A 63,575-nucleotide genomic window follows, 5' to 3' on the forward strand; every position below is an offset into this window, starting at 1 on the left:
TTCTTTTTAATGAATGTGTCTGAGCTCCAATCCCAGAGGTTCTGATATCATTGGTCTGAGGTGGTGCCCAGACATTAATATATATATATTTTTTAACTCTCCAACTGATTGCAGTGTGTAGCCAAAGTTGGAAATCCCTGATCTGGGCTATATTTCTAATCCTGGCCACTCATCCAAGTCACCTGGGGCACTTGTTAAAAATACAGATTCCTAGGCCACTCCCTCAAGAACCAGATGCCGTAAGTCTGAGGTGGACCAAGGAAATCTGCACCTTAATAAGCATGCTGACTGCTTCTGATAACTAGCCAAGTTTGAGAAACACTGGAGACATCCAATAAAAAATGCAAAACAAGCTAAGCTGGTTTGTTTTTTGCTTTATGACAGAATTTTCTCAAACTCATCTTAACTGCAGCCTCTCATTGAAAAAAATTTCCTTTCAAAATAGTCTACTTTGTTCTGTGTGTGTATGTGTTTGTGTAAGTGTATCTGGTTTAGCTATCCATCAATGCCTTTCAGAGCATTCAAGAACCAATTTGCAATGTTTATTTTATACATACACATTCGCACATGCACACCACGTAGAAAAACAACAAACTAAATAGTGGTAAAATATTTGTGTATATATAATCACTCTAAACACCAAAAACACTTTTCTAAGTGATATTTTTCTTTGGGGAGCATTTCTTGCTCTACCATCAGAGCCTTCTTTCCTTACCAGTTCTGAATCATCATGTTCTATCCAAACAAATCGGAGATTCTCGATGGACGTCCTTAAAGTCTGACAACACAGGGTCTAGGAGGCGTATAATCAAGCACATTTTCTTTCAGTTTTCAAATCTTCCTCACCAGAACACCTTACGCTCATCCTCGTTTTAGAGATAATACCACTAAGTGGGGGTGGGAAGGGAGTTCCATTGCGCTGACCAGTCTTTCCAAGTGGCTCTGCCCAGTAAGACCGTCTAAAAAGCTGCTCTGTGAGACAGGTGTCTGTCAACCAGGGATCAGATTGCAGCTACCAAGTCCAAGTGGGTGGCGTAGGGGTGGGAGGACTCCTATGTTTTCATAGTTTAAATATTACGTGCGGCCTTTTAATTTACATTATCTGCTATGTACACGTGTACTCCTCAAATCAGCATGGGGCTCTAGAAATACATATTTCACCTAGAAAGATCACTTTGCAACTTGTGTTTAGTTGCAACTTTGCAACTGGTGTTCAGTAAATATCAAGGAGGATATTTCCAGACCCAGGAGGATTTCCACATTTAGCCAATGAAGAAAACAAACATAAATGAATAAAACAAAACCATTGTCAACAATAATAAGAAAATAATATATTTTGAGACGATAACAAGTGAGGTTTCCTTCCTTCCTCCCTTCCTCCCTTCCTTCCTTCTTTCCTCTTCTACATTATATTCTTCTCTTTTGACCTCTGGATGTTTTTCACTTAGATCTTTAAACCCTCTGCTGTTAGATTTTTTATTCAGGCTCAATATTTTTATTTTGTTTTAATTCTTTTGAGAAAATGAAATGTTTTGATATATTTTCTTCTTTTTTCTTTTTCTTTCTTTCTTTTTAAAAGTTTTTTAAAGATTTTATTTATTTATTTGACACAGAGAGAGATCACAAGTAGGCAGAGAGGCAGGCAGAGAGAGAAAGGGGGAAGCAGGCTCCCTGATGAGCAGAGAGCCCAATGCAGGGCTCGATCCCAGGACCCTGGGATCATGACCTGAGCTGAAGGCAGAGGCTTAACCCTCTGAAAAAAATTTTTTAAATTTAAAAAATTCAAATTTTTTATATTTACAATTGGAAATAAAGTGAGATTGTCCAAGTCTAAAAACAGAACATACAGAATGGACAATCAATGCTTTTCTTGTTGGTCACTTAACAATGAACTTTCCAGAAAAAAAAAATTAATTAAAAAGAAAACCCCTCTGATTTAGAATGCGTGATGATTGCCGTGGTGTATAGATTGCCACCATAGCTGATTTCGAGCTACCAACATGATGTCTCTTAGTGCAGATGTAGGAGACATATGCACTGTTGGCTGAGAACCTGGACATGCAGCTTCAGCACATCCCCGGCCGGAACTTTACTGGCATTTGTTCATTCGATATATATTATAACCCAATGAAGTAGAAGAAGAAACATGTAATTTAAAATCAGAACAATTGGGTCTGAGTCTTGGTCTGGCTACTTACTGGCCACATGAACTCAGGTAAATAACTTCATTTTCTCTGACCCTGAGTCCTTGGAAATAACGTATTTAAATCTTGCTTTTTAATTACCTCCTTTAGAATACTTTCTACGTCTTAGCATGTGTCAAATTTATTATCAGGTAAGTCATGTTGATAGTATGTGCCCTTGATGGGATGTAATGAAAACCCCAGTCTAACCAAGAGAAAAACATCAGACAAATCTGAACAGGACAGGCCATACCAGCTCCCCTAAAACGGTCAAGGTCATCAAAAGCAAAGACAGCTTGAGAGACTATTACAGTCAAGAGGATCTTAGATGTAATGTGTTATCCTTATGAGATGCTGGAACAGAATGGGTACATTAGGTAAAAACAAGGAAATCTGAATGAAGTATAAACTTTAGTTTATAATAATGTACCAATAATGGGGTGCCTGGATGGTTCAGTCCATTGAGCATTCAACTCTTGTTTTCAGCTCAGGTTGTGAGATTGAGCCCAGCGTTGGTCTCCACATTCAGTGCGAGTCTGCTTGAAGATTCTCTCCCTCTGCCCCTCTCCCAACTTTCACTCTCTCTCCCCTCTCTAAAAGAAATAGATCTTAAAAAATAATAATGTTTCAATCTTGGCTCATTAATAATAACAAATGTACCATACTAATGATATTAATAACTAATGATATTGATAATTATTAATAAGCTATTAATAACATGGGAAAGTATGTGCAAAGTATATGGCAACTCTCTGTAGTGTCTTTGCAGTTTTGCTGTAAATCTGAAACTGTTTTAAGCATAAAAATAGGAACAGAAAAACCAAGTGTAAAATTTCCCCTCTGTGATTGTTGAAAACAAATATTATATACTATCACCACTGTCCTCTTCTGTAGGATGAAAATTCCTCTTTTCTTTAACCATTCTTTGCATGATACAACTTGAAATTTTGTCTCAGTCTAGGAGTTTCTGATCATTTCCTGCAAAAGCATTGCTCTTTCACGCTTCTTCGGTTTTGATAACACAGTTCTTGGGAGATTGTCTTTCCCCTGGACTCTTCTTTCTGGTTAACTCCCATTCTTTTAAGAGCCACTTAAAACTACTTCCTTCCTTGCAACATACAAGATCTAGAAACCTTGCCTTCTTATCTGCCATACTGAATGACTTTCTTCTCTGGACTCATGGCATTTGTTCATAGCTGTATGTCATCATGCCCTGTTGTAATATTTTTCTGTTTTTCTTATTACAATGTGAGTAGAGGCCATGCCTGTCTGCTGAAAAACTCGGAAAGCACCAGGGGGGATAGAAAAGTCATGGTGAATATTGGTTGATAAATTTGGGATGTTGGTCATACTTAGGCTAGCTCTTCCTACTTCTTCTTTTTTAAGATTTTATTTACTCATTTATTTATTTATTTATTTAACAGAGAGAGAGAGAGAGAGAGAGAGAGAGAGTGCTAAGCAGGAAGAATGGCAGGCAGAGGTAGAGGGAGAAGCAGGCTCTCCACAGAGCAGAAAGTCCAACATGGAACTCGATCCCAGGACCCTGGGATCATGACCTGAGCCAAAGGCAGATGTTTAACCATCTGAGCCATCCAGGATTTTCCTTCTAATCCATTTTGGTCAGTTCTCCTGCACTTCTCTCCTTTCAAGTGTTCTCTGTCTTCCTTCTACTTATGGAATCCCTATCTACCTTTCATGTCTCCACTTATGGGATAGACTCATCTCCCCTCTGAACGTCGGTTTCATTTATAGTTAGCAAGACATCATTAATTGGCCTCTCCTTGTTTTAATGTACTTTTTTAGTTTGTCTGAACTCAGGACCCTTGTCTTATGCTATGCTTGTGTTCCTCACTGGTCCCCTTACTAGGCTAACAAATTTGGCTAACTAGTATGTGCTGATGGTTTGGTTTTCTGATTATCCTATTCTTCACCGAAAGTCCTTCCTCTGAATGCTGGGAACACTTCAATTCTATACCAATACTTAGCATGTGATTATATGTTTGTTGTTCCATTTTCTCTTTGATACATAGACATTTTGTCTGTTTAGCAACATTGTAAACATTTTTAGGGCATTATTGTTCTTCCCTATGAGCCACAGAAAAGACACATAATAAATAATGAACTTATTCTACACTCATACTATCTGAGAACCCGCTAAAATATTGGGTCTGAATCCAAACTCTGTGAATGGAATCTGGGAGTTCTTAAACTCTGCATTTTCTAGACTAATTATTCCATGGCAGGGGACTCATCTGTTACCAGTTGATTGCCGAAGCATTTTTAATGCAATAATAATTTGAGCCCAGTGGCTAATTGAGGCTAATTCTTAGAGGGAGTGTGCTTTAAAGGGTGTAGTTTCTTTTGTTTAATGTTACTCACTCTTAATCCATTTATACTAAGAAAACCACAGTTAGCATAAATCTAAAGTATAGAGGTGTATTTTTAATGCAGTTTAGTCTAAAAATAGTCATGGGCTACTACTGTCTCTTTCTCGATCTGTAACTATTTATATATTCTACACTAAATCTGTAAGACAAAAATATACTTTATTAATGAAAATAGAAATGTAGATGTTCAAGCAAAGATTTCTTTCCATTTTATATTTTGTCTCTTTGTTTTATGATGCAACTAATAATATTAAAGATTTTCCCAATATTTGCCATTTCTTTTAACTGAAATTCACTAAGAGGTTTACGGAATTTAACACTGCTCCTTCTGCTCTAGGTTGGTTAATTATGATTCCTTTGTGCCCCATCAGACAGTTTATTGTAGCCATGTCACTTAGCACTTTTCTTTGAGCAAATCCCGATCTTGTGTGTGGTACCTAATAGGCACCAATACAGCTAGTTGAGTCCATTATTCTCTCCTCTTCTATGTTTTCTCATGTCTTGTCTCTTTTTCTTTGCTGGTCTTTCCAATTCTAATTCATTTTTTAAAAAATCTAATTCATTTTTAATAGTTTTGTTGAGCATATAATTTTAAAATTATAAACTTGGGTATTTTCTCTCTATATATATTTTCTACTACTACAGTCTTTAAATTTGTGCCAAAGAATTTTAAAATCCTAAGTATTGTGATTTTGTTTCAAAATATTGATATGCATATAATTATTTCATTTAAAGAAGACTAGACTTGTAGAATGCTTTACATACCATTTTTAAAATAGTACAACTAGGGGCGCCTGGGTGGGTCAGTGGGTTAAAGCCTTTGCCTTCGGCTCAGGTCATGATCCCAGGGTCCTGGGATCGAGCCCCACATCGGGCTCTCTGCTCATCAGGGAGCCTGCTTCCTCCCTTCTCTCTCTGCCTGCCTCTCTGCCTACTTGTGATCTGTCAAATAAATAAATAAAATCTTAAAAAAATAAAAATAAAAATAAAAAAATAAAAATAAAATAGTACAACTCAACTATTCCACTAAGTTATCTTCATTTTCTAGTATCTATTTTCTAGTACGATAGGTGAACCGGGCATTTGCCAGGCTACCCATGAGCCAATGTAAGTTGCAGCCTGCTTCTCCTCTGTGACCTGGTTCTTCCTATGATTCTCTTCCTAGACTTAGGTTCTCTCTCTCTTTTTCTCTCTCCATATGTAATATATAAAGTAGATATAATATATGAATTTAAATATTTATACATATAGTTTAAATATTTAAATTTATATTTATTTATTTATTTATTTATTTATATATAATATTACAACATCAGAAAAAAGTAAAACAATTCAAAGCATGACTATTCCTCTTAATCCCGGGCAGAAGAAGAAAAAAAAGAAAGAAAGAAAGAAAGAGAAGAAAATCACCAGAAGTTTTATTCACGGATTCCACTTCCTGGGCTGCCCCAGTATCCTGTCTTCATTGTTCATGGTATGAATCTTTTTACTCCCCTGTCCACTAAGATGAATATCCACCCTCCTCACCAGACCAGAATAGTCCATAGGACATAGTGATGCAGTAACACATTCTCCAGAAGTCAAATTATTTGGTGTAAAATAATACCACCAGGGCTTCAGCAAAACATGCCATAATTGTGCCTTCCTTTCAGAATAGTGGTAAAATAGCAAGACGCTCAGCCTAACAGACTCAGCTACATTAAGGTTAACACCGAGCTTTCTCACTGTACCTGAGCCCTCCATCCCGTTTTCGAGAAACACAGCGCACACATGCACACACATCTTCAAAGTAAGGGCAGAAACTCTCCAAAACATTGTAGTTCAAATTCGCATAGGGAAACTTTTCCCAAAGGGCAGCATGATTTACAAAATGTTTCGCTATCCACATAATAAAGGTGTTTTGTCTGATCACGCAGAGTACTCTCTCTTTCCCATTCTCATCTTTCTAATTATCTTCGGAATGCAGGAAATCGCAGCGTTTCATAGCAACCCAGGGAAAGACCAGCAATCCAATTCCTCACCTGCTCCTTAGACTCATGAAGCAGCAGAGAACCACTGAGATGACAGTCTGTTCAATTAACCTTAGGTAAGAACAAATTCTTAGGGACGTTTCATGAAACAGGATACAGGATCTGATCAATAGGCATTCATTTTTGTTGTATGGAAATCAAGCTGCAGGAATCTTGGGGAATAGGTTTTCTTTTCAGTTTAATAACAAGTAAATTAGGAATGGTTCCTTGGAGTAGGTATCACATTTCCTGTAGAAATGACTACATTTACGTTGCAATCTAGCCAACAAATCAACTTATAAAGCTCTCCGTGGGTTTTGTGGTTGTTACATCAGAAAATAGCAATAGTTTCCCAGGGAATATTAGCATTTCAAAGGACTTAAAAGGCAAAAAAAAATTTTAATAAGTGTTATTATTTTAAAGATTTTATTTATTTATTTATTTTAAAGGGAGAGAATGAGAGAGAGAGAGAGAGAGAGAGAGAGCCTAAGATGGGGGAGGGGCAGAGGGAGAAGCAGACTCCCGGCTGAGCAGGGAGCCTGATGCAGGACTCGATCCCATGGGACTCCAGGATCATGACCTGAGCCAAAGGCAGTCACCCAACCAACTGAGCCACTCAGGTGCCCCAAGGAAAAAATATTTTTGTACTGCCATGAAATTCAATCACAAATATATAAAAGGCTAAAAACTAAAAATGTAACAATCTTCTTATTTCAAAGAAGCAATACCATTGAAGACAGTTTTAATTATTAACTTGTTTGATTTATTTCAACTGTGCCAATTTCCTTATAATTGCTGATATATGCCAACATATTTAAAGATTATGAAAAAAATTCGGTGGCTTAGCAGTTGTGAAAAGGGCTCAACATCATGATCAGACAAATAATTCAGATTCAAATGATAATGTCTTACTTATGAATATGGGATTTTTAATGAAATGTTAATATTCGATCCTGGCTAGGATCCTTGCTGTTTCTGTTCATTTTCAGTGAGAATGTACATCAGTACCCTGTTTTGGGGATATAAGTTGGTTTTATATACCAAGAGCTATTAAATTTCATATCTTTTCACCTAGAACAACTATGTGAAGGACTTTATCTCAAGAAATGATCCTAAATCCAGAAAAGGCTTTCACTTTCAGGATGGTGTTTATTTGTTTTTAAGGACAAAACAGGAACTACTTTATTGCTTCATGATACTTGATGAGTTTAAACTGAATGGCATCAATGATAGGAGAGGAATCTCAGGATCTAGGAATCACTTCCAGAAACTGGTCACTTTTCTGTTCATAGAATTGCTGCTCTTCTTCTCTTCGATCTCCTGTTGAGTCTGTAGGTGTTCAGAATGGTTTGATAACTATCAAGCTGAGTTCCTGGGACCAGACAAAATTTAGGTCTCCTACTCCTCCACCATCTTGCTCCTCCCCCAGTATGGTTTTTATAATAATAAAAAATTTGGAAAAACTTAAGTACTCAATCTTAAGGAGTGATTAAATCAACCGTAATGCTTTTATTTGAAGGAATTTAATACTGTTTAATACATATCTATATAAAACTTGCCATGGTATGGGACAAATGTTTGTTCTATAAAAATTGTTAAGGGAAAATGTATGCTACAGAACTAAATTAAATTAAATTAAATTAAACATAACAATGTTTAAAATTCTATACACAGAAACTAGACTAGACGATACCTACTGGAATATTACATTTAGATCATGGGTGAAGTTTTCCCCCTAATTTTCTATCTTAACAAAGTTTAGGTTGTGAGCATCTATTCTTATCCATAAAAATAAACATGTAATAACATTATTTTATTTTAAAGATTTTATTTATTTATTTTACAGTGAGAAACACAGCAAGAGAGGGAGCACAAGCAGGGAGAGTGGGAGAGGGAGAGGCAGGCTCCCCACTGAGCAGAGAGCCAGACCTGGGATCATGACCTGAGCCAAAGGCAGACACCTAACGACTGAGCCACCTGGGCACTCCACATTATTTTTAATATGTAAGATAAATATTTGACAGTAAGATTCCATGTATCATAGAAAAAAACAACACATTTTCCCAAATATTTAACTTTGAAGGCCAGCAAAGAAAACAAAAATTGGAGGAAATTTCAAGAAGTGAATAAAAGTCTAAAATATTCATTATGTGCATTTGACCAGGATTTTAATACTAACTATATTGTATGAAGTACTTTAACTAGTTTTCAAAATACATGATAGATTTTTAGGTCCATGAGGGCAGAGATCATGTTTTCTTCAGCTTTCTGTCATCAGCACCATGGGTAGTGCTTAGAGTATAGACACTGTTAATAAATGATTTGGTGCATAACTGGTATGACTAAAATGACAAATAAAGAAATGGTCAGTTTGGAGGATACTTGCCTGCCAAACTATTAATCTTCCTTTTTCTGTTGGTAGCCTGTAGTTGTTTTGGGCAATGAACTCTCTGCCACTTTTTGCCTATGTGATCTGGTCTGGTCCTTGACTTTAAATTTATGGACAAAATTTGGCCAGTGGAATTATGTTTTGCCCAAACTGGAAGCAAGATATGCTCTTTCAACTATGGATTACCAAGAAGGTAGAATATAATCTTAGAGCTTCTGGTGGCCATCTTTGCCTCCACACTGAGGGAAACTGAACAACAATGAAACCAACGGGAAGAAAGAGCTAAGAGATGGAGAGAATCAACAGCTTGGTGAGATCATTTGACAACTTGGCTCAAACTATGCCTGAATTCAAGATATCCCTGGACTTTCCAATCACATGACTTAACAAATCCTTTTATCCCCAACTACTTTGTTTTCTTTTGTTTCTCTTAAGCCAGTTTGAATTAGGCGTGAGTGCTGAATAGAGCTCTAAATCATACAGAGATGTCATGCTGATCTTTCTTTTCATAGGTTTGCCAACAGTTTTGATAATGGGAAGTGGTCATTTTTTAAGGTAAAATTAATCCATCCTATATGCAAGCAACCTCAAGAAATCATTCCTAATAATTATCAGTACTTATGAATTACTTCTAATTTTCAATAACCTTTTGCCCAGATAAAGGATTATGAGTCCAGTGGAATTGTAGGGGCTTTCCACTGTGGTACATTGAATTTATGGGATCCAAAGTGTCTTTTATAGCTAAAAAAGCACTTTTTTTCTTTGTTCATACACTTCTACCCTCCCACATTAAGATCACACACCCTCATTTATCCCTGTAGTTTATCTTTGGTCATGCATTTTTTTTTCCAAATATTTTATTTATTTATTTAACAGACAGAGATCACAAGGAGGCAGAGAGGCAGGCAGAGAGAGAGGAGGAAGCAGGCTCCCTGCCAAGCAGAGAGCCCGATGTGGGGCTCGATCCCAGGACCCTGGGACCATGACCTGAGCTGAAGGCAAAGGCTTAACCCACTGTGCCACCCAGGCGCCCCTGGTCATGCATATTTAACAGAAAGTGTCTTGTTATGGGTTCATCAATGTACATAGATTCCTACCAGTCCAGAGTCTTTTAAAATAAATTGGGTCATGTGACAGAGAGAATAATTCTATCAGTACATGGCCATTTTGAGGTCTTGAATTTATTCAAAGATAACACTTTCCACAAGTTGGCTGTGCATAAACATTTCTGAAGAAATTTGTCACTAAACAATGAATCTTGGAACACTGAAAAAAAATTAAATTAAGATTAAACAACAAAACAAAACATGGGGCACCTGAGTGGCTCAGTCATTGAGTGTCTGCCTTTGGCTCAGGTCAGGTTCACAGGGTCCTGGGATCGAGCCCTGCTCAGGCTCCCTGCACTGTGAGCCTGCTTCTCCCTCTCCCTCTGCCTGCTGCTCCCCCTGCTGTACTCTCTTTCTCTCTCTCTCTCTGTCAAATAAATAAATAAAATCTTAAAAAAAAAAAAAAAAACAAGAAAAGAAAAGAAAGAAATTTGTTACTATATTTCCTGAAGACACTTTCTTGAAAATTCACAAGAAGGCATATATTTTCAACGTGTCTTAAGCTAAAAACTAAAGAACTATAAAGGCCACGTGGGTCTTTAGATTTAAATCTTTCTCTGTATGATCATAAAACAGTGGTGGAAAACAGGTTATGTGATACTGACATATTTAAATTTTTTTTCTTCTACAAGACTCTGCATTTAGAATGTAATCGTTGTCTAGTCTTAATTTCTCTCTAAATTGCTAAGTTATTGAATATTTGCTACAGTGTCTTCTTTTACCCTATATTTTGAACTAGAAAGAAAGCTATATTTGTACTTTCCTTCAGAAAGCAGCACTTTTTAAAAATTTTAGTAAGATGCCTGTCTTCCTTTTTTCTGTATATGGTGTTTATCTTCTAGCAGAGGTGAGAGTCCTATATATGGACCCTTAAATATTTGTTCAATGAATGCATCTGTTTGTGTATCTTTAGGTAGCTTTTACATAGGAGACCTTGGATTTACAATAATTTTGTGTTTGTTTTCCTCGAAGCGTAGTCACTTCAACGTTTTATTGCACACTTAGGCAATTATATGGTATAAAACATTAGCACTGGCTATGAGCCAGACACTGTTCAAAGTGCTTTCTATGCATTATTACATTTATCCTCATACGAATCTATAAATTAGCAGCTATTGTTATCCCATTTTATAGATGAAGAGTCTGAGGTGCAGAGGGGTTAAGTAACTTGCCTAATGGTATATTGGTAGTGAGGAGTAAAGCCAGGAGTTGAAGCCCAGGTAATCTAGATTCAGAGTCTAAACCCTTAATCTGAAGAATCCAAGCTGCTAACCACTGTACTCCGCCATCAGTCACTCAGTTATGCTGGTAATTTAGACATAGATTAGAACAAAATACAACTAACATACACACAAAAATGAAAATAAAATAGAACTTGTTCCGAATAACCTATAACATTATAACTATATTTAGATATACCTATATATAAATATACACCTGACCAAGCAGAAGCATACACAGACAGAATTACACTTGGATCTATACATATATGGTCAGATAATTATTCCTATTTCTATATTTCCATTCTTTTCTTTCCTCCCAAAGAATCAAATATGAAGATATCCAATTAAAGTGACTTTATTTTCTGAGCAAATTCCAGTGCAGACACAGGATATATTTATTGGTAGCTATACCTTTGGCAATAAAACACTACCAGATATCTTGAGTTCTAGTTCCCTGGTCTTTTATTTTGCAACTCTTCCCAGCCTCTACGTGCAAAGAAGCAGTTATATTCCTATTTCCGCATTTATATGCAGGAAAGGCATTGCTCCCACTGTTGAATAACCAAAAGAAAATCTTTCACCCTTCCTTTCTCAGCAGCACAGATACGGGGCTGTGCCTTTACTTTTCAGTTAAACACGAGGTCAAAATGTCAGTAGCAAGAGCAGGAAGAGTAATTTCATGTAGAAGGATGTGTAACGTAAATGGTTTAACAACCATTTTACTTGACCATAGAATGACTCTCATAAAAGAGGCCAGGTGCTCACAGTATTCCAAATGATGGACTGCTATAAAGAGGTGTGAGGTTATAATGGCTTCTGAATACATTTTGAGTATTAATAAGTATTAATAAATGTAATAAGTATTAATAAGCCCAATCTGGCTTATTCAGCAAGGCTGAATGCTTACACACCTGATCACTTTCTTTCCTTTTTAAAGATTGTATTTATTTATTTGTCAGAGAGAGAGAGAGCGTGCCCACAAGCAGGAGGAGCAGCAGGCAGAGGGAGAGGGAGAGGGACACAGGACTCAAATCATAGGACCCTGAGATCACGACCTGAGCCGCAGGCAGATGCTTATCTGACTGAGCCACCCAGACATCCCACGCCTGATCACCTTCTGCTCCTTTTCAACATACGGGTCTGGATTTATCATTGAAATAGGAGGACAGTGAAAAAGTCACATTTTAGTGACAGTCAGGCCTGGTTCAAATGTGGACTTCTCCATCGTCTGTGGGTCAGCTAGCAAAGGATGATCACATCCTTTCTTGTGGTTTCATCATCTCCAAGGAGCCCTCGCTGGGCTGTTTGGGAGGAATCACTGAAATGCCCGCCATGGTTCCTGATTTTTAGCAGTGGCTCAGGAAATAGGAATTTTAGTTCCTTCTCTGTAGGCCAAATGAAACAATTACCGTTTGAAAATATTTACCCTCCTTTCCTAGCGTCCATCATTGCTGATGGGCGCCATCGATACTGGACTCACTGAGTCGTGGCAGGAAAAATGATGCTTTAGACCTCCTTGCAAGCAGCACTAGTGTTTAAGAAACCGAACTGCTTGGAATATGGCACTTTTAGGCTAGGAAAGCCCACATGTGAGGTACCGGTAATTAGGATGAATGGCGTGATTTGAAAGACAGCTGGTCTCAGATCGTAGTTCTCAAATAAGGACACTCAAGGAAAAAAATTCATTGCCTCACAAGTAGCAAAAAGAATGCCATAAAAAATGATATCCCAGCTGTTTCTTTATTCTCTTATGAGGTCTCTACACACTGTGCTAAGTTCTTTGCGACACCTTGAAGACCAAACCCTAGTGGACAGCCGATGACGGGGCGTAGACACAACGAGGTCGCCGCTGTGACCACAGCACCAGCTCTCCCTCCCATGGAGCCGCTGCGGAACATCTGTGGCAGACAACACCTAAATGCTTCGATGGGGAGATAACGTCTGATGGCTGTGATTGCACATGCATATGGCCCCGGATTTGCCAAAACTGCAGCTGAGGCGGCATCACTCCCTTGTACGGAGTTTGTGCACCATTTCTCTTTGTACCCAGGGGCAAGACAGGTTAATAAGGCCAAGAAGGAGTGGAGGACGTGGGAGTGGGTAATAACCGGGGAGCATCAACCTGGGGGGGAAAAGGAGGAGGGCTGAGGATGGAGGGTGTTCCCTCTTGCTTCTGCCGATGTGTCAAGTGGCAGGAGAAATTTTGAAAGCTGTGAGGAGGAGCTAGTGACTGGGTTTTGGGGTGTTTCGTACCCCACCCTCCCCACTTGTAGGAAAACCTCTTCACATTCAGAGGTAATTGAATTGGAAGGAGGAGGACTTGCCTGGAAATAGGAGGAAAGCAATTCTCCCGCAGCTCCTTCTCCTGTCTTTTATCGCTTTGCCTCCTGACTCTCCTCCAAACCCAGCTCAGCTGCAGCAAGGTGGCTGCAGTGTGCCCCGCACACGTGCCAGCCATTGGGAATCTGCTTAAGCCACCCTGGGCATCCCAAGCTGCCCTGTTATCCAGCCACCAGCCCTGACCATTGGGACCACTTCTGATGGCTGTAGCCTCTGCTGCCCCAGGGAGCATCTTCTGTAAGCAGCTCCTTTTCTGTCTCCTGGTGAGTAACAACCAAAGGATTAGGGAATTCAGGCATGTCACTACGTGCTTCCTCCCTCCAGTTTGGGCTTGAAAGAGAGTAGGGGTGGCTGTGGAAAGCCAAGACGATAGACTGGGAAAACAAAAACAAAGCTGAGGAAAATTCAAGGGAGAGTTGAGAGACCCGTGACCTGGGATGGCAGGTGTTTTGTTTACTCTTAACGTGCCCACTGCCTGGATGTTAGAGTTTTTCAAGGGATTCCCCGGTTCAGTCTTGCTGTGGTGTTTTCCCAAGGACTCATGGAATGAATTCATTCCTCGGACATATGGCCCAGAGGTTCTGAGGTTTGCTTTTACTAGGAGTCATTAAATAAGCTGTGGATATTTTACATGCTTAGTTCCACTGAGTAAGAAGAGGAAAGGGAGTCTGGGTGAAGGTGCAGTTATCCAGAACTTTCATTGTACCCACCAGGAGCTAAGAGACGAGCAGAACTCCTAGTCTGAAAAGGGGTTTAACCTGAGAAAAATAATAAAGAAGAATGTGACCGTCATTGAAAAAATTCTATTAAGTTGGCTTCCACTTGGGTTTTTTAGAGCTTTGTACCTGTGTACTCAGGTGCTGTTTTTCTTTGGTGGGGATGAGGGAGAAGGGTGCTGGTCCCATATCTCCATGTGGCATTTCTGAGCAGTGAATTTCCTTTTTTTTTCCACTCCATTTTTGCAAAATCCTTTAGCTTCGAAGTATATTTTAAGAATTTAAAGATTTAACTCTATGGGGGTAAACATTTTCTCCATATAAATATGTGATGCAGGGTTGATGGTCAAATTCTCATTCTGTAACTCCCTGGGGAGTGGGAGGCAGACAACAACCTCAGAGATCACCTTAAATTAAATATTAGGTAAAATGCGGTGAAAGATTTCTGTGGGATTCATCCAGATTTCTTTTGCTTCTGGTCTCTGCTGTGTCCAGTCTCCTTCGGTTCATCCCTTGCCCATCCATCCTTAACCCCCATAATAGCTAAAAGGGTGTCTGACCCCAGCTCCCTCTAAATCATTAAGCTGCTAATTTAACTTGAAGATGGGAACAGTACTTCTGGAAACCTCCATTGGCTCTGCCTACAGAGCCAGAAGCAAAGAAGTGGGGGTCTTAGGGCAGAAAGGAAAGATCTGTATAGGAGTTGGGAATGTGGCTATATACTATAAGAATAATGTGTGTATGTGTACAGGTTAAATATATGTATCTATACACACACATATATATACACAGAGACTTGTGCATATGTATACATATTTTGTCAATTACAAAGTACTCTTTCCGCATCACATATTTAGATCATTACTAATAGAATTCTTCATGTTCAGATAGTTCTTGGGATATAATTTAGTTTATTCCTTGGCATTAGGAATAACTATATTAAAAAGTCAAATAAATAAGAATGTCTTATGTTTTAAAAAGTGGTTATTTAAATTAAACTGAATATAATTCCATCAAATTCATTCTGCAACCATTTGTTAAATACCTACCATGTGCTGAGCACTGGGTTTCTAACAGAACAAGACAGGTGTGGTTTTCCCCTTTCATAGCTTATAAGCCGATAGAACAGAGGCCTGGAAACAGAAAGAGCATTGCATGACTGTATGATTAGACTTATGCGACATTCCAGGAAGGGAAATATGGGCATGTTGTGAAAACATATAACAGGGAGGCTAAAAATAAATAAATAAATAAAATCAATTAATTAATTAATTAAAGTGATTACAAATTGATTTTTCAAATTCCAGTTTTTGGTATTTTCTGCATAACAGAGCTTTTGTAAAATTACAAACTATTTAAATAGGCTGACGAAATATAGCCAATGCAATTGAATTGAGTTGGAAATGAACTACACACTCTGAGTATGGACAATAACACACTCCTCTTTCTTTCTCCCAAATAATATGTCCCATAAAACTACAAATATGTTCTCAGAAAAATTAACCATAAAATTGACCTGTTTCTGGGAAATCTAGATCTGTGCTATCTTATATTTAAGTAATCAAAAATCAATCATTTTGATAAACAGAAAGGAAGCAGATAGATACAAAATGCCAAAAAAAAAGAAGCAAATTATGTTTTAAACCTGTCAGCACTTTTAAACCAATAAATTTTTTTTCCTCAGATAGTCTATCTTCTTTCCTTTAACTACCTAGCTTTCTAAAACAATAGCTATGCCTTGAATTTAGTTACTTATCTTTACTGTGTTGAAGGCTACTCTCTATATTTTGAATTATATTTCTTTTTAGATGAGTTCTTTGATTCAAGACCATTTAGACTTTCAAGGTTATGCCAAACCAGTTCCAGGAGCAGTCTGAGATGAGGGAAGTTTTGTGGGTGTGGTTCTTCACGAGGTTAAAAAACATCGTCATGGTTTTTAGCCTTAATCAACTACAACCTCAAATTGTGTGGGGGTGTGGAAATGATGATTTGTATACAAATGTGTGATCATTAAATTCCAGAGTTAAGTACTTTCTTCATGCTAAGAAATCAGTGTGGCATTTATGAATGGACTTAGAGATGACAATCTCTATGTAAAATCACTTGTTTGTAACCCATATTTAAAAAATAATACGATATGATTTAGGTTCTAAGAACTTCTGTTCATTTTAATTTCTCATTCATACTAAATGACTGTGGTGCCCCTAAAGCCACTTCCTTTGCTTTTCCCTTTTAAAATGAACATGGGAGGAGCACCTGGGTGGCTCAGTGAGTTAAGCCCCTGCCTTTGGCTCAGGTCATGGTCTCAGGGTCCTGGGATCAAGCCCCGCATCAGGCTCTCTGCTCAGCAGGGAGCCTGCTTACCCCTCTCTCTCTGCATTTCTCTCTGCCTACTTATGATCTCTCTCTCTCTCTCTGTTAAATAAATAAATAAAATATTTAAAAATATTTTTAAAATTTTAAATATAAAATGAAATAAAATAAAATGAACATGGGAGCACCTGAGTGGGGCAATCTGTTGAGCATTGCTCTTTTGGTTTGGGCTGGGGTCCTGATCTCAGACTCATGGCATCGGGCATCAGACTTGGAGTCTGCTTGAGATTCTCTCTCCCTCTCCTCTGTCCCTCCTCATCCCCACCTTCTCTCTCCCTAGAATAAAATAAATAAATCTTTAAAATAAAATGAATATGAAAAATATGGAAGGACTAGAAGATAAATTTGTTTCTGAAATTGACATTTTTTTTTATCAATAAGACAACTGTAATGTGGAAGTCTGTGATCAAATATAATTCCTGATTTTTTTCTTTTTTTCTTTTTTTGAGGTTTTAATATTATCTTGTGATGCTTGTCAGAAAATTTCTCTTCAAGTTCCTTCTCATCTTCAGGCTGAAACACTTGTAGGCAAAGGTGAGAAACAGTATTAAGAATTTCATAGTTTTAACTGCTACATTTAGCTTCAGGCTGCTCTTGTAAAGTTTGGGATAAAGCCATGTAATAGCTACTTGGCATTAAAATCCAACATAAAATGAAAGATGGACTACCTGTGTTTTGGTAGTGGTTAGAAACAATTAAAGTACCACCTTAGTTGTATACTTTTCTTGCCAGAAAAATTAGCAAACATCAAAGGGCTAAATGTGTTTAGTTCAGATGAATGAGGGCATGAAAACCAGAGGCATATTTTAATTCATATCAACTAATCTGTTGCCAAAATTCCAAAGCCAATGCTCTTTAATTGATTAGATATAAAACAGTTGTGTTAAAATTTAAATGCCCCCCCAATAATATTTGCGCTTGAGGCTGACTACAATGAACAAGTGCCCCCATGGGAATTTATGTGATTTGTTACATGGAATAGCTTGTGAAAGTCAAGTAAAATTTCACTATCACAGCCATCCTTCAAGCATAGGTTGGTTGCTCTGAGTCCAAGGGTCAGATTCCTTTCATGAGGATTTTCTTTGGCCTTAAGTTTACACCTTGAATACGAAAGTGGTATCCTTCCAAGGCAGACATCATTTTGGCCTGTGCTTTGAAATTCTAAATTAATCCATTGCCTTAAATCTTCTAAAAGTATGTAAAAGAGAATACAACCTATACTCTATAGACATATAGCAAATATGCTAAATATGTTAAATATGAATCTGTAAAGGAAACATTTTGATAACAACCCCATTATGTACCAAGTATTACTGAAGTATAGACCTGTTTTCTTTCTTTTTTGCAAGACAGCTTTAGTTATCAAAGATGGTTGCAGACCTGTTTCAAATCTGAGACCATACCAGTAACACTACATATAAAATGATAAATTTATATGTATATGTACAAACCCATAAGCAGGAGTTAAAGTGGAAACAATAAATCCAGGGACAGTAACAAAATATTTGATATCTCTTAACAAATTAATTTATGATGAAAATAATGGAAACTATGACTCCATTTATTTAATTATTTAATTTCCATGGCCCCTCAATTTTATAATAATAGGTACTCAACAACCTCCAAGCGTCACCTCCCTCTTTCTGCTTCTCACGGACTGTCAGTTGTCATTCCTGTAAAACTTGTTCTATTCCTGTTTTATTTTACAAATTGCTGCCAATGTCTTCCCTGCAGTGAATCTGAAGGAATGCTTCCCATCCACCAGTCAAATCCTGTCCAGTGACCCTGACTTCAGGATTCTAGAAGATGGTTCCATTTACACAACACACGACCTCATTTTGTCTTCTGAAAGGAAGAGCTTTTCCATTTTCCCTTCAGATGGCCAGAGCCAGGAACAGAAAAAGATAGAAATTGTACTGGATGTGAGAGGAAAGAAGGTATACGCTCTGCTTACAAGAGGCCTTCATTTCGTAGACTTCCTTCCCTGCCAAAATCATGGTTCCTGAATGCTTACTTGTGTGTTTATTCCCCTTCTAACTAACCTGTGCAAAGACAAGACTGTTTCAAGGAATGGTAGAGCTCTCCACAAAATGGTGTAAAAATGAACAGCTCTGCAGCCAGGGAGCAAGGTCAGAATATCAAAGGTTTCAGATAGTGCTTTGAGGTGTGGCACTTAGCACAACCAACTTGAGGAACAAGCAGGGCTGGGTCTAAAACTCAGTGAAAACTGAGTCAGGTTGGAGGTGTGGGACTCCACCCTGAGTGGCTTTCTCCCAAGTGACTGTGGGTTTCAGTCGCTTTAAAGAGGTTGTCTACAGCTTACTCCCACCATAATAGAAAATGCCATGGGGTACCTCTCTTTAGAGAATGATGTGTAGCCAGTCCACGGGACTGGTTGGAATGTCCTGGCTCTAGGCTCATTCATGTTCTTGCCATGAGTGGTAGTGATCAAGAGGTGGGAAGGGAGAGGTTACTGAAATTCACAGAAATCTCACTTTAAGCAAAGTCTGCACCCTGAAGTAAGTCTTGTGGAATAACTTTTTAATAAGTAATTTAATTTGTGAGAGACTTCCCAGCTATATTACTTTTGATTATAAGAATTCTTTACCAAATTTAGAATGTGCTTGCATTTTAATATGCATGACATATTACAAATTTAGGGGGAGTGTTATAAAACATTATTTCATATTTTCATATTATAGAGTTTCCACATCACATAAAATAAAATATACTTGAACGAACATTGACCTCTGTCTTTGCATAGTTACACAAACGCTGTAGCCAGTATTTTAACAAATATTGGTTGTACCACACCAAGTGGAATAAAATCAGTTTTTAGATATTTGTTAATGGATAATCTCTGTTTAGGGGGTTAATACTTCTCAAGATGGGATCTTCCAGCAACGCCCTACAAATCTCTGGTTGATTAACTGGTTAAACAGAATGAAACTGGTTCTTACGCGTGCGCGCGCGCGCGTGTGTGTGTGTGTGTGTGTGTGTGTGTATCTTAACAAAAAACAGAAACAGTTTGGGTATTACTTGTGATATTATTATGTGCAACCCCTACTTCTTTTCTTCATGTTGGTGTACATGTGAAAATCACGGTTCCTGATGAGAGGCTGGGCTCTATTTCTTCATCTCTCATCACATGCAGGTTCCCAAGAAGAGGCACACCAGAGACACGGTTCTCAAACGCAGCAAGAGACGATGGGCCCCTATTCCCTGTTCCCTGATGGAGAACTCATTAGGTCCATTTCCACAACATGTTCAGCAGGTACATTTTACCTCATTTGACTTTACATAGTATAGCTTGTTTACTTTTAAAACTTTCAGGGCTTTCACCTGTTTGTGCTAATAAGGATCATCCATTCACCAGAAGTAAAAAAAAAAAAAAAAAAATCAGTGTATTTTGTCACTTTCCTACAGAAATCCTATTCTGCATTTACAAACAAGTTTCATATTTTGAGTTTCTGATGCTTTTAAATCTATATCCAGATTCTCCTGAATAGTCCACCAGACTTCACTCTTCTTTGCTCAGAGGACATGCCTATAGATTTTGCATAATTCAATTGTCCCCTTAATTCACACTTACCCTCACAAAAAAAGACCGGTATTTTTGTTTACCAAAAAGGAGATGTCACGGCCAGCTAGCTGGAGTGTAATAATAGGCCAGGTTTGAAATTAGGACTTAATGGTGGGTGGGAGGTTGCATTATTTTTAATTTTTTAAATCAGAAAAGTTTCCACTTCAAATAACTCAAAACCACTGAAATTGTTACTATATTTTATATAGGAATAAGGATTAAGTGACTAGAAATTGTGAAGGTATGTTCAACTCTAAGACTTTCCATAAATATGCAGAGAATTCAAAAAAATTTAGGATCATATAGATGATCCAGTTTGTGGCTTTGCACGTTGTTGAGTATGAATAAGAACTTAAAAAATATGGGATGATGCATAAAGAAGCAGGGGAAGGAAAGAATAGGTGAATAGGAAAGGGACCAAGTGACAAAAATTAAAGCATCACAACAGATCGGGTTGAAGGTATTACCATAGTATATTTGTTATTTTACTAGACTGTCACTTATGTTACAGGTCCAGTCTGATGCTGCACAGAACTACACCATCTTTTACTCCATAAGTGGACCAGGGGTGGACAAAGAGCCCTTCAATTTGTTCTACATAGATAAGGACACGGGGGACATCTTTTGTACGCGAAGCATAGATCGTGAGCAGTATGAACAGTTTCCAGTAAGATTATTGGATTATTCAGAATTATTTTTTCAGTTACAGTTTCTGTAATTTCAATACAGCTTATTTACATATTAGAAAATTAATCATTTGATTTAATATTTTAAATATCATTATTGTATGATGTAAACTTAACATTTCTATTAGCACAATTGATGAAGAAAGATAATGGATATCATAAGGGGAGAAAAGCTCTATAAAATAAAATGACAGAATTTAAAGGACAGTCTTTGATCTGTAGAACCCTGGGACAACAGTGATGAATTTTGTTGAGTTTGTAGTTCCCTATAATAACAGGTTTCAATTATTCTCCACCTGACTGTACATTATAAATCACATGAGAACTTTTTAAAAAATACTGATGCTTAGGTCATTTCCCAGAAATTCTGATTTAATTGTACTGGGATGGGACCCCAGCAACTGAAAATTTGAAGTCACTCAGCGTAATTCTTTTTTTTTTTTTTTAAAGATTTTATTTATTTGTTTGACAGAGAGAGATCACAAGTAGGCAGAGAGGTAGGCAGAGAGAGGAGGAAACAGGCTCCCTGTTGAGCAGAGAGCCCGATGCGGGGATCGATCCCAGGACCCTGGGATCATGACCTGAGCTGAAGGCAGAGGCTTTAACCCACTGAGCCACTCAGGTGCCCCCACCCAATGTAATTCTAAACATATCATAAAATTGAGGTTCACTGCTTTCACCTCTTGAATAATATTATGCTTCTTTTCTTTTTTTTCTCTCTGACTGTCCTCCAACCATGAGAGCCTTGGATATCATTTTATTTCTTTAGTAATCCAGAATAAGTTTACCAATTTCTCTTATTTTATCTAATTTGACCCAAAGTAAAATTCAGCTCTTCAGAAAATTAAATCCTTTCTTTTTTCTGTTTCAAACTTCACATATCTCCTTAGTGGTCTGAGGTCTAATCTGACATACAGAAGAAATTCACAGTGAGTTTCAGGGAGATGGTGAGTTAAATTGTTTAAGTGCTTGGATTCTTGAATTAGAAGTGAGTATAATTGAAGAATTCTTTGTTAAATGAGTCTATAGAGAGGAAAGTTATCTCATACTTGGGTAGTCCAGAAATTAGCATCTTAGCAGATATCCAAAAGATAAGCAGGAACTGGTAGCCACGCAAAAGCAGCCATGAAAGAAGTGAATGCCTAGGGTTGGGGGTGTGGGTGAAGACCCTGTCCTAAGGATGTCAAAGCACTGGATAAGGTGAAATTTTTAGAACATAAATGTCCCACTTTAGGGATTTAATAATTAAATTAAATGCTTGGATTAGAATGACATATTGTCCTTATAATTTTATGCTCCCACCCAAATTCTGTGAATAAACATACTTTATTCACAATAATATCAAATTATTACTTTAAGAAATAGCTTACAGGGGCACCTGGGTGGCTCAGTTGGTTGGGCTTCTGCCTTCAGCTTGGGTCATGATCCCAAGCTCTTGGAATCAAGCCCCACATTGGGGTCCCTGCTCAGTGGGGAGCCTGCTTCTCCCTCTCCCACTCCCCCTGCTTGTGCACCCTTTCTCTCTTTGTCAAATAAATCTTAAAAAGAAAAAAAAAATAGCTTACATAGATTCTAATAGGAGAGGTATGCTAAGCATCATTGCAAACATTTTGATCTATCAAGGAACCATAAAAAGTTGAAAAATATATAGATACAGGTATGTGTGCATGTGAATATGCAAATTCTCTGACCTCCCCTTTTTTAAAGACTTTTTAAAATTTATTTGTCAGAAAGAAAGGCAGGGAGAGCACAAGCAGGGGGAGTGGCAGGTAGAGGGAGCAGCACATCCCTTCTGAGCAAGGAGCCTGATGCAGGACTCAACCCAGGCCCCCGGGATCATGACCTGAGATGAAGGTGGATGCTTAATCAACTGAGCCACCCAAGCGTCCCTCTGCCCCTTTTATAGATCCATTATAAGAAGAAAAGATCTAACACTAGTAGTCACTCCCAAGGAGAAATAATAAGCTGCCTGCTCTGTATGCTGCAAAGTACATTTCATTTCTTAGTCTGCTGATAACATCCTGTTTTTGAATTTTTGAAATCTTCAGCTGCTTCTCACTGGATCGTTGCCAGAGAACAGAAGGAGAGAATAGTTTTATTTATAAAAAGGGGGTGCTTCCTGGGTGGCACAGTCGGTGAAGCGACTGACTCAGGGTGGTGATCTCAGGATCATGAGACCGTGCCCACCTGGGGCTCTGTGCTCAGCACAGAATAGGCTTAAGATTCTCTCTCCCTCTCCTTCTGCCCTTCGCCCCTGTGCTCTCTATCTCTAAAATACATAATAAATAAATCTTTAAAAAAAAATGAAAATAAGTTACATTGGTGTGCCAGGCTGGCTCAAGTTGGTAGAGCATGTGACTCTTGATCTTAGGATTGTGAGTTCAAGCCCAATGTTGGATGTAGAGATTACTTTTTTTAAAAAGTTACTTTGCTATTTTTTAATATCTTTTGAAGGACAAAAGAAATAAAATGGTTTGGAATTTATTCTTAATGTTGGGCTTCTGGATAATTTTTATTTCAGAATTACCCATGTTTCTCTAGTTCCCATTGAATCATAGTTAAGATTGAATTGATATTAAGAAATACCACTTGAAAATTAGTAAGATTTGTAAAGGGAAGTATAACAGCCAGATATAAACATGATGAAACATGAACTCACTTGAGGCAATGTGGAATGATAGCCTTCTCTGTCAACATAGAGGTGCAAATTAAAATAATACATCTTTGCTTTTCTATCGAATTGATTTCACTTACTAGCTTTATGTTGGAAAGCTTATTACTCTGGAAATTAGTAGATCCTCATTATCTACCACTTTTTCTTCTAGGCTTGGATGAGTCACAACCTTCAAGAATCTGTTTCCTTCTCCGTCTTACAGGCTACTAATAGTTCTCTTAACTACCTCAGAGCTGTTGCAAACATTAAATACACAAATTAAATATTGGTAAAATCAGTATGAAAACCATACAGCTCTTTAAAAGTATTCTAGTGGTAGGTCACAAAATACACATGCTCTAGGATTTTGTCATTAAAACAGGATTTTGATGGGATTTCCCAATTTTTTGCATTTATCTAACCTATATAAATGTTATGTATTACTCAATTGTTGTTACTTGAAATAATTTGATTTCATTAATTATTGGCACAGGTTGCCATGGGTCTAATGCAATACACATTCTCATTGTGCTCCTATTCTCTCTCTTGTTTGATCTTGGCTTGTAAGTATTTTTCTGGATGAATCACATCATTATTGCAGTTTCAAGAGTTTGTCTTAAACCATTAAATTCATCTAATCTTTCAGGGATGTGTATAAGTCCATTTTATCCAAGCTTTTCAAAGAATTCTTGTATAAGTAGAGGATTTTCTTCAATAATTCCAGGCTATTCTATGAAAGAAAGCAGTTACAAACATGTTTCTCTTTGAGTGTTAAGGAGAATCTGTATCTTTGTAAATACACAGGGAAAAATTGGTTTCAGGCTAGTCCCTTTCCCTTCCAACCAGAGCCTTGTTATCTTGGCAACATACATTTCTTTTTCAGCCACACAGGTGCACCCATTGTCTTTAAATGTATGTTGCTAATCACATTCTATACCCACTCAGCTTTGGTGCCACTGCTCTCCTCCTACCTTTGCCCTGTCTACACTAGATATCTTTCTTTACAAGGCCAAACTCAGGTTCCCACTCCTGTTGGCAACTGTTTCCATCTTCTCAGAGATAAAAAGAAAATAAAGAAAGAAAGAAAGAAGGAAAGAAAGAGAAAAAGAAAAAGAAAAGAAAAGAAAATTCAGCAAATTGTAGTGGGAAAGGGCTAAAAGAAATGAGATTCTTCAAGCTACAGAAGAATTCAAGGGAGAAACAACATATTAAAAATTCACAAGAAATTTAAATAATACTCTTCTAACAGCTAAAAATATGACTAATTTTAAGGTATAATGTTCTATATACTTCTTATTGCAATATTCAAGTGTATGATTATTGCTTTCAGTATAAAATAATGTGAACTCTACTATAAAACCAGTATTATCATTGAGTTTACCTCAATGACTAAATAAGAAAGTATTTAAATTAGTTTCTCTATTACAGGGACATAAATGGATTCTCCTAGGGAACTAGGCTATGCTTTGAAGTTTAGGTATATTCCTAGTTTAGATCACCCTCTGTAGAACAATGATTTCAATTTTGATCTATTTTGGAGATACTTAGTTCATTATTAGTAAAAACAAACAAACAAAAAAACAAAAAAACAAATAAAACCAGGTGTCTGAAATAGTACCTGAAATAAAATCATCACATCTGAATCTGTGGAAGGTGAGATAATGATATTAACTTGTTGTTAAACATCAGGAAACACTATTATGTCAAACTACAAGTGATTGTATGGTGGGAACTAGATGATCTTCATTTCTGATGAGGAAAAGCACTAGTAAGAAGTTGTATAAATTATAGCAGGATGGACTTAAGTTAGATAGAGAGATATTTTAATGCCAATGTGATAAAGTAGAAGAATTCGTTACAAGTGATTCTGTGGAGAATGTTTATGATACGTTTTTACAAAGGGCCAATTTTTTTTTTAAGATTTTATTTATTTATTTGACAGACAGAGATCACAAGTAGGCAGAGAGGCAGGCAGAGAGAGAGAGGGGGAAGCAGGTTCCCTGGTGAGCAGAGCGCGCGATGCGGGGCTTGATCCCAGGACCCCAGAATCAGGACCTGAGCTGAAGGCAGAGGCTTTAACCCACTGAGCCACCCAGGCGCCCCACCAAGGGCCAATCTAAAGGGAAGTTTGTCTTTCTGAAAAGGAAAGATGGATGGAATTGAGTGGAAAAATCTGTTTATTGAAGAATTACCTACTCGGGCACTGTGTTGGGTGCTTTGGTATGTCTCAGGCTTCATCCCTAAGGACAGTTGTCATCTTATAGAGACATAAGATAATTTTGTAGTTTTCTGTAGCTAAAAATCTCAAATGGCAGCAGCTTAAAGAAGGAAAAATTCATACAAAATCTGAGGAGAAAGGAAGAGATGCGTAGGAAGGCCGAATAGTGTGACATCCGGGCAGGACGGTGGTGATGAAAACCACGGTGCTGCTGGTGGGGGTGGCGAGCTGGAACCCTGCTGTGTTTCCACTCTGCATTTAGAATTTATTGGGAATAAGATCTAGTGATCAGACTGGTGGAAATCAAAGTATGAGTTTTATTACCAACAAAGTCTACCTAGGGGTTGTTTGGGGAAATGCAAATAAGGGAACAGAAAGAACATGGTCATTTCAATACCATCCATCCCAGAGATTGGAGTGGAAGTTTCTTCCCTTCCAGATAAACCGTGAAGATGTAATGTTACCTTTTAACAGGAGTGGGGATTTTGTGGTTACTTTGGTAGATGATACAGAGATCACTGAAGAATCTAGTTAGGTAATATCAGGATTACAATTGTGCTTTGTGGAAATGACTCTGACTCTTGAGTGCTGCAGATATTGGAGAAGGTCAGTTAGGACAATTGCAGGAAAGTTGGTAGGATAACATGTAGAATCCATTTGGAGTCTCATGAGAATGATGGCATCAGGAATAAAAAAGAGGTAACGAGTGGCAGAGACACATAAATGTCAGCATCTCTAGAACTGTGCAACTGAGAGGTAAGGCTAATGAAAGACAAGGAGGAGGGAGATACCTGGAATTTTAACGCTGGTTCATTTTGGAAGATGGTTACAGCAGGAAAATCAGGAAGAATTGACCGGTGAATAACTGAATTAATACCGAATCCACCTTGGGCATGTTTAGTTGGTGCTGTCAGTAAAGAAAATCTGTTTAACTCAAACACTATTTATTGAACACTTATAATGCATAAACCACATAAGAAGAGTATAGAAATAAATTGATGGTCTTTGAAAGAAAAGGACATTAAATCCTGGCCTTTGGAACCAGCATATATCATTTTGAGATGGCATTTGGAACCTGTATATGATTTTATTGGCACTTTTATTACACAAGAAATATGTTTATGATAGAAAAATGAGAACATGCAGGTAAATAGAGAAAAGAATTGATAATTGAATCTCTGAAGATCATTGATATCTATTTATACATGTTGGCAAATCCATAAATAAACAGAATCTTATTTTTTTAAACTGTAATAAAATACTTTTTATTAGCATAACTGGGGGAAATTTACATACAATCTAACAAGCGGAAGGGTATGCGGTTAATTCAGAGAGCAGAGGAATTCCATTTAGCTGGAATGCATGGTCCTTGGCGGGAGAATCACATGAACACTGCACAAGGATTGAAGCCATATGGCAGCATTGACTGTGCTAGTGTATCTTCCATCACCCAAGTTCTTAGTTACATATTCTTTCATGGATGGCTTTTTAAACATTATGTCTTTCCCCAACTGCTAGACTTAATTTTGTGCATAATGTGTCATTTGCAAACAAGCTGACGGTGTTTGTCTCCCCTTCAGCTCTACGCCTATGCCACAACAGCAGACGGTTATGCCCCGGAGTACCCACTCCCCTTGTTGTTCAAAGTTGAAGATGATAACGATAACGCTCCATATTTTGAAAACAAAGTGACTATCTTCAGTGTGCCTGAAAATTGTAGAACTGGTAAGTTCACCTCTCAGGAAAAAACTAGATTTTTGCTTTGATTAAAATCCTCAGTAATGTTGTAACACAATTATGCAAAAACATTTAACAATGCTTGAATGTCAAAGATATTCTATATAAAACTTTGTAATCTTTGAAGATCATAAATTCTTCAAAGGCAAACCTTTTTTTTGCTATGTGTAGGTACAAGGCAGCTAATATGGGAAGTTACCAAGTTTGTTAGATTAATCCACAATGCATATATGTGTGTTACAGACAAATGCTATTCATATTTTCTATTTTGACCATGTACATAGGCGTCACAGATGCATTCATAAAGCAATAAATAATTGGAATCTTTGCAAAGTTTCAAGACATTTTCAAAGACCCAGAAATAAATCATCTCATGGAAATGTTTAACTGACTTATAACAATACATACATACATTTACTTGGCATATTTTCCAAACAAATTTAAAAAATGACAAACCAGTCTAATGTTATAAACAGCCAAGATTGTGACCTAGGCACAAGAGTATCCAGTTTATTTTGAAAATAAAAAAGTTACAAGAAATGCCTCCTCCATTCTCTTGTTGTTGTGTCTATATACATGTTTACTATTGTTCTTTCATAGTTATTGATTTGCTAAAGTAACATTTCTCAAACTCTTCTGGGCTGTAAAGCTTGTCCAAATGATACTCAGATTGCTATACAATGTTTGTCTTACATATATTAATAATTAGTTGCATATATTAACAATTCAGCAGATTTATTGAAATATCAAGGTATAAATTCTTTGTTGTCATATTCAAAGCTGTGCTATTCCTCTCATAACATTATCAAGTTGTCCCATAAAAGAAGTGAGACATGCAAAGAAGATCCCATCCAAAAATGACCTGTGAACTGGGGTGGTGGGTTGGGGGTAAGAATTGGAGGACCACGCTAACCAATGGTGGGGTGGATGTTCTCAGACATGTGGAATATTAACCCTGTTATTCAGAATACCCACATAATTAGGGGGGACCTGGAGTTTGGAAGAGCATTTAAGACACTCTACTTGTTTGTAAAATCAATATACTTGTCATTTGGAGGAGAATATGCTACAACCATACCTTGTTTGTAATTCAATTTTATGGCTCTTTTAAGTTGTTGACAATATGGGATTTTTCTGAACAGGAACTTCAGTGGGACAAGTGACTGCCATAGACCTTGATGAACCAGACACTCTCCATACTCGTCTGAAATATAAAATCTTACAGCAAATCCCAGATCATCCAAAGCATTTCTCCATACATCCGGATACAGGTGTCATCACCACAACTACACCTTTACTGGATAGAGAAGTAATGAACTGATTAATTAATTTTAGAATCAGTAAACTATATTTATACTCATAATGAACTCCCAGAGGAGTCTGGCCACCTCCCCAGATTGTTTCCGTACAGCCTGTGCTTAGGGCTTCTCTGGATACCTCCTTTGTGTCTAAGGAAATTTGGGGAAAGCACAAGGTATTGGGCAAGTTCTCATGAAGATCATTGACCTGATGTGATGTGTGGATGCAAAATAGCTTTAAATTTTGAAATTTTAAAGTAGACATATCCGGTTTCTATTGTACTAACTAGCCAATCTGTTATTCTTATTTATATTTATATATTTTTAAAAAATCAAAAAAGAATGTAAAATAATGAGAGCCTATTCAATGGCAATGGGAATCACTAGCTATAGGAAATAGAAGTATTCATCAATGTACTTTTTTCTTTCTTTCTTTTTCTTTTCCAGCATTGTGATACATACAAGTTAGTAATGGAAGTACGAGACATGGGGGGCCAACCTTTTGGGTTATTTAATACAGGAACAATTACTATTTCACTTGAGGATGAAAATGACAATCCACCATATTTTACTGAAACTTCTGTGAGTATCTCTTTGTATTCATTTACCTAGGTTCTTTCACTTTTTCAAAAAAACACACAAGGAATTTGGTAGTTCTGTGAGATTCCATATTTCAGTTTTGAGAGTGACCACTTACAGATAACATGCAAAAAAATATGATTTCTGAAAAAATAATTGAAGAACCAATTATTTCTTTTTTTTAATTAAATTTTTTATTTATTTTCAGCGTAACAGTATTCATTGTTTTTTCACCACACCCAGTGCTCCATGCAATCTGTGCCCTCCATTATACCCACCACCTGGTTCCCCCACCCTCCCACCCCCCGCCCCTTCAAAACCCTCAGGTTGTTTTTCAGAGTCCATAGTCTCTCATGGTTCACCTCCCCTTCCAATTTCCCTCAACTCCCTTTTCCTCTCCATCTACCCTTGTCCTCTATATTATTTGTTATGCTCCACAAATAAGTGAAACCATATGATACTTGACTCTCTCTGTTTGACTTATTTCACTCAGCATAATCTCTTCCAGTCCCGTCCATGTTGCTACAAAAGTTGGGTATTCGTCCTTTCTGATGGAGGCATAATATTCCATAGCGTATATGGACCACATCTTCCTTATCCATTCATCTGTTGAAGGGCATCTTGGTTCTTTCCACAGTTTGGCGACCGTGGCCATTGCTGCTATAAACATTGGGGTACAGATGGCCCTTCTTTTCACTACATCTGTATCTTTGGGGTAAATACCCAGCAGTGCAATTGCAGGGTCATAGGGAAGCTCTATTTTTAATTTCCTGAGGAATCTCCACACTGTTCTCCAAAGTGGCTGCACCAGTTTGCATCCCCACCAACAGTGTAAGAGGGTTCCCCTTTCTCCACATCCTCTCCAACACACGTTGTTTCCTGTCTTGCTAATTTTGGCCATTCTAACTGGTGTAAGGTGGTATCTCAATGTGGTTTTGATTTGAATCTCCCTGATGGCTAGTGATGATGAACGAAGAACTAATTATTTCTAAATGCTAGGAAAAAACTACTCTCTTGGCTATCTAAGGGCTTCTTAGCCCTTGATGTTGTTCATGTATTCACCATTCTCTTGGATGCCAAGTTCTATTATTGAATGCCCTGGATTTAAATTTATTTTATAGAGTGCTGGAAAAGAGGTCCTCTCTCTCTGGTATCCTTTGCACTTCAACTTCCTAAGATGAAAAAGAGACTAGCTTTATATCCTCTGCTTTGCTGGGATAGCAGTACGTACAGTGTGGCCCTCCCATTATCTATATACAGATTCTCCTAGCATCATGTATGAGGGAACTTTCCCTTAGGAAGTACACAGTACAAGAAATATATATAGGAAGATACTTCCAGGAAATGGTTCTTCTTTCCTGAACTTTAAGTAAGTAATAATTTTTTCATCAATCTGTACCAGAGTACAAGTTAAAGAAAAGAAAACCTCCAGTGATAGGCACATTCATACAATATTTTATATGAGTCCCTACAACTTGTAAAGATATGTTTATCCCATAGTTTAGAGAAAATGAAAAGTCAGTTAAGTAACTTGCTTACGATCTCATACATATAGACCATGTAAGAGGAAAAACTGGGACTAGAATCAAGATCTGTTGTACTCTAATGAGTTATCATCCTTCTATGAATTCATTTTACATTTCTAGAAGATTCTGGTTTACTACTTTTTAAAAAATCTTTTAATATAATATGTTCTGTAACTGTATTTCTTTTTTGGAGGGAAAAGGAAAAAAACGTGATTTAATTCCTCAAAAAAGGAAAAACTTTTCCCTTAAAATGTTTGCTAGGAAATCAGAAGTATATTTAAAAAAAAATTGGCATAGTAACAAGTCATCCAGTAATAATAAGAAATCAATGTAGGTTATAATTATCTATAATACTGAAGGCTTATTATGTTGATATAAACAGGGCCATAGACTATAAATATTGAGGCAATTCAGAATAGAGAAAATCTGAGGGCTTGAGTGATTTCAGAGAAATTTAGAAGTTAAGAGATGGATTAGTCTTTGAAGAATGGATAAGATTTGAAAAAGCAGTTTAGTAAGGAAAGAAGTAATCTATGCATGAAATTTGTAAATTCTTTCCAATTTATGATCGCATGTTCCCATATCACTTTATTTTCTTTTTCTTTAAATATAAGTTTTAAAGTAGAAAATCATGTTGTTAAAGCTATGAATTTATCATAACAAGAGGCAATTGTTTTAGTATTTTACGGAAGTAGAAGAAAACAGAATTGATGTCGAGATTTTACGAATGGCAGTACATGACCAGGACTTGCCCAACACTCCTCACTCGAAGGCTGTCTACAAGATCCTACAGGGAAATGAAAATGGAAACTTCAAAATTAGCACAGACCCAAATACAAATGAAGCAGTCTTGTGTGTTGTCAAGGTAAACAACAACAAAACAATCAAGCAATACTTTAAAAAATACTAACATACACTTGGGCATTGATTTCTACATATCTATATCCTATGTATTATATATCTCTATAGTAATTTCTGTATATATATGTCTAGAGAATTGCAATGTAATGCTGATATGATTTATATTTGTTTACTTAAATTTTATTATTATTATTATTATTATTTTACCCTCATTTTTTTCTTAGAAGATGGGCATTGCAGGCAAAAAACACATTGTTCTATAGATGAAGAAAACCCAGGCAAAGAAATACTGTATTAGTAATCAGATATTGTTCTTAGAAGGAGTCTTAGACACCCACTTGATCTTTAATTTTATAGAACACAAGAGAGAGAGAAATGGAAGAATCCCTACTGGAAATCAAACCTCTTGCCTTTTCAATTGCTTTCATGCTCATATTATACTTTTACTTCTCTATGCTGTATAACACAGACTATTTATTAACTATTTAGCAACTATTCCCATTAATCCTCCTATATTTGAAATAGCTAGCACTTTGGGATTTTAAAAATTCAGTCGCAATTAGTACCACCCAGAATGATAAACTAAATCTGGCTCCTTTCTCCCTTCCAAGTACTAACCAGGGCTGACCCTGCTTAGCTTCTGAGATCAGATGAGATTAGGCATATTCAGGGTGGGATGACTAAAGATGTACCTGGTTCCTTTCTGAGTCTTTTTATGCATTGCCTTTCCTAACCTCTAACATATTTTCCCTGATTAATATCTTAGGGAGAGTGGATTTTCTTAGAAGCTACGGGCACAAGTTGTACTTTCCTCCTATGATTTTTAGAAAATGCGCTTTAATTATTATGTTGCTTAGTTTTTTTCTCACTCCCTTTTTCTTTTTTTTCCTGGAGTTTTTTGTTTGTTTCTTTTTTATTATTTTTGGGGAGTCTAGGTTTCTTTCTCTTGCTTTCCTTTTTTTGTTATCTTGGTGGATTTTCGTCTCTAATTGTTTAACCATTGTTTCAACCTTCTTTCTTCTTATTCAGCTCAGAACTGAGCACTTTGATTAGGAGCTATATAAACTCAAATATAATTTTTTTTAAAAAGCCCTAAAAACAATGTGCTTCCAAAAGATGTTGCTAGATAGTATCACTATAATTTTTACACATACACTCAGAGTAACTGATATATTATCGCCAAATCTCATGTCCCAGTAGTCTAATTATTTTATATACTTCTTATACTCTTTATATACTTCTGTTGTCTCAGTTATCACTATTCTCCCACTTGATAAATTTGGATTTATTCACTTATTTTGTATTTCTATTAATATTTAAACTTGTAATGAAAAAACTAAAGGTAAGATCTTCCCAAAGAAAAGTAAGAAGAGAAATTGGTTAAATTGTCAATAATTTTGCATTTGATAGCATTTCTCATTATAGGAAGTCAACCATTAGTCTTTAAGTACATTAGCACCCGCTTTTGGTAACATTTTGTACACAAAAATGATATTCCTTTTTGTGCTAAAATTTGGAATCATAAAGTTCTTCTGTATAAATACATAAGAGTTCTTCTGTATAAAGAACTCTATAGATTACAGACTGATTGATTAAAGTATGTTTATTAAACAGCCATTAAACTATGAAGTCAATCGCCAGGTTGTTTTGCAAGTTGGTGTCCTTAATGAAGCACAATTCACTAAAGCAGCGAATTCAAAAGCTCCTACTATGTGCACTACAACTGTCACTGTTAAAATTAAAGACAGTGATGAGGGTCCTGAATGCCAACCACCAGTAAAAGTTATTCAGAGTAAAGATGGCCTCCAAGTTGGACAAGAATTGCAGGGATACAAAGCGTTGGATCCTGATACGCGCAGTGGTGAAGGCTTAAGGTAAGGTATTCTTCAAAACGACATGTTTTGAGATTATGTCCACTCTTTGGTTTGAGCATTTACATTTGATTTTTAAAAATTAGGTATAAGAAGATAGGAGATGAAGATAACTGGTTTGAAATTAATGAACACACTGGTGACTTGAGAACTATAAAAGTACTAGATAGAGAATCAAAATTTGTAAAAAACGACCAATACAACGTTTCTGTGGTTGCAATGGATACAGGTAAGTGCAATTTTGTAGAAATAGAGGATATATTTTTAAGGAAGTCTTGGGGTGAACTTTGTTTACTTTCATATCAAAATTTAATGCAAAACAGATTTGCACAGATTGCTCAATTTGTTGGAGACCACCCAGTGTCAGCTCCAGTGCATCAGTAATGAAAACTAGGAGAGGACGAATGGTCAAAGACAAGGTGGCATCCTCTAGGATCTCCATTGTTTTCAGGAGTACATACTTAGATGGTTATGACTTGAACTTTCTGAAAGGGTTTAGTCCTTCTAAAACAATCAGGTTCAAGGTAGGTCTGTTTGAGTGTTTCTTAATGGACGTATCCTATTTCCTAAGAAACGGTCAAATGATGACTAAGTCTTTTGCTGTGGTTTGCAATCCTTCTCCAAGGTTAGTTAATTCTAGAACTTATCTAGTGAAGAAATGTCCTTCAGATGTCACATAGTAGTCATTTCCAAATCCTTTTGAATGTACACTCTTCACAGTAGACTTTTGAATGTGGACCATTGTAATGTATCCCCTGACAGTTTTGTTTGTTTGTTTTGCAATGCAAGTACCTGCCTGACTTAAGCTTTGATTGCTAAGGCGTCTACTTCAAAGATGCCTATCTGGAATAAACATTGCCAAGCAGACAAGACAGTGATTCAGACCACATCCCAATAGCCCTACCAGCCCAGGCTCCTTTGTTGTAGAGATCTTGATTTCAGTAACTGACCCCTGAGGCACCTTGTTTTTTCACTTGAAGCTCTTTAAATTTCTACTCTTAGGCTTTAAATTCACCTGTAAAGACTGGTGAGTTTCTGGACTCCAGAAACCCTCAGTCCCCACTCTTGACTCCAATAAAAGCAGTATCCCAGGCTTGCTTTTTTTCTCCATGCCCCCCACATCCTCGCCGTGTGGCCCTGGGAGTGCCACGTAATTTCCAGGACTTGTAAGTACAATAAGTACAGTAAAGCTTTTTTTTTCCCCAGAGTTTCCTGGGACAACTTGCAGTCATGTAAGGACCACAAAGACCAGTCTAGCCACAAGATTGGTTATTTACAGGCTGAGACCCGCACACAGCAACCTCCCTATATTTACTAGTATGTTTGTATACATGTGCTACTAGGTTAACATATGCCTCATAAAAATGAACAAACACTTGTATAGTACTATTTCTGTGCGCCAAAAATACTTACGTTCCAACATCTAAAAGAAAAACTGAATATAAATGTCCTTGTAAATATCATCACTTAACCACATGCATATGAACCTCCCTTCCTCTTGATACCTCTCACACAGACTACATTAAAACTACAGAACTACATGAAAAGTTCTTTCAATACAGGCAGAAAAAAAAAACCCACTAAAGAATGCAGAAAACATTAGCTGAGAAATAATGTTGCCACCACTCTAAAACCCTGGGTGATTTGCTACTCCTGTAGAAGCAGAACTGAAAGCGGAGTAGTTCAAGAGCACAATTATGATGTCTAAGAAGGATTTACATTTACTCATTTATTTCACAAATGTTGATAGCCTACTACGTTCCAAGTTCTAGGCAAGTTACTATAGAAATTAGAATTCAGAAGACAAGTCAAATTCTCACATGATATGAATGAAAGGATTACTGTATTCTCATAAGAGGTTCTTGGTATGACAACTTTCCCCATAAAAGATTGTATGGATATCACAAGTAGAAATCAGTTAAGAGCTGCCCCTCATTACACAGAAATGAGAAGCTTAGTGATGGGAAAATGAAATACTATTTGAAGAGAAGGAAAATACAGACAATAGAAATAGAAGAAATTAACATGGTCTTTTGTCACTAAAATTATAAGGAAATGAAATGCCAAATCTGAACTGTTAAGAGTCTATGTCCCAGGCTCATGGATAATCTGTGTGTGCTCACAAAGAAGTAAGGACATGGATGTTATACATTTTAATGTAAGACCACATGGTGACATCAACGTTTTTGTTTATTTTCATAAACAAAATTAATATATACTTCCAAAGGGCCAAATATATTAGAAATTACTTATATTTCCAGATGAATGTTTAGTTTTGGTGCTCATAAATATTTCAGGATGATGACCTAGACATTCTTTTAGCTTTCTTTGAATCCAATTTATTTACTTCTGCTTCTTATGTTAGTCTTCTTTGTCAAGCAGATTGGTTTCCGTGCTGTCACTGTAGAAAGCACTGTTCCATGTACCCTCTTCCTAGTATAGCACTGCCCCTCCTGTCTGAAATTTGGGTCACTTAACTACTTCAGATGAATGACAGTGACATCTTCTGTGATTGTTTCCACTCGTCTGTGTTCAGTTTGTCTCTTAATACCTCTTAAGTCTCCCTTCCCTGGGAACGATATGTTAATTATCACAAGTAATGTATCTTTTCTATAAAAGGGTGTTTTACTGCTTCTCATTTATATTATGTTTCTCTAAGTAGATTAATTGTGTTAATTAACACATCTTTGTTAGTTTTCTGATTTTGAAGTTGTCACTTATATTCAAATTTATCTACAAATTTCTGGCAATATCAAAATGTTTATATTCTACTGTAGATTTCTTATTAGAAGAGCTGTAAAAAAAAAGAAAAAAAAGAAGAGCTGTAGCTGTCTTTTATTTCTAGATGTTGTAAAATTTGTTTAGAGAGAATAATTTTGGAAAAGATATATACAACAGTGGCCTTTTTGAAATAATTAATTTAAAAATAACTTTTAATAAATTAATTTTATAGTTATTCAATAGCAAATAATCACTGAAATATACTACAAGATATGGCTTAAGTGTTATTTCAAAGTAAAAATGGATCATATTTGCATATGATTTATAGTGGTCTTTATGATAAATGCTGAATTTATCTAATGCTTCAAATTTAGAAGCAAAAAATGAGAAACTATCAATTATTTTTCTGTTTATTTCAATTTTGAGAGCTTATGATTTATTGTAGTTTATTATTTTATCACAAATGGTAAAATTTAGACATGTTTTTTGAACTTCAGTATCTCTTAAACACAAATAATCGGCAATATTTTCATTAAAAATATTGAGACATAGGGTGAAATGCTTTAAGCCAATAACAGTGGCCATCTGGAGATGAGTAATAGCTCCTATGGTCAAAAACATATTTATTGAATTAGGGAAGAGGTGCAAACTTATTTTTATGGTTTACTCAACGAAGTTTTTTAGAAAGTATAAAACAGTAATTGCATTATGTTCAAGGTGTTACTATGAAGTTATAAGTTAGCCAAGAAATGCTAGGCAGATCATTAGTTCTCAAGATGAATACGACTTAGCTCTGAGGATGAACATGTTTACAGTTCAGCGAGTGAGTCAATGATGAGCAAAGTGTTCTGAGAAATCAAAGGAGAATATTGCTGCCACTGTCTAGAAAAGTCAAGGCAAGTTTCAAGAGAAGGAGATATCTGAATGGATTCTTGGAGGATAACAAAGTATTATCAAGCAAAGAGAAAGAGAAAAGTATTCCTGGAAGTGGCGACAGAATGTACCAAAGCAGACAGGGAAGAGTGCACCTGGTGGGTTTGATGAGAAGTTTTACAAAGTTTGGGAAAAGAGTATGTGAGGAAATGAGTCAGAAGAGGAAGTCAAGGAAGCAACTGATGACCTAAAGTGAAGTCTTTGTATATTCAAGATGAACAAAATGCTCTTCAAAGTAAGCTGTAAGAAATCAATTTTATTTTTAAGTGGCTCTTCTGTAGTGACATTGCTCATCATCTCATACCTTTTCATTTTAAAAAGTACCTCAAGATAACATCTGATAGAGCCATCGATCTTCAAGGAAGAGTGACATGTCACTATTTTATATTTGTAGCGATGGTATTTGTAACCCAAAAGTGTGTGAAATTCAAGTACACACAGCCACTAGAAGGCAGATGTCAGCTGTGTATCACAGAAATGCCAAAAATAAGTTTTTAAGCAAAGAAATATCCTATTTTGTTTTATTTTTCTTAGATGGCAGATCTTGCACGGGAACATTAGTGGTTCTTTTGGAAGATTTTAATGATCACTCACCACAAATTGATAAAGAAGTGACAATTTGTCAGCATGATAAAGATTATGCTGTTCTGGAACCTGTAGATGCTGATGGACCTGAGAATGGTCCACCTTTTCAATTCTTTCTGGATAATTCTGCCAACAAACTTTGGAATTTAGAAACAAAGGATGGTATGTAATTACTCTAAATCTTCTAATGGGTAGGAGCTTAGGATGACTGATGGTTTTGACATTCACCTTAATTCATTATGATAAATAAACATTCATTTTAGGAAATTATTTTATTGATCCCAAAAAAGGATAATACCTTGCTTTTTAATTTTTTTTTAAACTTCTCATTAGCGTTTAATGAACCTCCTTTCACTGGCTTCAAGCTACTAGGACATTGCCCTCCTCCCCACTACACACACACTCTTAATATCCTCTGCTCTTCCACTGAAGAATCTGGCCTTCACAAGGACAAGCTGTTTGGGGAGCTTTCCTTTCCCCCAAAACTTTGCAGTAGGTGGGGCACAGCACATCCGTGATAGGAACAACTCCAGTCTTGTTTTTGGCAGCATTTACTGGTGTTGGCTCACTGACCAAGGTCCATAGTTTATCAAGGTCGACAGTTGGGCAGAGGCTCGGGTTCCTGTTTAAGGAGTAATGCCTCACACTAACTTTTCCAAAGTGACCTGAGTCATATTTGTCAAAGTTGATCGGGTGGTGACGCATGCTGTCTGTGTCCCCCTGGCTTCCTGGGTGAATCCGGTGCTAGCCTATGTGGCTGTGGCTCCCGTGGCCCCAAAGTTTCTGGGTCTTCCTCAGTCTGAATGGGGTGTTGGCAGCCCAGAGAAAAGAGCAAAAGTATGTTTTTAAGGCAATAGATAATATATTTAGTCTCTTGTTCCAAATATCTTTTAAGAAAACACATCAACCGTTTTAATATAGTATTTGAGTAATGTTAAGTATAGATTAGTCTAATACAAATGTAGAGCAATATTAATTCATTTTTCTGGTTTTTCAAGAAATCAAAATCATTTTTAAGAAATAAAAAGCGGGGGGGGGGGCAGGTGCAGGGAGGCGCCTGGGTGGCTTAGTGGGTTAATCGTCTGCCTTCAGCTCAGGTGGTGGTCCTGGGGTCCTGGGATCCAGCCCTGCATCCAGCTCCCAGCTCCGTGGGAATTCTGCTTCTCCCTCTCCCACTCCCTCTGCTGTGTTCCTTCTCTCGCTGTGTCTCTCTCTGTCAAATAAATAAATAAAATCTTAAAAAAAAAAAAAAAGAAGGAAGAAATAAAAAGTGGGGTACTTGGATGGCTCAGTAGGTTAAGTGTAGGTGGGACTTTTGATTTCAGTTCAGGTCATGTGTGCTGGGCATGGAGTCGACTTAGGATTCTCTCTCTCCCTCTCAAAAAAACAAAACAAAACAAAACAAAACAAAACCACTAGAGTTTTTCCTTAAGCTAAATTCTGCACCTTTTCTCCCCAACCCTACCCCAAGCATACCAAGTAGGGTTAATATTGCAACTGAAAAGTTTCAACATATATTCCTTTTTTGCTCTAGGTAAAACTGCCATTCTCCGTCAGCGGCAAATTCTTGAAAATAACTATTATACCGTGCCTATCATAATAAAAGATAGACATGGTTTAAATGCAAAACACATGTTAACAGTGAGAGTATGTGACTGTATAACCCCATCAGACTGTAAAATGAATATGAAAAATATGAGAGATGTTAAGCCAAACGTAATACTTGGAAGATGGGCTATTCTTGCCATGGTGTTGGGTTCTGCATTGCTGTTATGTGAGTATAATTATCTAGAATGTGTTACTTGAAGGCTTATCTAATATTTGAAAATATATATGGTGGGTGGTTATTTAATGACCTTTTATAGCCTTTGATAAATGTGTCCTTTTAAAAATCTTGTGTGTACTATATGACTGGGGGTTTTGATACAGAAGAAACATATCAGTAAGAGCAGATTAAATTTAAACTAATTTTCAGAGCTGTACCCTTAGTTCTTCCAATAAGAAGGTATGAGACACAGGATAGATCATTTCCTTTTTCTCGAGTTCATTTTTCCACAAGTAAAATAAAGAGGTTGGTTGAGAGTCCCTCCCATATGGGGTGCCTGGGTGGCTCAGTGGGTTAAAGCCTCTGCTTTTGGCTCAGGTCATGATCACAGGGTCCTGAGATGGAGCACCACATCAGGCACTCTGCTCAGCAGGGAGCCTGCTTCCCCTCCTGTCTGTCTGCCTCTCTGCCTACTTGTGATCTCTGTCTGTCAAATAAATAAATAAAATCTTTAAAAAAAAAAAAAAAGATTCCCTCCCATACAAAACACAGTCTTTTAACCAGCCAAGTTTATGCACAGGAAGAATTAGTGACGAGTACTTCCAAAATTCACTTAGATGTTTATGCTCGCTGTTATTAATAAAGGGATTTAACATACATCTGAAGACTCCAGTGAGGGGTGCCTGCCAGTCAATCAAAGGTACACATAACACTTGATCTCAGGATTGTGAGTTTGAGCCCCACATTGGGTGTAGAATTACTTAAAAATAAATAAATAAACTTGAAAAAGAAAGAAAATTGGAATTATTAAAAAAAAAAAAAAAAAACTCCTGTTAGTGGAAAATGGTCATGATGAGCCACTGAGGAAAAGTAATGCATGCAAAGAATGTTAAAATTTTGCATTCTGCAAGCTTTTTTTCAAGATGCAAAAGTGATGGAAATCGTTGCCCACCCTTCTTTCATCTCTCCTTCCCACTCACCCTCCCTCAAGCATTCCTTTCTTTTTTTAGTAATTTATTTAACGACAGAAACCTATTTACATTTATAGGCTTTCCCCATAGTCTTTACTGTGTCCTAATTCATTGACTTGAATTGCAGTTTAGATTGGACATTCCCCTTAGCACAGTGATTACACTTTCAAAAGTGGCCACAGATTTTAAGTAACTGCCTTTCATATTTGTATTTATGCCTAATGCCCTTTGAGTGTGTTCTGTATGGATTTGAATTATCAGTAATACTAGCTTAAATTTCAAAGGGAGTTACTTTTTCAGTGTGGAGTAAATAAGAGAAACATTTGAGTTGATTCTGGATTTGGGAAGAGACCCGTTAATAAACTATGCTCAGTTCATCCTTCTTACTTTTAATTTATTTCTTTCTCATTTAGCCTAATAACATAATCTTAGTAAGATAGAGATGGTCTATATACTCTGTTTTAAATTTCATAACCCAAATTTATGGAACAAATTCTTTAAAGTTCTGTGAAGAAACTTTTAAAAAATCATGATTTAATTGATATACACCAGCATGAAAAAAAACACTATTTTACTGAAATACTTTTTTATTTTTTAGGTGTTCTGTTTGCTTGTTTCTGTGTTACTGCTAAGAGAACAGTAAAGAAGTGTTTTCCAGATGTAGCCCAACAAAATTTAATTGTGTCAAACACTGAAGGACCTGGAGAAGAAGTGATGGTAAATTAGATTTCACTTTCGTATGAATTGTATGGTGATCCAATGATAACAGCTGAGTATTACATAATGATAGTAATAATAATGACAACTAATGTTTATTGAGCACTTACTATACCAAGCAGAACTCCATGTGCTTTGCATGCATTAACTCATTTTTTTAAAAAGATTTTATTTATTTGTTTGAGAGAGAGAGAGAGTGAAAGAGAGAGAGCATGAGCGGTGAGGAGGGGCAGGAGAAGGAGAAACAGACCCCCCGCTGAGCCAGGAGCACATGAGGCTCAATCTCAGAGCCCTGAGATCATGACCTGAGCCAAAGGCAGATGCTTAACCAACTGAGCCACCAGGCATCCCTCGTTTAACTTTATAATTCTAGTGTATTACTTTCATAGGACTGCAAAGAATCATAAACTGGTGGTTCCTTGACTTAAAATCAAATCTTCATATGGCATTCTTCTCCCGGTGTGCATGTCTGTGTTCAAATCTCACCTTACCCACCCTGAGTGTGGCCCCATCTTAATTTAACTAAATACATATGTGAAGACCTCTTTTCAAACAAGATCACATTCTAAGGCACTGAGAGTTAGGACTATGGGAAAAAAATGAAAGGAAATTTTTACTTTCAATTTGACTCACCCATTTTATAACTCTAACTTTACTTTTAGGAAGCAAATATTAGACTCCCCACACAGACATCCAACATTTGTGACACAAGCATGTCTGTTGGCACTCTTGGTGGCCAAGGAGTCAAAACACAGCAAAGCTTTGAGATGGTCAAAGGTGGCTACACTTTGGATTCCAGCAAAGGCGGTGGACATCAGACCTTGGAATCTGTCAAGGGAGCAGGACAGGGATTAATGGAGGCTGGAAGATACACATATACCGACTGGCACAGCTTCACCCAACCTCGGCTTGGAGAGGTGAGTGCCAATGTCTTCGAGTTCATATTCCATGAAAGTTAAAAACGTTTTTTTTTAAATTATTTTTAAAGATTTTATTTATTTATTTGAGAGAGAGAGAGAAAGACAGACAGAGATAGTGAGAGGGAGCACAATTGGGGAGGAGAGGGCGCAAAGCAGGCTCCCAGCTGAGCAAGGAGCCCAGCGTGGGGCTCCATCCCAGGACCCTGGGATCATGACTTGGGCAGAAGGCAGCCACTTAACCCACTGAGACATCCAGGAGTCCCCTAAAAACGATTTTAAATCAAGATTTCCCCAAAGTTTTCCTCTTCAGGCACCTGGAACTCATCACCTTTTAAGTTCTTTAGTTATCATAGATATGGATTTCAGGCCCAAGCCCAAAGAGAAAAACGATCTTTTCAAGTTTAATTTTTAAAATAAGGTTTAACGAAACTGCATAACTGTCTAGGAGGGGCATTATGTATACGTATTTAGGCTGTACAAGAGGACCAGTAGCTTCTTCCCTAAAAATTACCAGGAAAATCACTTGGAGTGAAAGATTTGTATAGAGTGATATATGTATCATAAATTATAAACGTTTTTTAGTATACTGAATCCTCTGTGTAATCATAAAGTCCTGGCTATCAACATTGACCAGATAGACTGTCAAGCTTTTATTTTGGGTTTTAGTTCCTTGTTTTAGGTTCAGACTAACCTATACTGGTTAATATTATCCAGTTGAATATATTACATAGTTGTCCCTATATAATTGTATATAAATGGAAGAATCATAGCCTATATGGGTTCCCCAAATATGTGAAGACCTACAAAGAAACGTTGGAACTATACAGATCTTATGTTCAAATGGGAAATTGTAAGTTAGTTTTGTGATATGCGTGTATCTTTAATTTTCATAAATGTGTTCCCTAGGAGCATTTATATATATGCTATATTTTCAGAATGAATATAATACAGACCAATCATGTGCATTTTTTATATGTAGGAATCCATTAGAGGACACACTCTGATTAAAAATTAAACAGTAAAAGGTAAATCAAAGACATTATTTTTATGCTAATATGTTTAGGTGTCTTTAAAAAAATAATAAAATGTGCTCTTTTTTGATACAGAAGGTGTATCTGTGTGGACAAGACGAGGAGCATAAACATTCTGAAGACTACGTGCGTTCGTATAACTACGAAGGGAAAGGGTCTATGGCGGGCTCTGTAGGCTGCTGCAGTGATCGGCAGGAAGAAGAAGGGCTTGAGTTTCTAGATCACCTGGAACCCAAATTTAGGACGCTAGCAAAGACGTGTGTAAAGAAATAAATGTGTGTTTTAACAGAGAAACATCTACAAATGCATATGTAGGAGTTCGTTGAATGTAAAATGAGAGCAGCATCTGCTAATATTTTGTTTATTGGACGTAAACTTTGAGTCATGTATAGATAAGGATGCTATAAATACAAGGCTCCCTGAAATTCTCCTCGTCTCACGTAACTTCCATATGCTCTAGAAAGAAAAGTTTCATGTGTTAATTTTCTTTTATATGCATGTACATATCGCCCTTTTCAGGACTCTACCAATGTGCATTCTTGCATCTTCTATTTGAAAACTTATGTTACTCTCTATGCTACGGAAGCGTGTGGTGGGAGAGCTGGGTATTGTCGAGGCTAATAAAAAATGCATTTTAATTTGAGATGAAAATTAAATATTTTCCTTCAAAATTCTGGGGAGATTGTTCTTAGAAATACTCTTAGAAACACTGTCTTTGGTGCCAGAGAATTGATTCCTCTACCTGAGTGGCTGTGTATTGAAGGACTTTTGTATTCTTTGGTCCAATCTTCAGTTTGGGAAATAAGTACTCATTTCTCACTACACTTTTCACACTGCGGAAATGCTCTCAGCACTGTTGCTTTCGGGAGTCTTCAGCGCTTGGTCCTTGGATCTCTGCCCATATGAATCCATATTCAGGTTCCTACAGCTTCTAGGTTTGTTGGAAAGGCATGGACCAGAACAAGCCCACAATAATGTGAGCCAGAGATTTTATGAAAGGATCAGATGGGAGAATTTCCAAGAAAGAATTGCAACCTTGATGCCCATGGTGTGACTTAGACTCACAAATAGGTTTTGTTTGCCCACCGGGATGTACTATTACCTTTTTGAAATAGAAATACCTTGACAAGAGCATGCACTGTCTAGTTTGGCAGAGGCTCACCATCTTCAAGCATTTGTGAAACCAGCCTGGCAGGCATTAGACTTGCAAGCCTAACACACGGTGCTTAGCCTTTTAAATATGGTAAAAATGGAATGAGGATCCATATTGGAATGTAACACTCTGCTTACCTTGGTAATTACTTTAAGAAAATGGAAAATCAGAAATACTGAATTTCTAGCATGTAAATGTTAAAACATGGAAATCTATGAAAGCAACACTCAACCAAACATTTGTTGAATGATGGATAAATGAATGAACACATGAGTTAATAAATTATTTTGAATGTGTAACATTTTAATAGGATATTATATTGTATTAATTTAGAAAGCAGTTATATATTTAAATAATATTTTAATAGTCTTTTGTGCCAAACTCTAAATTTGCAGACAATAGCAGTATATATTCCATGGAAATTTCTCATTCAGACCAAAAAAACTGTTTCATTTTCTTTAATCTATTAACTAGGTAACTATTGAGAAGAGTATTTGATTTTTTAAAAATTCTGTAATTATTCTTCTTATTCTCAATTACAGCTTCTGATTAAAGCTGTTTCTTGATGTGAAATTGGGTATTAGAGCAGAATATAAAAGTAGTTGTAATAAATAAATATTTTATTTTATAGGATGTCCATAATGTATGATTTTTATAGCAACTGTGGGTAAAATAATTTTGGAGGGTAATGCAATTTATGTTGTCTGAGGTATACATTACTCTGATAATGGTACCAGTTCAGAAATTTTTAAGTATAACATTAAAAATTTGGAAATAAATCACGCCATGTTATATTGTTGAATGTAGGTGCAGAACATTTTCTGAACAATTAAAAGCTATTAGCCAAACATTAATTTATATGTGTTTGTTTATGTTTTCCTTTCTTATATTTACCTAAATAGGAAAGAGAAACTTTATATACTTTATAACACAAAGTATAATTAAAGGCCAAAAGTTAGCAAAATAAGACACCCTAAAGTATTACCAGAATTGTTAGAAAGTACGGAAAGTGAATTTGTATTAAGCAGTTTTGGCTAGCTTAAATATTTTCAAATATTATTAAAGTTTATCTCACAAAGGAAGTATGATTTGTCTTTTTTTAGGAAACCCATGTTCTCCATTTACACTCAAAACTAAATGTTATTTGTATGCCTGATAAAATTTATAAAACTCCACTGGCCTGTTTACCAATTGAGTTGGTTAATAAAATATTTTATTATCTTTATGGATTATTTCATATAAGTTAATCATCAGTTATCAATAGGAAATCATTATGAATTGTTCTTCTGTAATTAAATCTATAGTTAGGGAAAATATACAGTTACATTTTTATCTTGATTCAGATCTCAAAACTATTCCAAGTTAAAAAATTCTACAGAAATACCAAGATAGATGAAATTTGATATAATTATTATAAATTAGCTTTGTTAAATACCTCTCTAAGTTTACTGAGCTTTCAATTCTCCTGAGTTATGAAAAATATTTTATAAAATTCGATATCCATACTTAAGTTTACTTTTAGAAAATGGGGGGAACCTTGGTGGCTCAGTCAGTTGAGTGGCTGCCTTCAGCTCAGGTCATGATCCCAGGGTCCTGGGATTGAACCCTGCGCCAGACTCCCCTGCTCGGCAGGGAGCCTGCTTCTCCCTTTCCTTCTGTCTGCTACTCTGCCTGCTTGTACTCTCTCTCTCTCTCTCTCTGTCAAATAAATAAATAAAATCTTAAAAAAAAAAAAAAGGAAAATGGAATATGCTGTTACTTGGAAATTATTCACAATAGATGTTTTAGAGTTGAATATTTTTATTATCATAGAAAAGAAAAGCTAACTCCATTTTGTGGTGTCTTAGCTTTAAAAACCCTGTACCAGTTGAAAATTCTCAGTTAGATTAGGGTAATGAAACAAAACAGACTATGTATATTTCTGCATGTCTCTGGTCTCTTATCTGCTTTCCTAATAAATCTGAAGGAGCACTGCATCTGTCTTTCTGCTTACACAGGTGAGAGAGCTGGAGAAGGCGTTCCTAAGAATGGATAGGCCCCTGTATATTTTGTAGGGTTCAGGAAAATTAAGTGAGCAATTTTTTTAAAAAACTCTTTGAAAGGATAATGTTGCATAAAAGAAAATAATAAAAATCACACTTCATCTCAAATCCTTATCACTAACAATAAAATAACCACTTTCAAATATAGGAATAGATTATGTAAGAAGCATCAGAAACAAATATGTTAAGTACATTCATAACACACATTTTGTAAAGATTGATTGAATGATTTTAAATTCTTCAGTGTCGAAGAACAAACATTTAACTGAGTAGATTTGAAGATGTAATTGGCTTTACTCAGGGACTCAGAAATGTACCAGCAACCCCTCTAGTAAACTTATAGGCTCTCTGACGAGTTGTGCAAAATGGAAGGTTTTTATAGGCAGAAGGAAGAGGGTGAGGGGAGAAAGTCATCAGCAAAAGAAAAGAAAGGACTGTTTTGGGTCAGGTGGTATCATACAGATTATCTCACTAATGCTAACCAGGAAATTTCAGATTGACTTTTGAGCCATCACACTTCTGAGAGAGTCTGAAACTACAATTAAGTCGAGGACTGTTGTCCTGGGGGCAAATGACAACATTTTGGGCCTGTTGTTTTTTTTCCCCAACACTATTTAAAGTAAGTTTTTTGATTGATAAGAATAAAATGCCATTTGATTAAGCCAATCTATAGTTAGAAGTTGTTTATTTCCAAACCGTAGAGAAAAGAAAAAAATTAGAAACGAATGTGGACATCCTCTGTATTTGGCCCAACATTTTTTTTTTTTAAGATTAAGTTATTTATTTAAGAGTGAGTTCGAGAGGGCAAGAACACACATGAGCAGGGGAGGGGCAGAGGGAAAGAGAGAGAGAATCTTCAAGCAGACTTCGCTAGAAGTGCAGAGCCCCACCCAGGGCTTGATTCCAGGACCCTGAGACAACATTTTAAAAATTTACTTGTCTGTGTGTGATAATTAATACCTGGAATTTTGGAGTGTTCTTATCTGTCCATGTTTAGGGACCTTTAAATGCTGCAATATGGAATTATTAATGTTAAATAGAGACTTCAAGGCTTCCTTTGAGATAGCTGAGGTTTTACCTAGAATTCATGCTAAAAATTCATGTAACATTGTTTTCTGCCAGGTATAGTTCAAGAAAAGCTGAAAGGAACTTTATAATCCAAAGTGGAAATGAATTCCCTTGCCTCTCCTAATGTATACAAAAAAATGAGGAAGATGGACAACATTCATACAGTTTATCTATTTAAAATTTGAAATCCAAATTCACAAAAGACACTTCATCCGTCGTAGGTATTCTACAAGATAGATATGTTACTATCTATGCCCTCCATATTTTTCACTTGTCTGAGATCTATGCTGAAAGTCTATTATCAGTGGTTCTTGAAATGTGATGCCTGGACCAGCAGTATCAACATCACAAAGGAGCTAATTAGAAATGCTAATTTTGGGGTTCCTGCCCCAGATCCATTAGATAGGAAACTGGGAGGGTGAGGCCCAGGCATTGCTGATTTATTACTAAATACCAGTACTAGCTCTTTGCCCCTCTGTGTTGTTCATACCACCTGAAAGTTTGTGGGGAAATTAGATTCAGGCCCCACCCCCGGACCTATTGGATCAGAATCTGCATTTCAACAAGATCCCCAGGAGATCTTTGGGCACAGGAAACTTCAAGATTAGCTGTGTAGTTGATTCCTTGAGAAGAACCTGCAAAAACTAATACATAAGAACATAATGAGCCAATTAGAGTAGGTGACACAAGTAGCCTCAGGCAGCAAGTTTGTGGCTGAGATCTGGTAGGGAAACTGTCCCAGTTCACCTTGTAGCCTAAACTCAAGCCAGCTTGCCTCTTGCCCCCCACAAAGCAGACTCTCCCACTCTGTGTTCTTCTGTACCTGGATCACCAGCTCTGTGAACTTTATACCTCAGAGTGCCTTGCACTGGAGAGTACACAATGACACATAAGGTAATCAAATTTAGATAGATGACATGTTCATTGTCTGCTAAGCCATAATTTAAAAAATCACATTTTGAGAGTAATTATTTTTGATCAAGCCTATCCAATATATTTACCAAATCATGTTTAAAAATCAACCTGAATAATCCTGATAGTTTAAGCAAAACACACTCGTAGTTTCCCGATTTTGTTTTGGCATATAGGTCTCTTGCTGTATTCTTTTCTGACTGAACCAATTTATCCCCACATACATTTCTAACGTTTTATTTCCTGGGTGTAGCTGACTTTGACTATTATAGGTGTGGCTGAGAAACTGTCAGAAGCAGTGGTGTTATATAAGTCAGTAAAGTCTGTCATGATTATTTCTTCCTGTTTCAGACTGGGTAGAAGAAAATTAAGACAAATTTTCAGAGTTGTTTTGATTTTGGCATAGTGCATTATTAATATTCAATACATATGGTACCATAGAAAAATAGAATATATTTGTTAAATATGTCAAATATTAACTATTAATATTAAATACTGATTTGATGTTGATGTTTTTATATTAAATATATTTGAAGGTAAACATTAAGAAAACTGTTGATGCTTACAAACACATGTCCCTTGGTATTTTGTGAGAGTGATGGCTGAGACTGCTGGCTGTCTACCTACTATCTCCTAAGTTAGTTCATTAGAGATGGAGCTCTGATTTCAGTCAGGCGGGCTATGTTCCTCACTGAGAGACCACTATCCACCCCCCCCCCGCCCCCGCCTTGATGCAAGTGTGACATGCCCTAAATTCTGGCCAGTGAGAAGTAAGTGAAATGCTGTGTATAAGATTTCTGAGTAGGTGTCTTAAAGGACCTGATTTGGCTAGAAGATTTTTTTTTTTTTTTTTTGAGTAAGCTGTACACCAAATGTTGGGCTTGAACTCACAACCCCAAGATCAAGAGTCACACGGACTACTGACTGAGTTTCCAGATACCCCTGCTTCCCCCATTTGTATTTCGCAATGCCTAGAACACAGGATGTGATGCCTTGTGCTCAAGCAATCCTGTTGTGAGCTTCAGATTGGAAGCCATCAGCCATTTGTTGAGAATGGAGGGGCATAAAGATGGAGGCTGGATCCCTGGTAACTTTGTGGAGCTGCCTTCAAACCTGCTCTGGATTTCCTACCTCTAGACTTGTTCATGTGAGTGATAAATCTATGTGTGTTTAAGCAATGCAATTTTAGGTGTTCCATTAAATGTAGCTGGATCTTATCTGATAGAGGGAGAGAACAGAGACTGAATGGAAAGACTTGATGTACCTAAGTCATGATTCAATAAACTTGGGAACTTGTTTTCCTTTGGGCTAAGATTTTAAAAATGGATAGACTTGAAGACATTCCCGTGTTTTCTTTCCTTCTTCTTTTATTTTCTTTTTATTTTTTTGAGAGAGAGAATGCTCACAAGTGGCGGGGGAGGGGCGTGGGGAAGCAAAGGAAGACGGGGAGAGAGAATCTCAAGCAGACTCCAAGCTGAATAAAGAGCCTGAGCAGGACTCAGTCTCTCTACCAGGAGATCATGACCTGAGCTGAAACAGAAGTTGGACACTTAACAGACTAAGCCGCCCAGGTACCCCAAGACATACATTTTTATTTTGGATTTTTAAAAAGATTTTATTTATTTATTTGAGAGAGAGAGAAGAGCGAGTAAGCAAGAGAGAGGGGGAGAGAGAGAGCCTGAGCAGGGGGAATGGGCAGAGGAAGAAGCAGACTCCCCATTGAACAAGGAGCCCGACATGGGGCCCGATCCCAGGACCCTTAGGTCAAGACCCAAGCTAAGGCAGATGCTTAACCCACTGAGCCACCCAGGTCCCCCACACACATTTTTAAAGGTTGCATACCACTTCTACCACTTCATCCTCTGCTCTTCTGAACTGTGTGATCAAGCTGATATGTTCCCTTAAGTCTGAAAAGATTCAATATTTTGTTCCTTTCTAACAGCCTGAGGCATAGTCTCATTTTTCAATTAATTAATATATAGGTAAATAAAATTTATTTTCCTATTTATCCAATGAATTTCTATCATAATCTGAAGCTGTTCTTATGCCAACTCAAATAGACTTGAAAATGAGTAACAGTGTATTTGACAAACACAGGAAATTACAGAGGTTTCAGCATGTGACAAGACAATGCTATGGTTTTGGTATATGACAAATGGTGAGTCCATAAGCTAATAGACACAGTTGGAATTCTGCTTTTTTACATTAGTGGCTATAGAAAAATGCATTTTAAAAATGATCTCAGTGAATTGGCTAGGACTTGCCTTGGAGCATTTGGTAACAGAAAAAAAGGTGGCTTAGACAATGTAAAAGTTTATTTTTCACTAATGTAAAACAAACTCAAAATCTTAGACTTGTATGGATGTTTAAAAAAACTAAATTAATTTATAATAAAATAATAAATAATAAATAATAATAAATAATAAAATAAAACAATAAATAATACAATAAATTAAATTATTTTTTTTTTACTGTTTTTTAAAACATTTTTTAAAGAATTACCATGAAGGGAAAGCGTTACAGATTGGAATCCATTGAGTCTAAAGATTTCTCCAGAGAAATAGATATCTAAAACTAAGTCAAAAAACAAATAAGAAAATCAGGAACAAAAATAAGCATGTGTGAGAGACAATATATTTACTGTTAGTAATATACTAATGAATCTCATAAATTGTTATGAAAATAATAAATTACTAAGTAAAATGGGCAAAGAATATATGCAGGTTATTCACAGAAGAAAAGACAGTTAAATTGTATTTGAACAAATGAAAATATTCTTATCTTATGACTAGATTTAAAGCAATGAAAACTTAAACATCTGTTTACTACTATATTTCTTCCATTCAAATTAAATAATTTTTAAGTACATATGGTCAGGAAAAATTATGGAGAAATAGAATCTCTCATAAATTACATCTGTAGGCCAAAGTGTAGCCAGCAAATGTTTTGGGGGGAAAAAATTATGAATATATTGCTATATTCAGATTAAGACATTTTACCCAAAATGTAAACTTGTGATTTCTTTTGAAAACTTGGCAGTTCTGGTTACACCGGGTCTATATTCCCAAAGGCTACCGATCTGCTAAAGCCAGTACGCTCTGAACTTGCCCTGTTCATGTCTCAGATGGGAAGGCTTCAGTTATCATTTATTAGGACACTTGTACTATTCTTTCTTTCTCTCTCTTCTTCTCTTCCTTTTTTTCTTCCTTTCTTTTCTTCCTTCCTTCCTTCCTTCCTTCCTTCCTTCCTTCCTTCCTTCTTTCCTTCCTCTTTCCTTTCCTTTCTTTTCCTTTCCTCATCCTTCCCTCCCTCCTTTCCTCCCTCCCTCCCTCTCTCATTCTTTCTTTCTCAATATGGAACACTTCATGAATTTGTGTGTCATCATTGCGCAGGGCCATGCTAATCTCTGTATCGTTCCAATTTTAGCATGTGTGCTGTCAAAGCCACTGTACTACTATTTTCCAAAGGTAGACTTAGGAAGAGAAAAGAAACAAGTTTTCTGTACTTTTACTTTTCCAAAACAATTTCAGAATAATTTAAAAGGGCTGCTTTTTTCAACAATGTGACTTATTTTGATTTCTTTCCTGACCCCTGTAGGCATTAAGGTTTGTAGATACTTGCGCTTTTTTTATTTCTTTCCTGATCACTGTAGGCATTAAGGTTTGTAGCTACTTGTGCTACACGAGTTTCAACATAGAATGAATTATGTTACCTTTTGGCATACAATATAACTGACTTCTCTGTGTTCATTGTTTATTGTTTTCTCTCTTCTCCTGCTTTTGAGTGTAAGCTCCACCAGAACAGTGCACAGCACATAAAGGGAACTCAATAAATGTTTTTTAAAGAAATTTATTGAGTGCCTACTATGTGCAAGCATTCCAGAACTCTCTTTTCCTTAATATGATCTCATTAAAAATATTAACATAATTCCGATTTAGGCATTATTATTCTTATTTACTAATAAGAAAACTTAGGTGGAGAATGGTTAGCTGACTCAAACAAGTTCAGACTGCTAGGTTTCCAGAGAGCCAGGATTTAAATCCAAGTCTGACCAAATGAACATTCCTTTTCTAAGGGCCCTCCATAGCCATAATACAATGGAAAAAAAAAATATTTAGGACTTCTTTGTCTTAAAAGAAAATTATGGGTCCTGTGACTCTAGGTTACTTATTCATGACCTCCTACAATGTAAATTTCAATCCTCAGCTGGTAAATTTCCATGTGAAGGAGGGTGACAAAACACAGACTTTCTTTTGTCAGAGTAAATCCTCTCCACACTGGAATTTATGGGTTAAGTAGGTGAATTGTTTCCATTTGGAGTTGCCCTAGTTATGTGCCTATTGATAACAATCAAGTTTGCATTTCCAGATTGGATGTCTCTTGAATTCCACATCCATATTCTTTATTACTTATTTCTAGCTTTGAGGCTCATAGAAATAACAAACTCGGTGTCTTCAAAAGCAAATTATTTAATGCCTTCTCAAATGAGCACTTTGCTGAGGTCCTTATCTTTGTTACCAACAATATCATCTATCTTTGTCCAAACATATATCAAACCCAGAATTCTGCAATTATCTGGGCATTTAAAGAATAGAAAATTAATGCACTCCCGGAGGAGACAGATTTATAAATGACGTAATTACAACACTTGGGTCAGGTAATAAATAACAGAGGCACATGTTAAAGCCTGTATGCACACAAAAGACTTGGAAGTGCTTTTCCTCACATGGGGAAGTTAGGGAAAACTCCCTGAGCAAGGGAAAGGAGGCATTCTAGTTGAAGTGGAAGTAAGCTTTCCCAAACCAAAAGGGCCAAAAACAAACCAAACAAAAGCAAAACAAAACAAGCAAAGAACGAGAATAACTGAAGTTCTAAAAAACACAATTTGAAAACCACTGTGATGGAGGATGGATCAGAAGTCTGTTGAGTTGAAAGACCCATGAAGATGGTCCAGATGAGAGATAAGGAATCAGATACAGCAATTAACCCGGAGACGGATGGATGTGAGTGTGAGAAAGAGATGATGTCTAAGATGACTCCCTGGTTTCTTTCTTGAGTAAGTGAGAGGATCATGATACCCTTAACTACAAGGAAGAGAAAAGCAAAGTAGTTTTGTTATGGAAAGACAACGGCTTTGGTTTGAGACATTTTAAACTTTAAGTATAAGTGGGAGTTCCAGGGAGTTATGTCCTTTCTCAAAGTTGGAAAGAACATGATTGATGCTCTCCAACCCACTTCCCACTCTATTATTTAACATCTAAGTTATCCATCCTTGAACACCAGAAGTTCACTTAGGGCAGGGACCACATTTTAAATTGCTTTCTATCTAAGTAATGGGTGGTATAAATCTCCCTTTTTTTGAATATTCAAAATATCTTCTCTTACCTCTGCTCAGCAAGGACCACCTAGGCATTTCCCCTTAGATCTCTTTTCTCTCCTCTACTCTAGACTCTAGGATTTGTTGTGAAAATCAAGCAAACCAGCAATATGCTAGTGAGTATTACTATTGAGAGAAGTAAGATGAGTGTGAGAAGGAAGGATGTGAGTTGTATCTCAATAAATTTGTTAGAAAAAAAGAAAGAAAAAAAGAAGAGATGAGAAAAAAGAAGAGCTCGGAGAATGAGGAGGTAGCCTAATTTATGTGGTGATAGTTGTTGGGAAATAGGAGGAAAAAGTTAAATTCAAATTTTCAGAAAGCAGCAACAAACTGAACATGCGACATCTGGAAAGAAGAAAAGATTATAAAAATGGTTGTAGCTTATTAAGAACACCTGCTGAGAAGGCTGGAAGAGACTAGAATTACTTGAACAGGTTGGTGTTTGACCCTGTTTTCTGGAAGGCTCCTTGGGCCGAGACTGGGCCTGGCAGGGGGCAGCTAGGAGCACCGGCACAGTTTTTGGCAGGCAAATGTGAGATGAATGGGAATATTTGTGTTTGGTTTTGCTCTTCAGTTTTATTGAGGTGTAACTGACAAATAAAATTATATATACAAAGCCTACAATGTGATGATTTATTATACATATATTTTACAACATGATTATCAGAATCAGGTTAATTAGCAAATCCATCAATTCTTATGGCTACCTTGTTCGGTTTGTGTGTATGGTAAGAACACTTTGGGGTCTACCTGCTTAGTAAATTGCAAGTACAAAGTACAGTGTTGTTACCTATAGTCACCAGGCTGTACATGAGATCTTCAAAGCTTATTCATTTCATAACTGATGGCTTATACCTTTTTTTTTTTTAAGATTTTTAAATTTATTTATTTGACTGGCAGAGATCACAAGTAGGCAGAGAGGCAGGCAGAGAGAGAGGGAAGCAGGTTCCCAGTTGAGCAGAGAACCTGATGTGGGGCTTGATCCCAGGACCCTGGAATCATGACCTGAGCCGAAGGCAGAGGCTTAAACCCACTGAGACACCCAGGCGCCCCTGGTTTGTACCTTTTGACTGACATCTTCATCTCTCCCCTACCTCTCAGCCCCTGATAATCACACTTTGATCTTCATCAGGATATCTATCTATATCTATAGTCCTATCTATTTATCTATCTATCTACCCATCTCTCTATCTATCCAATATTGACTAGCTGGCTTCCCAAAAACTGATTAGATGAAAAACCCGACCATAGCTAAATACATGAATCCCTCTATTACTTTCTCTGGAACAAGCTTCATAGAATTGTCTCTATGGAAGACATCTTTGTTGCAAATCAATTTTTATAATTAAGAATCTTGGGACTTTTTTTTTCTTTTTTTGGTTTGAGCCTCATGTTTATGACCCCTGTTTATTAACGTTTTTCATATGCTTTCTGCAACTAGAAATTACATAAATCTCTCATGCCTCCTTTTCAGTTGTTTTGAAGGATCACAGCCTCTATATGGGGTGACTTCTCAGATGCCCTAGTGTAAATTTCAGGCTTGCTTATAGCCAATGGATTAGCTATGCTTATCTCAAAGCAACATCATAATTTGTTAATAATTAGCCTATGGATTACAGGTAGTTTGATTTTGTATAATCATATATAACATATATTATATATATATAAAAGTGTGTGTGTATATACATATATATATGTGTGTATATACATATATACACACATATATATATATTTATATATATATACATATACATATTATATACATATACATATACATATTATATATATATGTATATACATGTATATATGTATATATATGTATATATATACATATACATATTATATACATATACATATACATATACATATTATATATATATACACATATATATGTATATACATATATATATGTATATACATATATACACACACATATATATATATTTATTCAACAAATATTTAGCAAGGACCCACACTGTGACAGTCACAGTTGTAGCCACTGAAAGTGGAGAAGAGTATAAGACCTCATGAAAATGACATTCTAATAGGCAGAGATAGACCAAGAAAGTAAAGGAAGTAAAATACGAGAGACAGAAGGCAGGATGGAGTGGTTTATGGGAGACCAAAGCTCTCACCAAGACCAACAAGAGATCTGGATTAAATACAAAAATTTATCTATTTTGAGATATCAGAAAGTTGCAGAATCAACAAGAGCTAGAGAAGTTGTTATTCCAGGGGCGAGAGCACCAGAGAAAGGGGAGTGTATCCCCTGTAAGATAACTTCACTTTTTCCCCAGGGAGCATTTGAAGCTACTGACACTGGCTAGCTGCTAAGAACTCCGGCCTGGCCATAGCAGACGGCCACTGCACGGGGAGAGAGAAAAGGGGAGCTTCTGACAATTGCTCAGGCATGACATGACAGACACTGGAGGGACTGCACCTCCCTCCAGCTTTCCCTTTGAGACATTTGCTGGGTTCTAAACCTTCATGGGGTGGGAAGCTAGCAAAAGCAAAACCCTCGGATAGACCAAAAGCCATTTCCACCGTCTCCTAGTGCAGGAGACAAAGACCTGCGGGGGGAAAGAGCCACAGTGAACCCACCAGGTTCTTAGTTAAAATCCACAGGAAGTGATCAGGGGTTTGATGTTTCAATTAGGCTGGACAGGGAAGGCCCCAAAGAGAAGGGGCACAAGGGTCCAAAGCTGAAGGGGGTGAGAGAGTCGCAGTGTAACCGTCTACGGAGGGAGGAGCGTTCCATGCAGAAGTGAAAGCCTGAGGAGGAGTATGCCCAGCGTGTTCAAGGAACAGCTGAGCCCCCCACTCCCCAACCCCCCTGGGGCTGGCAGCATAGCACGTGATTGGGGAGTAAGAGCTGGAGTCCAAGAGACACACAGTGAAATGTGTCAGCCCCCTGGACCACTGGACAAACTCTGGATTGGATCTAAATGAGATGAGAAGCCTCAGAGGGAATTTTTGTTTTTAGTCTTTAAACTCCAGAATCCTTCTAGAGGAGTCTGGATAGAGAAGTATCATGACCTGACCTATTTATTACCAGGGATAGTCTGGCTGCTGGATTGAAAAGAGACCAAAGTGAGGCATATTAGAACCAGGAAGAACACTTAGGAGGTTTTTCAAATAACCCAGGTGGGAGACAACAGTGGCCTGGACAAGAATTGACATGGTGGGGGGCACCTGGGTGGCTCAGTCTTTAAGTGTCTGCCTTTGGCTCAGGTCATGATCCCAGGGTTCTGTAATGGAGCCCGGCATCGAGCTCTCTGCTCAGTGGGAAGCCTGCTTCTCCCTCTCCCACTCCCTCAGCTTGTGTTCCCTCTTTCCCTGTGTCTCTCTCTGTCACATAAATAAAATCTTAAAAAAAAAATAGACATGGTGGGAAGGGGGAGATGCCATGTATATTTTAAAGGTAGAGTTCATAAGATTTATTGACTGAATGGATTCCGAGTATAAGAGAAAAAGAGAAAGTCCACAAGATGCTTTGATGAAAATAGTTGGGGAAGATGGAATTGTCATTCACTGAAAAGGAAGAGACTGTGGGCATTGTCAATGGGGAAGATCAGGAACTCAGAACTGGAAAGACGAACTTTGCAGGGCCTTCTGGACATCTGGGCTAAAATGTCACATGGACGGCTAAAGCCTGGAGTTTAAGGGAAAGATGGGGGATAGAGCTTTCTGTTTACCAACCATCAGCATGGAGATGGTGTTTAAGTCAGAAGCCTGGGTAAGATCAACAAGGGATTGAGCAGGGATAGAACCAGAAGAAGGGTCCAATCACCAAGTCGTGAGCACTCCACTAATTAGAGGTCATGGAGGGGAAGGGGAATCAATCAGTGAGTGCAGAAGGAAAAAGAGAAACCAAGTGAAGAAGGTGTTTCAAGGATGGTGTGCAAACTCTCTGCGATTTAGACAATAATGAGAAGCAGAAAAATGACTATTATAGTATTATGAAAGTGCCCCCAACCTTTGTCAAGACACTTTTGGTGAAGCAGTAGGTGAGAAAATCTGATTCAAAAGAGCTCAAGGGATACTGAGGAAAGAAATCGAAGACAGTAAATATACAACTTTTTTTCCTAGAATTTTTTTTTCTGTAAATAAGAACAGAGAAATGGGGTATGATAGCTGAACGGAGAGATAGGACTTGGGCAGAATTTCCTAGTATTTTTGTTCTTGTTGCTGTTTTTGTTTTTAAATTTTTTAGGTTTAGTTGATAATGGTACTGACAAGGATACTGATGGATTAAATTGATGCTGTAGGAGACAAAGAGCAGAACTAGTAGCACAGTGCCCTTGAGTAGGTGGGAGGAGATGGGAATGAATGCACAAAGGGAGAAGTTGACCTTAGCTTTGCACCAAGGTGGTTCATCCATAGCACAGAAGAGAAGGCCATTTGGATGGTATAGATGCAGTCAGGTGGTAAGTGTGGGGAAGCTTGTGAAAGTTCTTGACAGTTTCCTTTTTCTCTGTGAAATGGAAAGCTAAGTCAGAATGGGAAGTGAGAATGAAGGGTGATATACAAGAGATTTGAGCTGAGAAAAGGAGGTTTTTATTCTCTTCAGGTTGTATTTTTTAATTTTTAAAAAAGATTTCATTTATTTATTTGAGAGAGAAGGAGAGAGCACAAGCAGGGGAAGGGGCAGACAGAGAGGGAGGGAGAAGGGGAAGCCGATTCCCTCCTGTGCAGGGATCCTGACATAAGGACATGGGGCTGGATCCTAGGACTCTCGGATCCTGACCTGAGCCACAGGAAGGCAGACACTTAACCGACGGAGCCACCGAGGTGGCCCAGAAAAGGAGGTTTTGAAAAAAAATTGCAAAGGAGAATGAGGGGTGGCTGGGTGGACTAGGCAGACAGGGTAAGGCTGTGGGCAGTGTTAACTACAACTTAAGACAGTGATTGTGACCTTAAAGTGAAACTCCTGAACTTGGGTATGAGTTCATCTTCAGTCACATTCAGCTGTGAGTGTGCAGTAGCTGGGAAGCTGAGAGTTCAATTTAATTGGGGAGTAACTTTAACCAGGGGGAATCAGCTTCTGATTTTGTCAGTTCAACCGGTGTAAAAGGATGTTTTATGGTTTTAACATGCAGTTCTCTAATTTTTTAAAATATACTTTGTAGGCTTTGAGATTCCTCTATTGTAAAATGCCTGCTCAGGCTCTGCCCATTTTTCTTTCTATTGGGCTTTCTGTCATGTTCCCATTGATGTTTCCATGCCTGTTCTAGATACTATGCCCTTGTCTGGGTTAGTCATAACTAATGTCTTTCCCAATCTATCATCTGTGTCTCACCTTTATTCACGGTGTCCTTTGTTGAATAGAGAGCCTGACTTTAATGTAATCAAATATATCTTATTTTATTATTATTCCTATTTGATATATGCTTTTGGGGTATCATTTCAAATATCTTTCTCTACCTCTGGGTCACATATTCTCCTAAATCATCTTCTGTGGACTTTATGTCTTTGTCACCACAGGAAACTTTAAACCATCTGGAGGCTGCTTTGTATGTGGTGTTTAGTTTTTTTTTTTTTCTCCAATAATGATTGAGTTTTCCTAATGCCACCACTAAATAATTTCTCTTCTTCTCAGTGGTGTGTGTTGTCCCCATTTTATCAGATATTAAGTTCTCACTTATGCACTGGTCTCTTTCTGAGTTTTAGTTAAAATTCATTAGCATATTTATCTGGTTTTGTGCCAAAAAAACACACTAGAAATTCTCACATTTTAACAAATATGCTAATACATGTCCATCATGCATGCGATCCGATGAGGAACTCTCATCCGACTAATTTTGATCCAAGACCTCCTTTAACAGGCCAATACATAGTAAAAATAGAGAAAGGAAAACAAAGAATTACCGATCAAAAGAATGCTCCAGCATTACTCATTTATCCACTCATTTACTCGTTCATACAACAAATACTTATTCAGTGTCTATGGGCGGGGATTCATGATGGATAGAGCTGGAGATGTAAGGCTGAGCCCAAAAAAGCAAGCTGCTGAAGTCATGAAACCCTACACTCTTCGATGAGAAACAAACATTACTCAAATAATTATCCAAAAAATTTAACGTTGTGATTGTGACAAGTACTCTGAACAAGTTTAATGAGGAAGGCTTGACCTCATAGACGGATTTGACCTGGTAGAGGAGAAAATCAAAGGTAATATTGTAGGGTGGACAGGAGATTACCAGGCTGGAGAGATGGAAGAAAGTTCCAGGTTGTGGAAAGAGCATGTACAAAGCACCTATGATAGAAAGGACCTGAGTGCAAAGATCTGAAAAAAATTCAGATGTGTTTGTGTTTTAGTATTTAGAAGTCGGAGCAGAAGGAGCTAGCCACGGAGAACACATGGGCACAGCCAGCAAGAGAAGAAGAAAGCAGGACACATCGCTGTCAGAGAAGCCAAGAGCAAGTATGCTCTAGGCTAGGCGATCTCACAGAACAGTGTATTTCTTGTCCCTTGGTCCTTTTAAGAAGTGGGTAACATTTCAGAATCCATGAAGAGATTTAACACAGGATGTTTATATCAGTGATTTTTTTCATCCCTACAGAATACTGTTTATACAGCATTTTGTACTTAACTTGAGGTTAATCTCTTTTCTTTTACAAAGGAGTCAGCAGGATGTGTATGTCTCAATGGAGCATCTTTCTTGTCCTACCCAGTTATTTTATTTTTCCCTACATGCTTCACTGTCTCGTTCACCACAGCATTCCCAATGCCGAGAACAATGCCTGAGATATAGAAGGTTCTCAGTAAATACTTGTCAAATGCGTTAATTAGTGAAGCAAACAAATGAACATTTTGTTGTTTTACATTTTTGTGTATTTGTTCATAACACTCGTGATATCCATATATCAATGGCATCTATTAAAGGTGGAACAGGTGTCATAGATGGTCTCTGGTCATGTTCAACGCAATTGCCTCAAAATTCTTTCATTGGCTTATTTCTATTAAGGGCTTATTAAGTCAAAAGTACTGTAATAAGAATTAATTTGCAATTTATTTCACACTCTATCCTTTATTTAGTTCAAAAATATGCTTTGAAACATCATGGAAATTGAGTTTGATTATTACACTATGCTTTATTGAGCCCAATTTTGAAAAGAGAACACCAAAGAAACACGGACAGCATTAAAAAAATAAAAATTTTATTTATCGGACAATAACATTTAAAAAAACTTTTCTCCCATTACATAAGAGGATTCTTTTTAAGGAAAAAAGGTCTAAATTTTTAGAAAGGGCACCACTAGCACAGACTGTGGCATCTCACCGTAGAGTTGCGTACTTGATCCATTTGGGTCAGACCAGGTCTGGAGTTTATGTCGAAGGGAAGGGGGTTGAGAGATTTGCCCTGGGGTTCAGCCCTAGACCAGGGTCTGAGGTGGGTACTGGAAGAACAAGAACCAGGGAGCTGTGGTAGAGATGAGATTGGGTGGTGTGGGGGTGAGTTGTAGGGATATGGTAGCACAGGAGGGATACCCAAATTAATTAGCACTTAGGGAGCACTTAGGACATCCTAAGTGTTTCCTTTGCCTTTGGGTTCCATTCTGTGTCCTTGCCCCATCCCAAGATAGATTTGCCCTGAGGGTCACCTGTGCACATTGACCCTCCTTCCCAGGCTCCAATGGGGGGAGGGCTGGCAGAAATCATACAGTTCGGGGAAAAGCTGTCTCTATGTACACTTCAGTGAGTAACTGGGATTTTTTGGTCACCATTAACATGCTTGCTTTCTGGTTTTTGAAATTCGAAAGCTGTGAAACTAGTCGCCATAGTTATGCCCTCCTGGACCTGGGGTGGCTGTTTGTTCATCTCTTTAAGGACAACTCTGATTTTTATTTTCTATGTGGAAATAAACATCCATTTCCAGCTAACCTTTTCCAAAAATCAGCCCCACGAAGTCGAAGTAGTTTAATTTTAGAAGTAGAAGTTACCATAGACAGCATCCAGTGTTACTTTAATTACATTACTTAAGTGGGACTTCCTATAAGTGAGGGGTAGGGCAGAGGGAGAAGCGCACTTCCCTCTGAGCAGGGAGCCTGGTGGGGGACTCCATCCCAGGACCCTGAGATCATGAGCCAAAGGCAGAGGCTTAACCAACTGAGCTACCCAGGCATCCCCCAAAAGACATTCTTTTTTTTTTTTTTAATATATAAAGTATTTTTTTTAAGATTATTTATTTAGTCACTTGACAGACAGATATCACAAGTAGGCAGAGAGGCAGGCAGAGAGAGAGGGAAGCAGTCTCCCCGCTGAGCGGAGAGCCCAATTCGAGGCTTGATCCCAGGACCCTGAAACTACAACCTGAGCCCAAAGCAGAGGCCTTAACCCACTCAGCCACCCAGGCGCCCCCCCCCCCCACCGCAAAAGACATTGTTACAAAAAAATTCTTCTACATCCATTTCATTGTCTTTTCAAATTTATACCTGATATTTCAAAAATGTATAATAGAGGAATCCATTTCAGTGACCATTTACTCTAATCTAAATATATTAAATACATTAGGCCACTTGTTTAGAGGAAGTCCCTTATATTTCATTTCTTTCTTAAAAGAAAAAAAGTCACAATACCCCCATCACCCTTTTAATAGCCTCAATTAGATACTTAGTGTGAAAGATGAAAATAATATCTCAGATGAATTCTTTTCAGATTGCTCTTCCACCCATTTCTGGAATGAGGAAAAACGTAAACTACCCTTAAGGCAATAAAGGTTGAAGGGTAGGTAAGAGTTTGGAAATGTCCTATTGTCAAGGACTATGATGATAGCCTGAGTACATTCCTAGAACCTGAAACTAGTTTGTTTCTCTGTCCTCCTGAGAGCTTCATGCTAGAGATCACGATGTCATTAATACAGGATGAGGTGTGTTGATGAAATCATTGCTGGAAAAACATGAGGGTTAAAAAACATGGAAACAGAAGCATGTCAGCTATAGTCTCATGCCGATGACCCAGGCTTATTTTATGAGCAAATGTTCAATGATAAATTTTCTGGCTATGGAAATAACAGAACAGCTCATTATGGGTCATTAATAAAAGAAAGCATGGGACTAATATGTAGAATGCAAGCCATGTAGGGCTTGACCTTTGAGTTTAACTCTATGGTCAATATTATAATAATTTTGGCTCTGTGTTTAATGGTATAGGATGGTACATGTTTTTAAGAACTGAAATGGTGTGAGTGACATGGTTGGCTTTTGAAACAGGTTTCTCCAAACATCCCAGAGGAGGCAAACCAAATGAAATGGAACAGACAAATTTCTCCTTTGTGGTCAGACTTCCCTGGTTTAAGCCAGCAGTGGAAAAGAGGTGCTGGAGGATGAGTCAGAACACCCTGTCATTGTTCTCTGGAGAGCTCAAGCAAACTGCTTTCATATTTTAATCTTCCAGGTTAAAGCCTGAGGTAATTCATCTAGTTCAAGTACATTGCAAACCAAACATAAACTGTGTCCCATTCTTTTTCTTTTCTTTGGTGGTAGGAAAGGAAGAGAGAAATCGCTAGTAAATGTCCAGGACTTCAATTTAGGAGACAGGTGTACAAAGGTCAGTGGAGGTACTTTGGGACAATGGAGGGTCTTGGAGAAGGGCAGTAGCGCACACTTAGTTAACGTCAAGGATTTGAACAGATGCGTTTT

At 37.2% G+C, this 63,575-nt stretch overlaps 1 protein-coding gene across 2 annotated transcripts; it reads left to right on the top strand.

The window, feature by feature from the left end:
- Positions 1–13,426: 13,426 nt before the first annotated feature.
- DSC1 (desmocollin 1) lies at positions 13,427–45,614 on the top strand. Of its 2 annotated transcripts, XM_080821295.1 has the most exons (17): positions 13,427–13,900; positions 17,176–17,260; positions 18,461–18,663; positions 19,881–20,000; positions 20,821–20,976; positions 27,447–27,591; positions 28,746–28,912; positions 29,349–29,483; positions 31,686–31,871; positions 33,482–33,741; positions 33,825–33,967; positions 37,927–38,139; positions 39,512–39,751; positions 41,312–41,430; positions 42,093–42,347; positions 43,330–43,375; positions 43,457–45,386. In XM_080821295.1, the coding sequence occupies exons 1-16, from the start codon at positions 13,838–13,840 to the stop codon at positions 43,363–43,365; spliced, it is 2,526 nt and encodes an 841-aa protein (XP_080677421.1). In that variant the 5' UTR covers positions 13,427–13,837; the 3' UTR covers positions 43,366–43,375; positions 43,457–45,386. The 2 variants fall into 2 exon arrangements, with proteins under 2 accessions (XP_080677421.1, XP_080677420.1); XM_080821294.1 differs by lacking the exon at positions 43,330–43,375 and having other exon boundaries at positions 13,486–13,900; positions 43,457–45,614.
- Positions 45,615–63,575: the final 17,961 nt, after the last annotated feature.

The sequence above is a fragment of the Martes martes genome, assembly GCF_963455335.1.
Source record: "Martes martes genome assembly, chromosome: 13".
Classification (NCBI taxonomy): domain Eukaryota; kingdom Metazoa; phylum Chordata; class Mammalia; order Carnivora; family Mustelidae; genus Martes; species Martes martes.

Coding starts and splice junctions, on each gene's coding strand:
- DSC1 (XM_080821294.1), top strand. CDS start 13,838: ATGGCTGTAGCCTCTGCTGCCCCAGGGAGCATCTTCTGTAAGCAGCTC. Junction 28,913..29,348: donor CACCTTTACTGGATAGAGAA/GTAATGAACTGA, acceptor TTTCTTTTCCAG/CATTGTGATACATACAAGTT. Junction 31,872..33,481: donor CAGTCTTGTGTGTTGTCAAG/GTAAACAACAAC, acceptor TTTATTAAACAG/CCATTAAACTATGAAGTCAA.